This window comes from Ranitomeya variabilis, chromosome 4 (genome assembly GCF_051348905.1).
Source record: "Ranitomeya variabilis isolate aRanVar5 chromosome 4, aRanVar5.hap1, whole genome shotgun sequence".
NCBI lineage: Eukaryota > Metazoa > Chordata > Amphibia > Anura > Dendrobatidae > Ranitomeya > Ranitomeya variabilis.
In genome coordinates this window covers 696,202,484-696,274,572 of record NC_135235.1, presented here as the reverse complement: position 1 = coordinate 696,274,572, position 72,089 = coordinate 696,202,484, and the positions used below count along the sequence as shown (strand labels likewise).

The following is a 72,089-nucleotide window of genomic DNA, read 5'->3' as shown; positions in this document are numbered from 1 at the left end:
AAGAGCCGTCTTTCTTAGACACAAAGAAAAAACCGGCTCCTAAGGGAGATGACGAAGGACGAATATGTCCCTTTTCCAAGGACTCCTTTATATATTCTCGCATAGCCGCGTGTTCAGGCACAGACAGATTAAATAAACGACCCTTAGGGTATTTACTACCCGGGATCAAGTCTATGGCACAATCGCACTCCCGGTGCGGAGGTAGTGAACCAACCTTGGGTTCTTCAAAAACGTCACGAAAGTCAGACAAGAATTCAGGAATCTCAGAGGGAATAGATGATGAAATGGAAACCAAAGGTACGTCCCCATGAGTTCCTTTACATCCCCAGCTTAACACAGACATAGCTCTCCAGTCGAGGACTGGGTTATGAGATTGCAGCCATGGCAATCCCAGCACCAAAACATCATGTAGATTATACAGCACCAGAAAGCGAATAACCTCCTGGTGATCCGGATTAACACGCATAGTCACTTGTGTCCAGTATTGTGGTTTATTACTAGCCAATGGGGTGGAGTCAATCCCTTTCAGAGGTATCGGAGCCTCCAATGGCTCCAAATCATACCCACAGCGTTTGGCAAAGGACCAATCCATAAGACTCAAAGCAGCGCCAGAGTCGACATAGGCGTCCGCGGTAATAGATGACAAAGAACAAATCAGGGTCACAGATAGAATAAACTTAGACTGTAAAGTGCTAATTGAAACAGACTTGTCAGGCTTCTTAGTACGCTTAAAGCATGCTGATATAACATGAGTTGAATCACCACAATAGAAGCACAACCCATTTTTTCGTCTAAAATTCTGCCGCTCGCTTCTGGACAGAATTCTATCACATTGCATATTTTCTGGCGTTTTCTCAGTAGACACCGCCAAATGGTGCACAGGTTGCGCTCCCGCAGACGCCTATCGATCTGAATAGCCATCGTCATGGACTCATTCAGACTCGCAGGCACAGGGAACCCCACCATAACATCCTTAATGGCATCAGAGAGACCTTCTCTGAAAATCGCCGCCAGGGCGCACTCATTCCACTGAGTAAGCACAGACCATTTGCGGAATTTTTGGCAGTATATTTCAGCTTCATCTTGCCCCTGAGACAAGGACATCAAGGCCTTTTCCGCCTGAAGCTCTAAATGAGGTTCCTCATAAAGCAACCCCAAGGCCAGAAAAAACGCATCCACATTGAGCAACGCAGGATCCCCTGGTGCCAATGCAAAAGCCCAGTCTTGAGGGTCGCCCCGGAGCAAGGAAATTACAATCCTGACCTGCTGTGCAGGGTCTCCGGCAGAGCGAGACTTCAGGGACAAAAACAATTTGCAATTATTTTTAAAATTTTGAAAGTGAGATCTATTCCCCGAGAAGAATTCAGGCAAAGGAATTCTAGGCTCAGACATAGGTGCATGAACAACAAAATCTTGCAAATTTTGTACCTTTGTGGCGAGATTATTCAAACCTGTAGCTACACTCTGAAGATCCATTTGAAACAGGTGAACACAGAGCCATTCAAGGATAAGAAGGAGAGAAAGAGAGGAAGGCTGCAGTATAGGCAGACTAGCAAGTGATTCAATTAAGAGCACACTCAGAACTAGAGGAAAAAAAAAAAAAAAAAAAATTGTAGCAGACTTCTTTTTTCTCTCCTTTCTCAGCCAGTAATTTAACCCTTTTTTTTTGGGCCGGTCAAACTGTCATGATTCTCAATGGCGAGAGAACATAGCCCAGCATATATGAGAACTAGCTCTTGGAAGATGGAAACTATACTGACCATGAACTAAACCTGCCGCACAACTAGAAGTGGCCGGGTAGCATGCCTACGTTTTTTTATCCCTAGATGCCCAGCGCCAGCCGGAGAACTACCTAATCCTAGCAGAGGAAAAGACAGTCCTGGCTCACCTCTAGAGAAATTTTCCCAAAAGGCAGACAGAGGCCCCCACATATATTGGCGGTGATTTTAGATGAAATGACAAACGTAGTATGAAAATAGGTTTAGCAAAAATCGAGGTCCGCTTACTAGATAGCAAGAAGACAGAAAGGGCACTTTCATGGTCAGCAGAAAACCCTATCAAAACACCATCCAGAAATTACTTTAAGACTCTAGCATTAACTCATAACACCAGAGTGGCAATTTCCGCTCACAAGAGCTTTCCAGACACAGTAACGAAACAGCAGCTGTGAACAGGAACAAAATGCAAAAACACAAGGACAAAAGTCCAACTTAGCTGGGAGTTGTCTAGTAGCAGGAACATGCACAGAAAGGCTTCTGATTACATTGTTGACCGGCATGAAACTGACAGAGGAGCAAGGTTATATAGCGACTCCCACATCCTGATAGGAGCAGGTGAACAGAGGGGATGATGCACACAAGTACAATTCCACAAGTGGCCACCGGGGGAGCCCAGAATCCAATTTCACAACACACAAAATAACAGACTAGCCCTCGGGTGATGGAAACTCAAGCTGACCGTGACCTAAATCTACCACACAACTAACAGTAGCCAGGAAGCATTCCTACGGCTGCCTAGATGCCATGCGCCAGCCGGAGAACTAACTACGCCTGGAAGAGGAAGGAACAGACCTGGCTTACCTCTAGTGAAATTCCCCAAAGATGATAGTAGCCCCCACATATATTAACGGTGAGTTCAGAGGAAACGACATACACAGTATGAAGGTAGATTTAGCAAAGCGAGGTCCACTTACTAGATAGAGGAAGGATACAAAAGAGGACTTCACGGTCAGCTGAAAAACCCTTTCAAAAACCCATCCTGAAATTACTTTAAGACTCCTGTGTCAACTCATGACACAGGAGTGGCAATTTCAGTCCACAAGAGCTTCCAGTAACAGGAAATGACAAACTGTAAACTGGACAAAAAATACAAAACAAAAAGGACAAGAGTCCACTTAGCTGATCAGCAGACTGGTAGCAGGAACATGCAACTGAAAGACTCAGGTTACAATGATGACCGGCAAGGAAGTGACTGGAGAGCAAGGCTAAATAGGGAACTCCCAAAACTGATGGAAGCAGGTGAGCTGAGGCAGAAAAGAACACACAAGTCTCCAGTACCACCAGCCACCACTGGGGGAGCCCAAAAAGCGGATCACAACAGGTCGGCCACGGTATGCATAAATCACCTAAATCAACAACACCCAGCTATAATAGGGCTAGAGTTATAAAGAGGGCTCTAAAATTGTTGGTCAGCGCCAGACGCTCGCTATGCGCTAGGAGGCGTCGTGGCGGCATGTGTCCTGCAATACCGCTACAGACGCCACAGTTGCAGCCACATGCGTCAGACCCGCATTCACATAGCCGAGACCACTCTGCAGATGCCATGCATACATCTACACAAAATTCACAAGCCTCAGACGTTGACACAGCCGCTGATGGTGATGTGTTGTACAACGATCATACAGTATTTTTACAACGCATCTATCATCATCATAGGCCTCTCCGCAATTTCAACGGGCATTGTTGTGAATTAGACTTTTTGGCTCCCTCTTGTGGTCACTAGTGATATGACTCTGGGATTGTCTTTTTTCTGTTTGGCATTCACCTGGGCCGTTAGTCCAGGGGTGTAGCTATATTAACTTCCTGGATCCTTAGTCCAGTGCCTGGCATCATTGTAATCAGAGCCTTCTGTTTGCTCCTGTCCGCTGGTCCTGGATTTTGCAAATTTAAGCTAAGTCTTGCATCTTGGTTATTTTGGTTATTTGCTTTGCTTCTATTTTTGTCCAGCTTGTACTAAATGTGATTTCTGACCTTGCTGGAAGCTCTAGGGGTGCTGGTGTTCTCCCCCCGGCCGTTAGACGGTTCGGGGGTTCTTGAATATCCAGCGTGGATATTTTAATAGGGTTTTTGCTGACCATATAAGTCATCTTACTATATTCTGCTATTAGCTAGTGGGCCTCTCTTTGCTAAATACCTAGCTCATTCTTATGTTTGTCTTTTCCTCTTACCTCACCGTTATTATTTGTTGGGGGCTTGTATCCAACTTTTTGGGGTCTTTTCTCTGGAGGCAAGAGAGGTCTTTCTTTTCCCTTCTAGGGTTAGTTAGTTCTCCGGCTGGCGCGAGACGTCTAGAACCAACGTAGGCACGTTCCCCGGCTACTGTTTAGTTGTGGTGCTAGGCTTAGATATATAGTCAGCCCAGTTACCACTGCCCTATGAGCTGGTTTTTAATGTTTGCAGACTTGGTATTTAATTCTGAGACCCTCTGCCATTGGGGTCATAACAGTATGCCAGGCCAACATTGAATGTTTAATGCATTGCAGAAGTGGGATAATAAGAAAGGAAATTCTGAGTTTTTTTTTTTTTTTTTCTTTCCTCTCTTCCTCCCCTTTACCTCTGAGTGGCTTGAGCTTGCTGCAGACATGAATGTCCAGACCTTGATTACCAATGTAGACCAGCTTGCTGCTCGTGTGCAAGGCATTCAAGATTTTGTTACCAGGAGTCCTATGTCTGAACCTAAAATACCTATTCCTGAACTGTTTTCTGGAGACCGATTTAAGTTTAGGAATTTCAGGAATAATTGTAAATTGTTTCTATCTCTGAGACCCCGTTCATCTGGAGACTCAGCTCAGCAAGTTAAAATTGTTATCTCTTTTTTACGGGGCGACCCTCAGGATTGGGCCTTCTCGCTAGCGCCAGGAGATCCGGCATTGGCAAATATTGATGCGTTTTTTCTGGCGCTCGGATTGCTTTACGAGGAACCCAATCTTGAGGTTCAGGCAGAAAAAGCCTTGCTGGCTATTTCTCAGGGCCAGGATGAAGCTGAAGTGTATTGCCAAAAATTTCGGAAGTGGTCTGTGCTTACTCAGTGGAATGAGTGTGCTCTGGCCGCAAATTTCAGAAATGGCCTTTCTGAAGCTATTAAGAATGTGATGGTGGGTTTCCCCATTCCTACAAGTCTGAATGATTCCATGGTGCTGGCTATTCAAATTGACCGGCGTTTGCGGGAGCGCAAAACCGCTAATCCTCGGGTGGTGTTGTCTGAACAAGCACCTGATTTGATGCAATGTGATAGAATTCAGACCAGAAATGAGCAGAAAAATCATAGACGTCTGAATGGGTTGTGTTTTTACTGTGGTGATTCTACACATGTTATATCAGCATGCTCTAAACGCCTAACAAGGGTTGTTAGTCCTGTCGCCATTGGTAATTTGCAACCTAAATTTATTTTGTCTGTGACCTTAAGTTGCTCATTGTCCTCTTACCCTGTTATGGCGTTTGTGGATTCAGGTGCTGCCCTGAGTCTTATGGATCTGTCATTCGCCAAGCGCTGTGGTTTTGTTCTTGAGCCGTTGGTAAATCCTATCCCTCTGAGGGGTATTGATGCTACACCATTGGCGGAAAATAAACCGCAGTTTTGGACACAGGTTACCATGTGCATGACTCCTGAGCATCGGGAGGTGATTCGTTTTCTTGTTCTACATAAAATGCATGATTTGGTCGTTTTGGGTTTGCCATGGTTACAGACTCATAATCCAGTCTTGGATTGGAGGGCAATGTCTGTGTCAAGTTGGGGCTGTCAGGGTATTCATGGTGATTCCCCCCCGGTGTCTATTGCTTCCTCTACTCCTTCGGAAGTCCCTGAGTATTTGTCTGATTATCAGGATGTGTTCAGCGAGTCCAGGTCCAGTGCCTTGCCTCCTCATAGGGACTGTGACTGTGCCATAGATTTGATTCCAGGTAGCAAATTTCCTAAGGGAAGACTATTTAATCTGTCTGTACCTGAGCACACCGCAATGCATTCGTATATCAAGGAATCTCTGGAGAAGGGGCATATCCGTCCATCCTCTTCCCCTCTTGGTGCGGGATTCTTTTTTGTGGCCAAGAAGGACGGATCTTTGAGACCTTGTATTGACTATCGGCTTTTGAATAAAATCACTGTTAAATTTCAGTATCCTTTGCCTCTGTTGTCAGACTTGTTTGCCCGGATTAAAGGTGCCAAGTGGTTCACCAAGATAGATCTTCGTGGTGCGTACAACCTTGTGCGCATTAAGCGAGGAGATGAATGGAAAACCGTGTTTAATACGCCCGAAGGTCACTTTGAGTACTTGGTGATGCCTTTTGGGCTCTCTAATGCTCCTTCAGTGTTTCAGTCCTTTATGCATGATATTTTCCGGAAGTATCTGGATAAATTTATGATCGTTTATCTGGACGATATTCTGTTTTTTTCTGACGACTGGGACTCGCATGTAGAGCAGGTCAGGATGGTGTTTCAGGTTTTACGTGAGAATGCTTTGTTTGTTAAGGGCTCAAAGTGTCTCTTTGGAGTACAGAAGGTTCCCTTTTGGGGGTTTATTTTTTCCCCTTCTGCTGTGGAGATGGACCCAGTCAAGGTCCGAGCTATTCATGATTGGACTCAGCCTACGTCAGTTAAGAGTCTTCAGAAGTTCTTGGGTTTTGCTAACTTTTACCGTCGTTTTATTGCTAATTTTTCTAGCATTGTTAAACCTTTGACGGATATGACCAAGAAAGGTTCTGATGTTGCTAACTGGGCTCCTGCAGCCGTGGAGGCTTTCCAGGAGTTGAAGCGCCGGTTTACTTCGGCGCCAGTTTTGTGCCAGCCTGATGTCTCACTTCCCTTTCAGGTTGAAGTGGATGCTTCTGAGATTGGGGCAGGGGCCGTTTTGTCGCAGAGAGGCCCTGGTTGCTCTGCTATGAGACCTTGTGCCTTTTTCTCTAGGAAGTTTTCGCCTGCTGAGCGGAATTATGATGTTGGCAATCGGGAGTTGCTGGCCATGAAGTGGGCATTTGAGGAGTGGCGTCATTGGCTCGAGGGTGCTAAGCATCGTGTGGTGGTCTTGACTGATCACAAGAATCTGATGTATCTCGAGTCTGCTAAACGCCTGAATCCTAGACAGGCCCGTTGGTCATTGTTTTTCTCCCGTTTTGACTTTGTGGTCTCTTATTTACCAGGTTCTAAGAATGTGAAGGCTGATGCTCTTTCAAGGAGCTTTGTGCCTGACTCTCCGGGAGTCGCAGAGCCAGTTGGGATTCTTAAAGAGGGAGTTATCTGGTCAGCCATTTCTCCGGATTTGCGACGTGTGTTGCAGAGATTTCAGGCTGGTAGACCTGACTCTTGTCCACCTGACAGACTGTTTGTTCCTGATAAGTGGACTAGCAGAGTCATTTCCGAGGTTCATTCCTCGGTGTTGGCAGGGCATCCGGGAATTTTTGGCACCAGAGATCTGGTGGCTAGGTCCTTTTGGTGGCCTTCTTTGTCACGGGATGTGCGGTCGTTTGTGCAGTCCTATGGGACTTGTGCTCGAGCTAAGCCTTGCTGTTCTCGTGCCAGCGGGTTGCTCTTGCCCTTGCCTGTCCCGAAGAGGCCTTGGACACACATTTTCATGGATTTCATTTCAGATCTCCCGGTGTCTCAGGGCATGTCTGTCATCTGGGTGGTATGTGATCGCTTTTCTAAGATGGTCCATTTGGTACCTTTGCCTAAGCTGCCTTCCTCTTCCGATCTGGTTCCTGTGTTCTTTCAGAATGTGGTTCGTTTACACGGCATTCCTGAGAATATTGTGTCTGACAGAGGATCCCAGTTTGTTTCCAGGTTCTGGCGATCCTTTTGTGCTAGGATGGGCATTGATTTGTCGTTTTCGTCTGCCTTTCATCCTCAGACTAATGGACAAATGGAGCGAACTAATCAGACTCTGGAGGCTTATTTGAGGTGTTTTGTTTCTGCGGATCAGGATGATTGGGTGACCTTCTTGCCGTTGGCTGAATTTGCCCTTAATAATCGGGCTAGTTCCGCTACATTGGTTTCGCCATTTTTCTGCAACTCTGGTTTCCATCCTCGTTTTTCCTCGGGACATGTGGAGCCTTCTGACTGTCCTGGAGTAGATTCTGTGGTGGATAGGTTGCAGCGGATCTGGAATCATGTGGTGGACAACTTAAAGTTGTCACAGGAGAAGGCTCAGCGTTTTGCCAACCGCCGCCGCGGTGTGGGTCCCCGACTTCGTGTTGGGGATTTGGTATGGCTGTCTTCTCGATTTGTTCCTATGAAGGTCTCCTCTCCTAAATTTAAGCCTCGCTTCATCGGTTCTTACAAGATATTGGAAATCCTTAATCCTGTGTCCTTTCGCTTGGATCTTCCGGTGTCATTTGCCATTCACAACGTGTTCCATAGGTCTTTGTTGCGGCGGTACGTTGTACCTGTGGTTCCTTCTGTTGAGCCTCCTGCTCCGGTGTTGGTTGAGGGCGAGTTGGAGTACGTGGTGGAGAAGATCTTGGATTCTCGTCTCTCCAGGCGGAGGCTTCAGTATCTGGTCAAGTGGAAGGGCTATGGTCAGGAGGATAATTCCTGGGTGGTTGCCTCTGATGTGCATGCGGCCGATTTAGTTCGTGCCTTTCACGCTGCTCATCCTGATCGCCCTGGTGGTCTTGGTGAGGGTTCGGTGACCCCTCCTTAAGGGGGGGGTACTGTTGTGAATTAGACTTTTTGGCTCCCTCTTGTGGTCACTAGTGATATGACTCTGGGATTGTCTTTTTTCTGTTTGGCATTCACCTGGGCCGTTAGTCCAGGGGTGTAGCTATATTAACTTCCTGGATCCTTAGTCCAGTGCCTGGCATCGTTGTAATCAGAGCCTTCTGTTTGCTCCTGTCCGCTGGTCCTGGATTTTGCAAATTTAAGCTAAGTCTTGCATCTTGGTTATTTTGGTTATTTGCTTTGCTTCTATTTTTGTCCAGCTTGTACTAAATGTGATTTCTGACCTTGCTGGAAGCTCTAGGGGTGCTGGTGTTCTCCCCCCGGCCGTTAGACGGTTCGGGGGTTCTTGAATATCCAGCGTGGATATTTTAATAGGGTTTTTGCTGACCATATACAGTGGGGCAAAAAAGTATTTAGTCATTCAGCAATAGTGCAAGTTCCACCACTTAAAAAGATGAGAGGCGTCTGTAATTTACATCATAGGTAGACCTCAACTATGGGAGACAAACTGAGAAAAAAAAATCCAGAAAATCACATTGTCTGTTTTTTTATCATTTTATTTGCATATTATGGTGGAAAATAAGTATTTGGTCAGAAACAAAATTTCATCTCAATACTTTGTAATATATCCTTTGTTGGCAATGACAGAGGTCAAACGTTTCCTGTAAGTCTTCACAAGGTTGCCACACACTGTTGTTGGTATGTTGGCCCATTCCTCCATGCAGATCTCCTCTAGAGCAGTGATGTTTTTGGCTTTTCGCTTGGCAACACGGACTTTCAACTCCCTCCAAAGGTTTTCTATAGGGTTGAGATCTGGAGACTGGCTAGGCCACTCCAGGACCTTGAAATGCTTCTTACGAAGCCACTCCTTCGTTGCCCTGGCGGTGTGCTTTGGATCATTGTCATGTTGAAAGACCCAGCCACGTTTCATCTTCAGTGCCCTTGCTGATGGAAGGAGGTTTGCACTCAAAATCTCACGATACATGGCCCCATTCATTCTTTCATGTACCCAGATCAGTTGTCCTGGCCCCTTTGCAGAGAAACAGCCCCAAAGCATGATGTTTCCACCACCATGCTTTACAGTAGGTATGGTGTTTGATGGATGCAACTCAGTATTCTTTTTCCTCCAAACACGACAAGTTGTGTTTCTACCAAACAGTTCCAGTTTGGTTTCATCAGACCATAGGACATTCTCCCAAAACTCCTCTGGATCATCCAAATGCTCTCTAGCAAACTTCAGACGGGCCCGGACATGTACTGGCTTAAGCAGTGGGACACGTCTGGCACTGCAGGATCTGAGTCCATGGTGGCGTAGTGTGTTACTTATGGTAGGCCTTGTTACATTGGTCCCAGCTCTCTGCAGTTCATTCACTAGGTCCCCCCGCGTGGTTCTGGGATTTTTGCTCACCGTTCTTGTGATCATTCTGACCCCACGGGGTGGGATTTTGCGTGGAGCCCCAGATGGAGGGAGATTATCAGTGGTCTTGTATGTCTTCCATTTTCTAATTATTGCTCCCACTGTTGATTTCTTCACTCCAAGCTGGTTGGCTATTGCAGATTCAGTCTTCCCAGCCTGGTGCAGGGCTACAATTTTGTTTCTGGTGTCCTTTGACAGCTCTTTGGTCTTCACCATAGTGGAGTTTGGAGTCAGACTGTTTGAGGGTGTGCACAGGTGTCTTTTTATACTGATAACAAGTTTAAACAGGTGCCATTACTACAGGTAATGAGTGGAGGAAAGAGGAGACTCTTAAAGAAGAAGTTACAGGTCTGTGAGAGCCAGAAATCTTGATTGTTTGTTTCTGACCAAATACTTATTTTCCACCATAATATGCAAATAAAATGATAAAAAAACAGACAATGTGATTTTCTGGATTTTTATTTCTCAGTTTGTCTCCCATAGTTAAGGTCTAACTATGATGTAAATTACAGACGCCTCTCATCTTTTTAAGTGGTGGAACTTGCACTATTGCTGACTGACTAAATACTTTTTTGCCCCACTGTAAGTCATCTTACTATATTCTGCTATTAGCTAGTGGGCCTCTCTTTGCTAAATACCTAGCTCATTCTTATGTTTGTCTTTTCCTCTTACCTCACCGTTATTATTTGTTGGGGGCTTGTATCCAACTTTTTGGGGTCTTTTCTCTGGAGGCAAGAGAGGTCTTTCTTTTCCCTTCTAGGGTTAGTTAGTTCTCCGGCTGGCGCGAGACGTCTAGAACCAACGTAGGCACGTTCCCCGGCTACTGTTTAGTTGTGGTGCTAGGCTTAGATATATGGTCAGCCCAGTTACCACTGCCCTATGAGCTGTTTTTTAATGTTTGCAGACTTGGTATATAATTCTGAGACCCTCTGCCATTGGGGTCATAACAGGGCATATACATACAAATCATTTTAGATTTGTAAATTTGGAGCGTGTACAATCATTTGTAGAGGGTGTGAATATTGTTCATGACGGCATTCAGTCATTACTGGATAGAATCATCAGGGACATTGAACCTGGTGACTTTGTACAGTTAAGGCTTGAAGGTGGCGATACTCTAGACCCTATTTTCGCTACAAAACAGACCAGGGAAGATTTTAATTCCGAATCTTTTTTAAATGCTGTTGCCCGTACATTTCAAAATAATGCTGAATGCATAGCAACCAATTCGCTAAGGCTAGTCGTCACCATCATTAAAAACCGACGCGGTGGTGTAAAACAAAGGCGCTTGAAATCTATAGCGAGCAGTCAAAATCATTAAACAAAAGAGGCAGTGGCTGTATGATTTTAACAATTACACGACAAATCTGTGTTTGTCTGCTAGCGTGTGCGCCCTGATGGCCGACACGGATCTTGCTGATGGCGATTTACTGAGCCGCTCTAAAAACATACACACAGCACTGGCCATCCCTGATGGTCAGTTAGTGAGCTTTAGCGACATTCCAGCATTTGAAAAATATTTGGGGGTCACCATTAAAGTACTGTACTATAGCCAGGGTGATTGGCGCTACTTTCAGAGTGGCAATACAGCTAATGGTAAAACCGTATTCATATTGTTCCATGATCACCACTACTACGGTATCAAAAATATGAAGGGTTTTATCGGTGCTGATTACTTTTGCGAACGCTGCAATTCTGTGTTTCATCACAAGAGCAATCATTCCTGTCAGTATTTTTGTAAATCCTGTCAGAGAGATGATTGTGTAGAAGCCACTGGCGAGCAACAGCCCAGGTGCCCTATTTGCAGGACTTATTGCCGATCGAGCAAGTGCTTAGATTATCACACACAATTGGGTGTAGCCGACTTAACATTCTGCAGGCTTAAAACATTTTGTGATAAATGCAACCGTTTTGTTTTCAGAAATAGCGAGACTGAGCATAAATGTAAAGGTTTGCGCTGCCCTGTATGTCGCGGCCGTATAAATAAATTTGATGTTCATCTTTTTTACATGCGGCGGTATGTAGCACAGGATGAGATGGATTGTTATATCTTTTATGATTTTGAATGTATGCAGGAGACAGGCATACACATTCCGAATTACATTTATGCTACTACGCTGTATGGTCACCCCTACTGGGAGTTTGAGGGTGATACCTGTACACATGACTTTGTACAGTTCTTTGCAAGCGGTAAATTTTCAGATCACACATTTATTGCCCACAATGGTGGTAGATACGACTCATACTTTATTGTTAAGGAACTGATTTCTAAAAAACTACAGGTAAAGTTGATAACCCGAGGCGGCCGCCTCTTGTGTGTGACGCTACTCGATCTGTTTATAAGGTTCATAGACTCTCTAAATTTTATCCCCATGAAACTCAGTAAATTACCACAGGCCATGGGTTTTTCAGGAGGCAAAGGGCATTTTCCACACTTTTTTAATACCAGAGAAAACCAAAACTATGTAGGCCCCATACCTGATGTAAAATTTTATGGGACGGAGTACGTGTCACCTGGTGAGAAGGTAGAGTTCCTGGAGTGGTATGCGACACAGGTAAATACAGGTTTTGACTTCAAGGCTGAGCTAAAATTTTATTGCAAACAAGATGTTGAAATTCTGAGACACGCCTGCGAGATCTATAGAGAGCGTATTATGCAGATGACACAGAAAAATGTCAAAAAATACTGTAAGCGTCAAAGGCAAATGATTGTAGTGAGCAGATGTGTTGATCCTTTTCAGCTCATCACTCTGGTCTCAGTGTGTATGGCAATGTACAGGTTTAAATTTCTTCCAAAAAAGACCATCAGCATTTTGCCTGGTGATAATTATCACAAGGCAAAAAAGCGCTACTCGTCACCGGCTATACAGTGGCTCATGTATGTAGCACAAACCGAGAACATCGACATCCGCCACGCATTGAGAGGCGGTGAAAAACGAGTCGGGAAATATTTTCTAGATGGTTATGCCTATGTTAGCGGCCAACACATAGCATTTTAATTTCAAGGGTGTTTTTACCACGGGTGTCCCGTGTGCTATAATGAAAATGACACGAATAAGGTCACAAAGACGTCCTACGGTCAGTTATATTACACCTTTTTAGCTAAAAAACGCTACTTACAGGCCTGCGGCTACACAATAAGAGTGATGTGGGAGCATGAGTGGAATGAAATGGTTGAAAATGATTCTAACCTTCAATCATTTCTCCACCAGATGGAATTCCCCGTTCCTTTAGACCCCCGTGATGCGCTTTATGGCGGCCGAACTAACGCCATTAAGCTCTATCACCAGCTGGCAGAAGGGGAGACTTTACATTACTACGATTTCACCAGTCTGTACCCCTTTGTAAACAAAACTAAAACATACCCTGTAGGTCATCCAGACATCATCTATGACAATTTTGGATTTATTAAAAAATACTTTGGCATTGCTAAAGTCAAGGTCTACCCACCGAGAGATTTATTTTTTCCAGTTCTACCGGTAAAACTCAACAAAAAATTAATGTTTCCCCTATGCTACACATGCGCTGTAAATTCCCAGGCAGATATTTGTGCGCATAGTGATGAAGAGCGTGCATTGTCAGGCACCTGGTGCACTATAGAGCTCGAGATGGCGATAGAAAAAGGGTATCGGATCGCCCACATCTATGAAATATGGCATTTTCCTAAAACCACTGATGATCTGTTTGCACCCTACATTAAATTACATTGAGGGAGAAGCAGGAAGCCTCTGGTTACCCTAGCTGGTGCACTGATGAGGTCAAGAAAAGTACATTGACTCCTTTCTTGAAAAAGAAGGTGTGCAATTACGACCTGAAAATATAGCTGTCAACCCTGCTAAGAGACAGATCTCCAAGCTTTTCTTAAATTCTTTATGGGGGAAGTTTGCTCAGAGATCTAATCTATCATGTACCAGCATTGTTAGGGATCCAGATGATCTTTTTAAGTATTTGTTCCTGCCTTACTATGACATCTCGATGTTACATTTCCTTGATGATGACACCGCAACCATTAACTGGAAATACGCAAAAGGTCACCACACTGTCAACAAAAACACAAACATTTTTATAGCGTGTTTTACAACAGCGTATGCCCGGCTAGAGCTCTATTCGCTGCTGGACCGGTTGCAGGAGAGGTGCCTTTATCACGACACAGATTCAGTTATTTTTGTACAGAGAGATGGTGAGTGGCAGCCGCCTTTAGGCGATTACCTGGGGGAGCTGACCAGTGAAATACCCGATGGTACACACATCACAGAATTTGTATCCGCGGGCCCCAAAACTTACGGGTACAAACTCAACACGGGTAAAACTGTCTTAAAAGTTAAGGGTATAACACTAAATGTTGGTAACTCTCAATCTATTAATTTCAACAGTCTGAAGATCTAGTTCTGGACTACCCGAGCAATTCTGACACAGATACACAGAAATGTATTGTCGTACAACAGCCGTCCATTGTAAGAAATAAAAAGTACTGGGAGATTGAAACGAGGCCGTTACGCAAAACACAAAAGTGCGTTTATACAAAGCGGCGACTAATTGACGGTTTCACAACCCTGCCTTTTGGGTATTAGCAGAGTATTGTGCTGATGGATACACGCTTGCAACACCCATTCTCATGCATTCTAGCAGGACCATCTAATTCTGGAAAGAGCTATTTTGTAAAACAACTGCTGTATAATATTGAAACAAATTTTTCTCAGAAACCTGATAATATTGTTTGGTTTTATTCGTGTTGGCAAAAACTATATGATGAAATCTCTCTCTCTTTTCCCCACGCCAGATTTGTGGAGGGTCTGCCGAATACATTCGTAGATGATGAATTATTCCCGCCGGAGAAGGTGAATTTGGCTATTGTTGATGATCTCATGGAGAGTGCTAGTGAAAATTGTGAGATAGAAAAAGCCTTTACCAAGTATGTGCACCACAGAAATCTCAGCATTTTCTACCTGGTACAAAACATATTTTGCCAGGGTAAGAAAAGCCGTACGATAAATTTAAACACAAAATACATGGTGCTTTTTAATAACCCCTGAGATAAATTACAAATTTTAACTCTAGCTCGCCAGATGTATCCCGGAAAAACACGTTTTTTCCTAGAAGCTTTTGAGAATGCCACGCGGGAACCTTATGGGTATTTGCTTGAAGATTTGAGAGCTAATACCCCTGAGGAACTTCGCTTAAGGACCGGCTTGTTTCCACCAGCGTTGCCTGCTGTTTATGTTCAAAAGAAAAACACTTCTAAAAAGTGAATTTTACCCAGGTATCAGACATTCTACGCTGTGTGCGTTGTGCTGTAAAGATGTCTGAGAGACTCCGGCGTAACTGGGCTCTCTTAAAAACTCTGGTGAAGGCAACCCCGGCTGTCCGAAAGTCTATTTTGCGCAATGCAAGCAATGATTTAATTACAGCCATAGGCGAGATTGCTTTAAACATCTTAAAAGGCAGGATTCCGCTGAAAGAGTGTCAAAAAGGCATATTAAAGAAGTGGCGTAAAGCTATAAGAACCCTGAGCGACAGATCTCAGCCCATAAAGAAAAAGAAGCGGCTACTAAAGCAGGCCGGCGGGTTTATCGGCCCTCTTTTAGCTTTTGCAATCCCTATAATAACAAGCCTGCTCGCAGGAAGATAATGGAGCATACAGAGAAAATGTATCTAGTCCCCAAACAGGAGCTAGACAAACTAAGACCCGGCGCTACAGCTAACATACGCGACAGTGCTATTCAACGCCTTGATGGCGAAATTAGCGACATTTTACAACGTCGTGACATTCCCGATGATGTGAAAATTAAAATGTATAGCACAGCGCTACAACGATACTTGGTGCATACGCGGCACAGCTCAAAAGAAGTAACGGCTTTAAATCTCGTTAGCACTCCTGATCCTGGTCAGCAACAATTGTCAAATACCGACTCTGATAAAAATCAAGAGATCGCTGAAATTGTCAGCCATATAAACCAAAGATATAAAAAGAATGCTGAATTTTTACTAAACAGGTTACTACAGAATAAAAATGTTACAGACTGGAATAATAAAGCTGAATTTATTTTCAAAGGATCCGTAATACCGGGGTCTAACTTACTGGATTTGGTACGTAGCACTACGCAGAGTCATGCTCTGACCGGCAGAAATTTACCGCCGGGTTGGGAAGCATTTATGCAGGCTATGGCCGAGCTAAATATACCGTCTACAGTTGTTGGTAATCCCACTACTAGGAAGCTTTTAGATGAATTAAAAATTTCCAGCAGCGAGACACACGCAGTTTCTACGCCGCTGAAGCTAGCTCCGACGCCGCATACAATCCAATCTTTACATTCCCCGTCATTAGGTACCACACAAGGAACTCTGCTACCTAAAAAAAGGTCTCTACCAATGCTACAAACCATGTGGCTCACGATGTAAAGAATGTACTGGATAAATATGTCGTACATGACTTGTAACACCATATTATTTTGTAAGAAGTGTAATGCTGTATATTCAAGTGCTGCTATTTATTTTGTAAGAAGTGTGTTGCTGTATATTTAAGCGATACTATTTATTTTGTACGATGCAGCAGCGAAATGTCTTTGAGATGTGTTTATTTTACAATAAAAATCTTTTGCATTTTACAATACCGTGTCTTTTGCTTTTTTATAAACGTATAAAACACCACGCTTCATACTTGCGGGTGTTGTAATATGGCCGCATACATAATGTACCCATTATAAATCACATATAAATTAGAATACCACTAGCCGATAATACTGCAGAAACATTGCTTTTTTATAAACGTATAAAACACCACGCTTCATACTTGCGGGTGTTGTAATATGGCCGCATACATAATGCGCCCATTATAAATAACATATAATGAGAATACCACTAGCCGATAATACTGCAGAAACACAGCCTCACTCTCCCTATCAGCGGATTATCAAATAAGAGTAATCTTAATACAGCATATAAACAGCTAATATAAAACAATTACTGTGATAACATTCACTGCATCAAATACTGTGATAATAATATTAAACTATATCAAAAGGGGACAGCCAGACAAGGAGGGACAGCTGGCTGACAGGGAGGGGAGGGGGTTACACACTTTGATACACTTTGATAGGGGCGTGTCCACCTGTCAAATTGAGTTTGACGAAAGGTCCCTATGCTCTACTACTTGTGACCTGATGGCTAGTGGAGTTCCATTCCAGGACATAGATGGCATCCTTACTTGTGACCTGTTCAGAAGATGGCAAGATTTGAGCAGAAAAGGCACATTGAAAATCGCCAGGCACAGGAGGGTGGCGACAAATGAAAGGAGGTTGGAAGGATAGATGTGGGACACCTGATAAAAGTCCCTACTGCACCCACCCTTTTGACTCCTCCAATACCATGCCTGTATTCCCTCATGGACTAATTAGATAAAAGTTGTGGAACAGTCCATGAGAATTGTGATTGAACAGTTTTGCCATATTTTTTGTGATGTCTAATGATTTGTTTTTGTTTTAATAGTTTATGCGAATAGAAAAATCCTGTGAGCATATTATGACATGTGCGCTGGCAGATATGATGAATTGGGTTTGGTCTTGGTGATGCATAAATATGCATTTCTCATTTGAGGGTTTGTAATTAGTGTTGAGCATTCCGATACCGCAAGTATCGGGTATCGGCCGATATTTGCGGTATCGGAATTCTGATACCGAGATCCGATACTTTTGTGGTATCGGGAATCGGAATCGGAACCATATTAATGTGTAAAATAAAGAATTAAAATAAAAAATCGGGATATACTCACCCTCTGACGCACCCTGGTGGTAACCGGCAGCTTCCGTTTCTAAGAATGAGCGCTTGAAAGACCTTAGATGACGTCGCGGCTTGTGATTGGTCGCTGGGCAGTCACGTGACCGCCACGCGACCAATCACAAGCCGCGACGTCATCTAAGGTCTTTCAAGCGCTTGAAAGACCTTAGATGACGTCGCGGCTTGTGATTGGTCGCGTGGCGGTCACGTGACCACCCAGCGACCAATCACAAGCCGTGACGTCATCTAAGGTCTTTCAAGCGCTCATTCTTAGAAACGGAAGCTGCCGGTTACCACCAGGGCGCGTCAGAGGGTGAGTATATCCCGATTTTTTATTTTAATTCTTTATTTTACACATTAATATGGATCCCAGGGCCTGAAGGAGAGTTTCCTCTCCTTCAGACCCTGGGAACCATACAGGATACCTTCCGATACTTGGTGTCCCATTGACTTCTATTGGTATCGGGTATCGGTATCGGCGATATCCGATACTTTTCGGGTATCGGCCGATACTATCCGATACCGATACTTTCAAGTATCGGACGGTATCGCTCAACACTATTTGTAATGCCTTCCAATTAACAGTCTGCTGTCACTTGGTGCTAGACCTTGGTGTTTTTCAAATGGCAAAAGACCACAACAGATGCAAGATGACTGTATGTGGAAGCCATTGTGAAAGAGACATACAAGGAAAAGAGGGTATTAAAATTACAGACAATGATTAGTTAGATGACAAATAAAAAATTATGGAGGTTGACTGAAGTAATAGATGACTTGACTTATTTGTTACATGTTTGTCACTGTATGTTGTTTGTGCAAACCCCTGTATTTGTCATGGATATCCTTTGTTTAAATTGGTTTATAGCCAAGAGAAAATCCACGTGGTATTTTTGTATTTTTATTGGTAATTTTTTTCTTTTTAAATGAGCTCATTGTTTCAACTTTGTACAGTTATTCAGTTTGGTTTTTTTTTGTTTTTTTTTAAAGGAACAATTTTCTCCTTTCAGTCCACCAAATGTTGGATTGGGGGTGGGGGGTGTAAATTAGCCTTTTGTTTGTTTACAGGAATGAAAGAAGAGACCTTGGCCATCTGATTACCATGTGTACATGGGAAATAGTTTTTGTCTCTGCAGTACTCAAATAGGAATCCATTTAAATTTAGAAGTGACTTATTTTATTTTTTGAGGGTTTTTTTTCACGTTTTTATATTTTGGGAGTTCCTGTGTTTGTTGGGTTTTTGAAAAATGGATATGTTAATAAGAAGAAGAAATGCTAGCATGGGCCTCCAGAATCCGTTGTTTCATATGCTGCACATCTCGCAGCATGGAAGACAATTACCTTCAGATGACCCCAAAGCATCTGAAACAACGGATACTGAAAGCCTGTGCTAGCATTTCGTCTGCAGTGTTGCTATCAGTATGTCAAGAGTGGGAGAAGAGGGTTGCATTGGCAATCCAACACAATGGGCAGCACTTTGAACACATAAACTTGTAAATTACTCATCAAAGAATACAGTTACGGTAAAACCAAGCACACCATTGTTTTTCTTGTGAAATTCTCAATATGTTTGATGTCTCATGACCCTCTTCTCATTGGAAAAATAAACTTGGATCTAAAATGACCGACTTCAAAATGGCCGCCTTGGTCACCACCCATCTTGAAAAGTTTTTCCCCTCCCATATACTAATGTGCCACAGACAGGAAGTTGATATCACCAATCATTCCCATTTTATATAGGTGTATCCATATAAATGGCCCACTCTGGGTATGTGTATATATAAATACACACATATACATATATGTGTGTGTGTGTATGTATATATGTATATATATTTGTATGTATGACATTCAAGTTTCTAGACGTATGGCCCACCCTGTATACTGTATATTATAACACATTCACTCACCTTGTAATCTTCATATAATCTTGAGGGAGAGTATTATGTTCAGAATATTTATCATTTAGTCCCAAAATTTCCATTCATTTATTGGATTTCATAGTCTCCATTCCTTGATACATAGTTTTTGTCATGGTAGAGTCAATCAGTCTTTGAACAAGTCCTCTAATGCATGGAATAGCACAGCATCCACAAGTGATCAGCACACTGGCCATGTGGTAAGAGATATCAAGGCAGAAGTGAATAATCCAGACCATTTCCCAAACCATTCTTCAATCCCGGAAGTAAATATGTCATCATATCCAGAGTTTCCAGCTAATTCATTAGATAAAGCAGTCAGTCCATCAAGAGCTTTGGAGATACTTCCATCAGGAGCTGTATTATCAGGGATAAAGTGTGGGAGAAGAGGGTTGCATTGACAATCCAACACAATGGGCAGCACTTTGAACACATTTTATAAGTGGTCATAATCTTGTAAATAACTCATGAAAAAATAAAGTCACGTTAAAACCAAGCACATTATTGTTTTTCTTGTGAAATTCTCAATAAGTTTGATTTGTCACATGACTCTCTTCCCATTGAAAAAATAAAGTTGGATTCAAAATGGCCGATTTCAAAATGGTCACCATGGTCTCCACTCATCTTGAAAAGTTTTCCCTCTCACATACCAATGTGCCACAAACAGGAAGTTGATATCACCAACCATTCCCATTTTATTTAGGGGTATCCATAAATATGGCCCACCCTGTGTATGTGTATTTATACATATACGTGTGTGTGTGTGTGTGTGTGTGTGTGTGTGTGTATATATATATATAACATTTAAGTTTCTAGACGTAGAAACTTCAGCTGATGTGTTGCGAAAACATGGGTGTAACTTTTGTGAATGCTAGTTGGCTATCCTAGTCTAACGTACAAATAAAGGTATCATCCCTTTTTCTTTGGTAACGTAGATACAGGAAAGCTGACAGTCATGCATATGATAAAAGTGTACTATTTTCAACTTTAAACAATTGTCCTTACTATATAATTGGCACTTCCAAAACACATGCTAACACAACTTCGATCCGCCACTAAGCAGCCGAAAAATACGAAGAGATCCAAATAATAATAAAACAAGGCTTTATTAGTGGACACACATATCCATTGCCATAGTGCACAAGCACCTTAACAAGAGGTGGGAAACCACCACATATATCATGCTAAAAAGCACATCCTGCAATATAGAACAAAGTAGCGCTGTATATATCTAAGGTGCATAGCACTAACTATTGCCTAAGCATATATAGTGCAAGTAATACAATATAAATACCAATCATATATCAGCAGTCACCATATCTACCTGTAGCAGTTTCGGCGTCCCACCTCACCCCAACGCGCGTTTCGCAGATAGCTTCTTCCGGGGGCGTGTCTGGGGAAGGGGAGTGCAGGGTTTTTATAGTGCATAGGCTCCAATAAGCTCCGGAATACACGAACATGTGATCGAGAACGTTGCTAGGTGACTGCAGGCATTTACCGGCGCATGCGTCTCTTCTTCCCTAGTCCCAGGTAAAAATCACTTCCGGACTTGCGCTCGATGGAACGCTTGCTGGACCGCAAGCTATCCAGTGTGGAGCGCATTCTGGAGTGAGTGGGACGGTGAGAGGCGCATGTGCACTGCCTAGCACCACCAGTGCTGTCAGAAAAAATGGTACTGCTCAGGGAGGCAAAAAGGGGAAGGGGGGGAAAAAGGAAAGGGGGAAATGGGAGTTGCCGCACTAAGGGGCCGTTATTCACAAAGACAGTGCATGACCATCATATGGGACTGTGTAATATCTTAACCCCATGATTATACAGAAAAGTGCTGTGAACCATTGTTAGTGCAAATGCAACTATATTAAAGAACTAGAGTGCTGCAATAAAAACCGACCATAAAGAGCGTACTGCTCAAGGAAATGTAAAGGGGAAGGGAAAATGGGAATCGCCGCATTAAGGGGCCATTATTCACAAAAACAGTGCGTGACCTTCATATGAAAATGTGTAATATCTTGACCCCATTAATTACACAAAAAAAGTGCTATGTGCCAATAATAGTGCAAGTGCAACAACATTAAGGGACTAAAGTGCTACAATTAATCCTTCATTAAAAAACCGACCATCTATAAAAATTAATAAACGTGATTTATTACCAATATTTTTAAAGTGACAAGTGCTTATTTAAATGAATTGTTATCATAGTGCTTGAACTAAGGTGCTGATTATATATGTGATTAAAAATACACTTACATGGTCCGTTATTGCTACATCCTATAAATGTATAAATCCCCCACATCTCTATCAGAAAAAGCCCCCTCCCCCTTATCCCACCCATTAAACCGGGAGACCTACATAGTTCATACTAACGAGAAATGCCATCAGAACACACATATAGTAACCCCTATATATAATACATGGGACTGCCCCCATAAGATAAATAGAATATACAAAACACATACAGAATATCTTAATCAAAACTCTATAATTCTTGAAAAGGGGCCTTGGTATCCATATTTTCGGCATTATTCTCCTTCGCCAACCGTCTGGTACTAAAGGATGTCCTTTCTGTACAGCGCAACAGAACAGTAATGGCAGTACTATAATATCACATGTTCCTATAAATCAATAAAATAAAATGTTAAAATCATAAAATCAAACATTTATTATTTAAAACCCACTAGAACACACATCTAACCCTATCCCATAAAAGGATGTCTCTCATATAATAACCAGGAGATTGTATCATTTTCTAAGCCCAAACGATTATAAGAAAGATGCGAATCCCAAATTCTCATTAAGGCCTTGCGGGGTCATTGTCCCTAGCCTATAGATCCACTTGCTCTCCAATTGGGCCAAACTCCTGCCCAAATCACCGCCCCGTATGTTGACATTAATCTGGTCGATACCCTTAATTTTTAGACCACCTGCCTGCCCATTATGGTGTCTCCTAAAGTGTCTAGGCAAGGTCTTCAATGTCGTTTCATCTTTTACCATTTTGGCTTTATTGATGTCCCTAACATGCTCCCTCGTTCTCACCTTCAGTTCCCTAGTGGTTAATCCGATGTATACCTTGCCACAAGGGCACTGGGCATGGTAGATAACATGGTAAATATCGAGCTGCGGGCCCATCATACTGTGTATAAGGGAGCTGCGGGCCCATCATACTGTGTATAAGGTAGCTGTGGGCCCATCATACTGTGTATAAGGGAGCTGTGGATCCATCATACTGTGTATAAGGGAGCTGTGAGCCAATCATACTGTGTATAAGGGAGCTGTGGGCCCATCATACTGTGTATAAGGGAGCTGTGGGCCCATCACACTGTGTATAAGGGAGCTGCGGGCCCATCATACTGTGTATAAGGAAGCTGTGGGCCCATCATACTGTGTATAAGGGAGCTGCGGGCCCATCATACTGTGGTAAGGGAGCTGTTGGCTCATACTGTGTATAAGGGAGCTGTGGGCCCATCATACTGTGTATCAGGGAGCTGTGGGCCCATCATACTGTGTATAAGGGAGCTGTGGGCCCATCATACTGTGTATACGGGAGCTGTGGGCCCATCATACTGTGTATAAGGGAGCTGTGGGCCCATCATACTGTGTATAAGTGTTATGACCCCAATGGCGAGGGTCTCAGAGATATCAGCAAGTCTGCGAAGTACAAAAATCCAGCTCATAGGGCAGTGGTAACTGGGTTGACCATATATCTAGTCCTAACGCCAACACTAGAAGTAGCCGGGGAACATGCCTACGTTGGTCGCTAGATGTCTCGCGCCAGCCGGAGGACTAACTACCCCTAGAAGAGGAAAACAAAGACCTCTCTTGCCTCCAGAGAATAGACCCCAAAAGTTGGATACAAGCCCCCCACAAATAATAACGGTGAGGTAAGAGGAAATGACAAACACAGAGATGAACTAGGTTTAGCAAAGAGAGGCCCACTCACTAATAGCAGAATGTAGTAAGATAACTTATATGGTCAACAAAAACCCTAACAAAAATCCACACTGGAGATTCAAGAACCCCCGAACCGTCTAACGGCCCGGGGGGAGAACTCCAGCCTCCCTAGAGCTTCCAGCAAGGATAGGATACAGATTATGTACAAGCTGGACAAAAATGCAAAACAAAAACAATAGCAAAAAGCAAGAAAGCAGACTTAGCTTAATCAAGCAGGAACCAGGATCAGTAGACAAGAGCACTACAGATTAGCTCTGATATCAACGTTGCCAGGCATTGAACTGAAGGTCCAGGGAGCTAATATAGCAACACCCCTGACCTAACGACCCAGGTGAGCATACAAGGGATGATAGACATACCCAGAGTAAAAACACTAGTAGCCACTAGAGGGAGCCAAAAGGTAAATTCACAACAGTACCCCCCCCTTAGTGAGGGGTCACCGAACCCTCACCAAGACCACCAGGGCGATCAGGATGAGCGGCGTGAAAGGCGCGAACTAAATCGGCCGCATGCACATCAGAGGCGACCACCCAGGAATTATCCTCCTGACCATAGCCCTTCCACTTGACCAGGTACTGAAGCCTCCGCCTGGAGAGACGAGAATCTAAGATCTTCTCCACCACGTACTCCAACTCGCCCTCAACCAACACCGGAGCAGGAGGCTCAGCAGAAGGAACCACAGGCACAACGTACCGCCGCAACAAGGACCTATGAAATACGTTGTGAATGGCAAACGACACCGGAAGATCCAGGCGAAAGGATACAGGATTAAGGATCTCCAATATCCTGTAAGGACCAATGAATCGAGGCTTAAATTTGGGAGAGGAGACCTTCATAGGAACAAATCGAGAAGACAGACATACCAAATCCCCAACACGAAGTCGGGGACCCACACCGCGGCGGCGATTGGCAAAACGCTGAGCCTTCTCCTGTGACAACTTCAAGTTGTCCACCACATGATTCCAGATCCGCTGCAACCTATCCACCACAGAATCCACTCCAGGACAGTCAGAAGGCTCCACATGTCCCGAGGAAAAACGAGGATGGAAACCGGAGTTGCAGAAAAATGGCGAAACCAAGGTGGCAGAACTAGCCCGATTATTAAGGGCAAATTCAGCCAACGGCAAGAAGGTCACCCAATCATCCTGATCAGAAGAGACAAAACACCTCAAATACGCCTCCAGAGTCTGATTAGTTCGTTCCGTTTGTCCGTTAGTCTGTGGATGAAAAGCGGACGAAAACGACAAATCAATGCCCATCCTACCACAAAAGGATCGCCAGAACCTGGAAACAAACTGGGATCCTCTGTCCGACACAATATTCTCAGGAATGCCGTGCAAACGAACCACGTTCTGGAAGAACACAGGAACCAGATCAGCAGAGGAAGGCAGCTTAGGCAAAGGAACCAGATGGACCATCTTGGAGAAACGATCACATATCACCCAGATGACAGACATGCCTTTAGACACCGGGAGATCCGAAATGAAATCCATAGAGATGTGTGTCCAAGGTCTCTTCGGGACAGGCAAGGGCAAGAGCAACCCGCTGGCACGAGAACAGCAAGGCTTAGCTCGAGCACAAGTACCGCAGGACTGCACAAATGACCGCACATCCCTTGACAAGGAAGGCCACCAAAAGGACCTGGCCACCAGATCTCTGGTGCCAAAAATTCCCGGGTGCCCTGCCAACACTGAGGAATGAACCTCGGAAATGACTCTGCTGGTCCATTTAGCAGGCACAAACAATCTGTCAGGTGGACAAGAGTCAGGCCTACCAGCCTGAAATCTCTGCAACACACGTCGCAGATCTGGAGAAATCGCTGACAAGATAACTCCTTCCTTAAGAATACCCTCAGGTTCAGCGACTCCAGGAGCATCAGGCACAAAGCTCCTAGACAGAGCATCGGCCTTCACATTCTTAGAACCTGGTAAATACGAGACCACAAAGTCAAAACGGGAGAAAAACAATGACCAGCAGGCCTGTCTAGGATTCAGGCGTTTAGCAGACTCGAGATACATCAAATTTTTGTGATCAGTCAAGACCACCACAAGATGCTTAGCACCCTCGAGCCAATGACGCCACTCCTCAAATGCCCACTTCATGGCCAATAACTCCCGATTGCCCACATCATAATTTCGCTCTGCCGGCGAAAACTTCCTAGAGAAAAAGGCACAAGGTCTCATAGTAGAGCAACCAGGGCCTCTCTGCGACAATACGGCCCCTGCCCCAATCTCCGAAGCATCCACCTCAACCTGAAAGGGAAGTGAGACGTCAGGCTGGCACAAAACAGGCGCCGAAGTAAACCGGCGTTTCAACTCCTGGAAAGCCTCCACGGCAGCAGGAGCCCAGTTAGCTACATCAGAGCCTTTCTTGGTCATATCCGTCAGCGGTTTAACAACGCTAGAGAAATTTGCGATAAAACGACGGTAGAAGTTAGCAAAACCCAAGAACTTCTGAAGACTCTTAACTGACGAGGGTTGAGTCCAATCATGAATAGCTCGGACCTTGACTGGATCCATCTCCACAGCAGAAGGGGAAAAAATGAACCCCAAAAAGGGAACCTTCTGTACACCAAAGAGACACTTTGAGCCTTTTACAAACAAAGAATTTTCACGCAAAATCTCAAAAACCATCCTGACCTGCTCCACATGCGAGTCCCAATCATCAGAAAAAAACCAGAATATCATCCAGATAAACAATCAAAAATTTATCCAGATACTTCCGGAAAATGTCATGCATGAAGGACTGAAAAACTGAAGGTGCATTAGAGAGCCCAAATGGCATCACCAAGTACTCAAAATGACCTTCAGGCGTATTGAATGCGGTTTTCCATTCATCGCCCTGCCTAATGCGCACAAGGTTGTACGCACCACGAAGGTCTATCTTGGTGAACCACTTGGCACCTTTAATCCGGGCAAACAAATCTGACAACAACGGCAAAGGATACTGAAATTTGACAGTGATCTTATTTAAAAGCCGATAGTCAATACAAGGCCTCAAAGATCCGTCCTTTTTGGCCACAAAAAAGAATCCCGCACCAAGAGGGGAAGAAGAAGGACGGATATGCCCCTTCTCAAGAGACTCCTTGATATATGATCGCATCGCGGTATGTTCAGGTACCGACAGATTAAACAGTCTCCCCTTAGGAAACTTACTGCCTGGGATCAAATCTATTGCACAGTCACATTCCCTATGAGGAGGCAGTGCACTGGACTTAGACTCGCTGAAGACATCCTGATAATCAGACAAATACGCCGGAACTTCCGAAGGCGTAGAAGAAGCAATAGACAAGGGCAGGGAATCTCCATGAATTCCATGGCAGCCCCAACTTGACACTGACATAGCCTTCCAGTCCAAGACTGGATTATGGGTCTGTAACCATGGCAAACCCAAAACAACCAAATCATGCATTTTATGCAGAACAAGAAAACGTATTACCTCCCGATGTTCGGGAGTCATGCACATGGTAACCTGTGTCCAAAACTGCGGTTTATTTTTTGCCAATGGCGTAGAATCAATACCCCTAAGAGGGATAGGATTTTCCAATGGCTCAAGAACAAATCCGCAGCGCTTGGCAAATGACAGATCCATAAGGCTCAGGGCCGCACCTGAGTCCACAAACGCCATGACAGGATACGATGACAGTGAGCAAATCAAAGTTACAGATAGAATAAATTTAGGTTGCAAATTACCAATGACGACCGGACTAACAACCTTAGTAAGACGTTTAGAGCATGCTGAGATAACATGTGTAGAATCACCACAGTAGTAACACAAGCCATTCTGGCGTCTATGAATTTTCCGCTCATTTCTAGTCAGGATTCTATCACATTGCATTAATTCAGGTGCCTGTTCAGACAACACCATGAGGGAATTTGCGGTTTTGCGCTCCCGCAACCGCCGGTCGATTTGAATAGCCAGGGCCATAGAATCATTCAGACCTGTGGGAATGGGAAAACCCACCATCACATTCTTAATGGCTTCAGAAAGACCATTTCTAAAATTTGCAGCCAATGCACACTCGTTCCACTGGGTCAGCACGGACCATTTCCGAAATTTTTGGCAATACACTTCAGCCTCGTCCTGGCCCTGAGACATAGCCAGCATGGCTTTTTCTGCCTGAATCTCAAGATTGGGTTCCTCATAAAGCAAACCGAGCGCCAGAAAAAACGCATCAATATCAGCCAATGCCGGATCTCCTGGCGCCAGCGAGAAAGCCCAATCCTGAGGGTCGCCCCGTAAAAAAGAAATAACAATTTTCACTTGCTGAGCGGAGTCTCCAGATGAACAGGGTCTCAGGGACAAAAACAATTTACAATTATTCCTGAAATTTCTAAACTTAAATCGGTCTCCGGAAAACAGTTCAGGAATCGGTATCTTAGGTTCTGACATAGGATTTCTGGTAACATAATCTTGTATGCCCTGCACACGAGCAGCAAGCTGGTCCACACTTGTAATCAAGGTCTGGACATTCATGTCTGCAGCAATCACAAACCACTCAGAGGTAAAGGGGAAAAGAAAAAAAAATGAGAGAGAGAAAAAAAAACTCAGAACTTTCTTTCTTATAATCCCGCTTCTGCAATGCATATAACATTTAATACTGGCCTGGCAAACTGTTATGACCCCAATGGCGAGGGTCTCAGAGATATCAGCAAGTCTGCGAAGTACAAAAATCCAGCTCATAGGGCAGTGGTAACTGGGTTGACCATATATCTAGTCCTAACGCCAACACTAGAAGTAGCCGGGGAACATGCCTACGTTGGTCGCTAGATGTCTCGCGCCAGCCGGAGGACTAACTACCCCTAGAAGAGGAAAACAAAGACCTCTCTTGCCTCCAGAGAATAGACCCCAAAAGTTGGATACAAGCCCCCCACAAATAATAACGGTGAGGTAAGAGGAAATGACAAACACAGAGATGAACTAGGTTTAGCAAAGAGAGGCCCACTCACTAATAGCAGAATGTAGTAAGATAACTTATATGGTCAACAAAAACCCTAACAAAAATCCACACTGGAGATTCAAGAACCCCCGAACCGTCTAACGGCCCGGGGGGAGAACTCCAGCCTCCCTAGAGCTTCCAGCAAGGATAGGATACAGATTATGTACAAGCTGGACAAAAATGCAAAACAAAAACAATAGCAAAAAGCAAGAAAGCAGACTTAGCTTAATCAAGCAGGAACCAGGATCAGTAGACAAGAGCACTACAGATTAGCTCTGATATCAACGTTGCCAGGCATTGAACTGAAGGTCCAGGGAGCTAATATAGCAACACCCCTGACCTAACGACCCAGGTGAGCATACAAGGGATGATAGACATACCCAGAGTAAAAACACTAGTAGCCACTAGAGGGAGCCAAAAGGTAAATTCACAACAATAAGGGAGCTGCGGGGTCAATCATACTGTGTATAAGGGAGCTGTGGGCCCATCATACTGTGTATACGGGAGCTGCGGGCCCATCATACTGTGGTAAGGGAGCTGTGGGCTCATACTGTGTATAAGGGAGCTGTGAGTCCATCATGCTGTGTATAAGGGAGCTGTGAGTCCATCATACTGTGTATAAGGGAGCTGCGGGCCCATCATACTGTGGTAAGGGAGCTGTGGGCTCATACTGTGTATAAGGGAGCTGTGAGTCCATCATACTGTGTATAAGGGAGCTGCGGGCCCATCATACTGTGGTAAGGGAGCTGTGGGCTCATACTGTGTATAAGGGAGCTGTGAGTCCATCATGCTGTGTATAAGGGAGCTGTGAGTCCATCATGCTGTGTATAAGGGAGCTGTGAGTCCATCATGCTGTGTATAAGGGAGCTGTGAGTCCATCATGCTGTGTATAAGGGAGCTGCGGGCCCATCATACTGTGTATAAGGGAGCTGCGGGCCCATCATACTGTGGTAAGGGAGCTGTGGGCTCATACTGTGTATAAGGAAGCTGCGGGCCAATCATACTGTGTATAAGGAAAAAGATGAAGCGCACTCACCGGTAGTAAATCCAAGTCTTTATTCCAAGTCTTTATTCGGACATAACTTAATGTGCTGCAGGGAGGGTGGTGAACACTCGGACGACAGCTGTTTCGTGCTTAATGCACTTCAACAGGTCCTATGACGGGAGGAAGTAAGGTGGGTCTTTTTACCTGTGAGATCTTCATGACCCCTCCTTCTTTCTCACACGTCACTATGGCTAAATAGCCAGAACGGAAAACATGTGAAATAACAAGTGCAAAAAAATACATATAAAAAGATTAAAATCCATAGCACAATATAACCAGATATTTACAGAAGTTGAACATCTAAACTTATTACAAAAAAACAGACATATCAATTTTTTCGTTGAAACCAAGTGGGCCTGACGCATCCGCGCGCAGGATCCACCTGGCTTCCTGTCTTTCTCGACATGTATCAGACTGCACTCAGATGACATCAGAGTGCAGTCCAATGTTTTTCATGCATTCATTGACTTGAATGGGTGCTCTGCAAGGTACGCTGCCAATCGCAGCATGCTTCAATTTTCTTCTCATGCCGAATCGGCATAAGAAACAATTTGCAGATCTGTCCTGCCTCATTGAATAACACTGGTCAGAGGGCAATGCAAGATTTTTTCGTATTTATTTTACACCCGTGTGAGAAACTTATTACAAAAAAACAGACATATCAATTTTTTCGTTGAAACCAAGTGGGCCTGACGCATCCGCGCGCAGGATCCACTTGGCTTCCTGTCTAAGCAAGATACGATGAAGGTCTCCTCCCTGCTGAGGTAAGGAAACTTTTTCCAAACCTGCAAAACATAATACTTGTGAATTCCCTGCATGTTCTTCTTTTATATGTTATATAGAATCATCATACAGTGTATATGGAAGCTTTGAGCTCACCATACTGTGTATAATGGAGCAGTACAAGAGGGACTTAGGGGACATTATTAAATGTAAAGTGGGCACTTCAGGATTATTGTATTGTTATAGGGGCACTCAGAGTATTGCGACCATCAGAGTTGCATATTGTCACAATATGGCGGTAAAGTCAGTGTTCGTTTTTGTATATAGATTTATTTTCAATAACAGCGAGGTCATATTCTGAGGTTCCCCTATATTCACAATTAGAGTGCGCAACCGTCACTGTAATTCTCTCATGCCCCCATCTATTCTCTCGTCCCCCCCCCCCTCTGTTCTCTCGTGCCCCCATCTAGTCTCCTATGCCCCTGGTATTATGCGCTTGTCACTGTCACTAGAATGTAGCAGTGATGCCAGCAGGGTAAATCCCACGTCATAAATTGCTTCCTTAATATGACAATGGTACCAGTCCCCCCTTGCTGCCTGCTGTGTGCCCTCTTTGGTATACACCAGGTAAGCACAGGAGCCACAGGCAGCAGGAGACTGTGTGACCATGAAGGTAAATAGAAGAGGATGTGTTATGTTTGTATTGTATCCTGCCTGGCATTAAAGGGGTTATCTGAGATGGGGAAATATACAGTATATACATACTAGTTTATTTAAAATAAATCCTACACAGAGAGGTATTGCCCTCCTGTCACCCCCGGTAATTCAGCCACAGACCTCTCTGGTGGTCGACAGCGGTTCTGGAAGTGATGACTGCACCATCTGGATGTCACAGAACAGATAAAACCTGTGATTAACTGCAGCGGTCAGGTGACTGTGAGGCTATGTGCACGTATTTTTGAGGGCTGCGGATTTTTCCGCAGAGGATTTCAGAAATCCGCAGGTAAAAGGCACTGCGTTTTACCGCGGCTTTACTGTGTTTTTTTTTGCGTATTTTGTGCGGATTTCACCTGCGGTTTTACACCTGCAGATTCCCATTATGGAGCAGGTGTAAACCGCTGCAGAAACCGCACAAAGAATTGACACGCTGCGGAATGAAAACCGCAGCGTTTCCGCACGATTTTTCCGCAGCATGTGCACTGCGGATTCCGTTTTTCATAGGTTTACATTGTACTGTAAACGCATGGGAAACTGCTGCGGACCCACAGCGGCGGATCCGCAATGTGTGCACATAGCCTTAGACGCTTCTCTGAAGGGGGGCCTGTGCCAGTCACTTGACAGTTGTGGGCTTTAATTTTCTCTTATTTTGCCAAATTTTCAAAAGAGTAAGGGATGGTCTTAAAAAATAAAATTGAAACCCCCCTATTACATTATTTAGTGATTCTCATTCGTGTCGGTGTTCCCCTCTGGTACCAAAAGTGATGTCGACCTGTGCATTATTTACATGACCGCTGCAGCCAATCACTGACCTCACAGTCATTTGCTGTACATAATAGTACGACCACTGCAGCCTGTGATTAGTGGGGGTCAAATGGTGAAGGCCCCTGCAATCATTATTATTTATCGTACATCTGGATACAGATCTACAGTACGTAGCAATTAAAGGGGTGTTCAGGGCTGTAGACATATTTCTGCACTCTGTGACTTCAAACTACTGAATGCATGTAAAGAGTAAATGTAATGTAAATTGAATGTAAGTAAAGAGTAAACCAGATTTATTTATACTGATTTTACTATGGGGGGGGCGCCATTTTGCAGTTCGCCTCAGGCAGCATAGAGGCTAGGTTCACCCCTGGCCCCACCCACCTCAGTCTTGGCTGCTGCGGGGGGACGGGGTCTCGGGCGCAGGGCCGCCATCAGGGCATTACAGCCCTGACTACTGTATGGGGCAGAAATGGGTGCTGTACCTTTAAGCAGCAGGCCCAAGGGTATCACGGTCCTGACGCGGGTCATGTGACACGCTGCGCGCTCTTATGTAGCAGCACTGGAGCAGACTGGAGGTGTGAGAGCCCTCAGGAATACTCCGCAGGTGACGGCACAGACAGTAAGGAGTTAACTGCTGTCAGCCCGAGGATTTCCTGTCTCCTCGGTAACAAGGAACCTTTCTGTGTCATCTGCGGGGGAAGTGTTTCAGTGGTGCACTTCTTGTGCTCTGCCAGTACTGTCCCCCATGTGGTGAGAAGGTGACTGGGGGGTTTGTACAGGGAGCATCAGGGGGGGTCTGGGGATATTGGGGGTCTCACCTCTGTGCTTGTCTGCCCCCTCAGATGTTGCCTGTCAGAGGGGGGACCCTGCTAAGGTCCACGGCTGCTGTCTGCAGGTAAGAGCCCTTCCGTCCTGTCTCAGCTGCTGTGGCACTATAAGTCTCAGCATGCACATACAGGGGAGACACAGATTGTGGTGATTTACACGTTTCAAGCTGGAAGACATTTTGCTTTTTTGTAGAGAAGCAGGACGGACATGTTTGTGGGAGACGATACTGAAGTCGGCGGTGAGCAGGGAGAGGAGGCGGGCAGTGTGTGAGGACTCAGGAAGCTGCAGAGAGGAGTGAGATGAGAGAGGAGAGGGGAGGCTGGTAAGGGGAGGAGATGAGAGGCTGGTAAGGAGAGATGAGAGGCTGGTGGGGGAGGCTGCTGAGGAGATGAGAGGCTGGAAAGGAGAGGAGACGAGAGGCTGGAAAGGAGAGGAGACGAGAGGCTGGAAAGGAGAGGAGACGAGAGGCTGGAAAGGAGAGGAGACGAGAGGCTGGAAAGGAGAGGAGACGAGAGGCTGAAAAGGAGAGGAGACGAGAGGCTGGAAAGGAGAGGAGACGAGAGGCTGGTGTTGGGAGGCTGGAAAGGAGAGGAGAGGCTGGTGAGGAGAGGCTGGAAAGGAGAGGAGAGGCTGGTGAGGAGAGGCTGGTAAGGAGGAGATGAGAGGCTGGAAAGGAGAGGAGATGAGAGGCTGGTGTGGGGAGGCTGCTGAGGAGAGGGGATGAGAGTCTGGTGAGGGGAGGCTGCTGAGGGGAGGAGATGAGAGGCTGGTGTGGGGAGGCTGCTGAGGAGAGGGGATGAGAGGCTGCTGAGGGGAGGCTGCTGAGGAGAGGGGATGAGAGGCTGGAGAGGGGAGGCTGCTGAGGAGATGAGAGGCTGGTCTCCTGCTGTATATGGGGAGGTTGTGGGGCTCATGCTGTATATGGGGAGGCTGTGTGGGGCTCATGCTGTATATAAGGGGCTGTGGGGGGTTTAAAGATATATAGCGGGTGTCAGCATACTTAATTCTCAATATTAAGTGATACAATTAATACTAATTAATATTAAGTAGAATTATTTTCATGCTATTTCATGCTCCACAACAGTCATGGTCTTTCATCTGGCCCCTCGGGAAAATAAATTGCCCACCCTTGATCTAGAGACATGGAGTGAGAAGCCCACAGACGATAGCAACAGATTAGTCCGTCCTCTCACTAAATTACCCATCCAGCTCTTCACACTATTCTCTCTGAAACGTCCGAGCATTGCAGAGATAAAGGTCCCTGTTTGCAGTCTGACTGATGCTGCCCGTGGTTTTGGTAGTATGAATCGCCTGACAGGTTGCCCTTAAAAATCTGTCAGCCAAACCGTGCAACCGTGGCAGAATCAACTGACCATGTACTGTGTATGAGATCCACCAGATTCTCACATGACAACTAATGGAAAGGTTTGCTAAGGCTACTTTCACATCAGCGATTTTCTCCGTTCGCGGCAGACACTGCAGTTTTTCCGCATCTGTCGCGTAACATATCACTTACGGGCCAGCAATTCTGCGTTCGGCCTCATTCATTCCCTATGGGACTTGTGGACATGTGCGGCACTTGAGGTGAGACAAAAAAAGCACTGCTAGCATCATTTTTTTTCCTGTTGCTGCAAGTACCGCATTTGCCGGATCGCAACAAAACCGCAAGTGCCGCAAGTCCCATGGGGAATGAATGAGGCCGAACACAGTGTTGCCATAAGTGATCCATTACGGATGCGGAAAAACTGCCGGATCTGCCGCAAATGTCAAAAATCGCTGATGTGAAAGTATCCTAAGTCACTGCCGATAGTGTCTGCATTAGTCATACTCGCCAATGGGGGAGGCAGCACGAAAAGTGCCTAGGGCAGCAGAAACTCTAAATACGGCCCTGCCCATATGCTGTGTCACAGAATGATCGTGTCCCTGCAGGTCGGGTGAAAGGGTTAACTGTAATTTCACCCAACCTACAGGAACAGGGGGAGTGGTACTTCAGCCCCCCCGTGGCTACGATCGCTCTGATTGGCTGTTGAAAGTGAAACAGTCAATCAGAGCAATCGTTATATTTCACCAATAAAAATTGGTGAAATATTACAATCCAGCCATGGCCGATGCTGCAATATCATAGGCACTGGCTGGAAACCGTGATCTGCCCCCGCCACCAATCTCCTTCCCAGTCCTCCGTCCTGTCCTGTATTGTGCTCCGCTCCCCTCTGTCCTCCTGTCTGCTCCCCCGTCCGTATTCTCCATGGGGGCGCTGCCATCTTCCAAAATGGCGGGCGCATGAGCAGTGCGCCCGCCAAATCTGCCGGCCGGCAGATTAATTCCAGGTACATTTTGATCACTGTGATAAAACCTATGACAGTGATCAAAATAAAAAAAATAGTAAATGAACCCCCCCTTTATCACCCCCATGGGTAGGGACAATAATAAAATAAAGAAAATATATTTACTTTTATTTTTCCACTAGGGTTAGGGTTAGAACTAGGGTTAGGGTTAGAACTAGGGGTAGGGTTAGAACTAGGGTAAGAATTAGGGTTAGAACTAGATTTGGGGTTAGAACTAGGGTTAGGGTTAGAACTAGTGTTAGAACTAGGGTTAGGGTTAGAACTAGGGTTAGGGTTAGAACTAGGGTTAGAATTAGGGTTAGGGCTAGAACTAGGGTTAGAATTAGGGTTAGAACTAGGGTTAGGGTTAGAACTAGGGTTAGGGTTGCAATTAGGGTTAGGGTTGCAATTAGGGTTAGGATTAGGGTTAGAATTAGGCTATGTGCACATGGTGCGGATTTGGCTGCGGATCCGCAGCGGATTGGCCACTGCAGATTCGTAGCAGTTTTCCATGACGTTTCCAGTATCATGTAAACCTTTGGAAAACCACATCCGCTGTGCCCATAGTGCGGAAAATACCGTGCGGAAACACTGCATTGTATTTTCCGCAGCATGTCAATTCTTTGTGCGGATTCCACTGCGTTTTACACCTGTTCCTTAATAGGAATCCACAGGTGAAATCCGCACAACAAACACTGGAAATGCGTGGTAAATCCGCAGTGCCTTTTACCTGCAGATTTTTAAAAAATGATGCGGAAAAATCCTCACACGAATTCGCAATGTGGGCACATAGCCTTAGGGTTACGGTTGGAATTAGAGTTAGGGTTGGAATTAGGGTTAGGGTTGGAAATAGGGTTAAGATTAGGCTTGTGGTTAGGGTTATGGTTAGGATTGGGATTAGGGGTGTGTTGGGGTTAGGGTTGTGATTAGGGTTAGGGTTGTGATTAGGATTAGGGGTGTGTTGGGGTTAGGGTTGTGGTTAGGGGTGTGTTGGGGTTAGGGTTGTGATTAGGGTTATGACTAGAGTTGGGATTAGGGTTAGGGGTGTGTTGAGGTTAGTGTTGGAGTTAGAATTGAGGGGTTTCCACTGTTTAGGTACATCAGGGGTCTCCAAACGCGACATGGCACAACCATTGATTCCAGTCAATCTTGCGTCAAAAAGTCAAAGGTGCTCCCTCCCTTCCGAGCCCAGACATGCGCCCAAACAGTGGTTTACCCAAAAATATGGGGCATAAACGTATTCAGGAAAAATTGCACAACTTTGAGGGTCTAATTTCTCCTGTTACCCTTGAGAAACTAAAAAATGGGGGTTAAAAAATGATTTTTGTTGGGAAAAAATGATTTTTTTATTCAAAGTGCTCACCACACATCTACATGAGTTCTGCAGCATGTCAATTCTTTGTGCAGATTCCACCGCGTTTTACACCTGTTCCTCAATAGGAATCCGCAGGTGAAATCCGCACAACAAACACTGGAAATCCGCGGTAAATCTGCAGTGCCTTTTACCTGCAGATTTTTTAAAAATGATGCGGAAAAATCCTCACACGAATCCGCAATGTGGGCACATAGCCTTAGGGTTACGGTTGGAATTAGAGTTAGGGTTGGAATTAGGGTTAGGGTTGGAAATAGGGTTAAGATTAGGCTTGTGGTTAGGGTTATGGTTAGGATTGGGATTAGGGGATTTTTTTATTCAAAGTGCTCACCACACATCTACATAAGTTCCTTGGGGGGGTCTAGTTTCCAAAATGGGGTCACTTGTGGGGGATTTCCACTGTTTAGGCACATTAGGGGCTCTGCAAACGCAACGTGATGCCCCACAGACCATTCCATCAAAGTCTGCATTTCAAAACGTCACTACTTCCCTTCCGATCCTTGACATGTGCCCAAATAGTGGTTTACCCCCACATATGGGGAATCAGCATACTCAGGACAAACTGGGCAACTATTGGAGTCCAATTTTTCCTGGTACCCTTGTGAAAATAAAAAATTGCATGCTAAAACTTAATTTTTGAGGAAAGAAATTATTTTTTATTTTCACGGTTCTGCGTTATAAACTTCTGTGAAGCACTTGGGGGTTCAAATTGCTCGCCACACATCTAGATAAGTTCCTTGGTGGGTCTACTTTCCAAAATGGAGTCACTTGTGGGGGGTTTCTACTGTTCAGGCACATCAGGGCCTCTGCAAACGTAACATGATGCCCGCAGACCATTCTATCAAAGTCTGCATTCCAAAACATCACTGCTTCCCTTCCGAGCCCTGACATGTGCCCAAACAATGGTTCCCCCCAACATATGGGGTATCAGCGTACTCAGGAGAAATTGGACCCCAAAAGTTGTTGTTTGTACTATTACCCTTGTGAAAATGAAAAATTGGGGGCTAAAATATAATTTTTGAGGAAAGAAAAATGATTTTTTATTTTCACGGCTCTGCGTTATAAACTTCTGTGAAGTACTTGGGGGTTTAAAGTGGTCACCGCACTTCTAGATCAGTTCGTTGGGGGGTCTAGTCTCCAAAATGGGGTCACTGGTGGGGGAGCTCCAATGTTTAGGCACATCAGGGGCTCTTCAAAAGCGACATGGTGTCCACTAACGATTGGAGCCAATTTTTCATTCATAAAGTCAAATGTAACTCCTTCCCTTCCGAACCCTGCCGTGTGCCCAAACAGTGGTTTATCCCCACATATGAGGTATCGGTGTACCCAGCAGAAATTGCCCAATAAATTTTAGGATCCATTTTATCCTGTTGCCCATGTAGAAATGAACAAATTGAGGCTAAAATATTTTGTTTGTGAAAAAAAAGTACTTTTTCATTTTTACGGATCAATTTGTGAAGCACCTGGGGGTTCAAAGGGCTCACTATGAATCTAGATAAGTTCCTTAGGGGGTCTAGTTTCCAAAATGGTGTCACTTGTGGGGGAGCTCTAATGTTTAGGCACATCAGAGGCTCTTCAAAAGCGACATGGTGTCAGCTAACGATTGGAGCTAATTTTTCATTCAAAAGTCAAATGGCACTCCTTCCCTTCCGAGCCTTGCCGTGTGCACAAACAGTGGTTTACCCCCACATGTGAGGTATCGGTGTACTCAGGAGAAATTGCCCAACACATTTTAGGATCCATTTTATCCTGTTGTCCATGGGAAAATGATAAAATTGAGGCTAAAAGAGTTTTTTTGTGAAAAAAAAAAGTACTTTTTCATTTTTACGGATCAATTTGTGAAGCACCTGGGGGGTTCAAAGTGCTCACTATGCATCTAGAATAGCTCCTTGGGGGGTCCAGTTTTCAAAATGGGGTAACTTGTGGGGGGAGATCCAATGGTTAGGCACACAGGGGCTCTCCAAACGCGACATGGTGTCCGCTAAAGATTGGAGCCAATTTTTCATTGAAAAAGTCAAATGGCGCTCCTTCCTTTCCGAGCCCTGTTGTGTGCCCAAACAGTGGTTCCCCCCCATATATGGGGTATCAGCGTACTCAGGACAAATTGTACAATAACTTTTGGTGTCCAGTTTCTCCTTTTACCCTTGGAAAAATAAAAAAAATTGTTGCTAAAAGATAATTTTTGTGACTAAAAAGTTAAATGTTCATTTTTTCCTTCCATGTTGCTTCTACTGCTGTGAAGCACCTGAAGGGTTAATAAACTTCTTGAATGTGGTTTTGAGCACCTTGAGGGGTGCAATTTTTAGAATGGTGTCACTTTTGGGTATTTTCAGCCATATAGACCCCTCAAACTGACTTCAAATGTGAGGTGGTCCCTAAAAAAATGGTTTTGTAAATTTTGTTGTAAAAATGAGAAATCGCTGGTCAAATTTTAACCCTTATAACTTCCTAGCAAAAAAATTTTTTTCCCAAAATTGTGCTGATGTAAAGTAGACATGTGGGTAATGTTATTTATTAACTATTTTGTGTCACATACCGTATTTTCCGCTTTGTAAAATTTGGGGGGGAAATGGGTGTGCGTCTTACAAAGCGGATATACCGCTTACCGTTACAGGCTGGGATGAGGGGGTGTCCGCTGCCGCCCGCCACCACTGCCGCCCGCCACCGCTGTCGCCTGCCACCGCTGCCACGGTTGTCCGCTGCTGCCCCGGGTGATGCTTGAAACTCCGGTGCTGCGGGGGGCTCTGGCGACATTTTGTGAAAGACCAGAGCCCGCAGGCAGTTCGTCCATGCGTTCCTTGTAAAATCCAATAATAATATATAATCACTTACATATGGATAATTACATGAAATCAAATAAAGAACCAAGGGTATAGGGAAAGTGTATGATACAGTTTCTGAAGGTCTTGTCATTGACCATCTGTCCTCTGCATGTCAAAAGCTAGAGGGTGTTTGTGAAGCCCAACCTATATTTGGATGTCCAGCGTTATTTCTAGCCGGTAAACAAGTGTAACTAAGTAACCTAACATGAGATAATGCATAGGATCATCTACTTTTATGGTATAGACCATTGGCATGGAACTGGGTTACCTTATATGGATATTATGTAGGAGAAAATAGAAACCCATGAAAGTCTATGGGACGGATTTATATATAAACCGTCTCTTCTCAGCATATGTTAGAGTCCTCATACCTTGAGCCTCTCTACATGGACGAACACATCATCATGCCACAAGACCATATGTAAGATCAATGCTTGCTTTCATTTTCTTTTAAATCTAATACTTAAGATTTGTGTGCAATGAACTTATAATTTACTTTTTCTTCATTTTTGTAATCACTCTTTTTGAATGGACATTAAATGAGTTCTGTTTTATCCAAACAATTCTATTTTTGCTTTTCTTCCCAATCCTCACTAAGATACATTTTTTCTAACATTCCTGTATGACTGACTCCGGGAAAATGGCCACCGGAATCTCAGGAGATGAGATTTCAGCGCTAAGATCTCATCTCTCGAGATTCCGGCGGCCATTTTCCCGGAGTCAGTCATACAGGAACGCATGGAGGAACTGCCGGGGGCTCTGGCCTTTCACAAAATGTTGCCAGAGCTCCCCGCAGCACCGGAGACAGCCCTGCAGCCCCGGAGACAGCCCTGCAGCACCGGAGCCCCCCTGCAGCACCGGAGCCCCCCTGCAGACTGCCTCATCCCAGCCTGCAGCACAGGAGCCCCCTTCTGCACAGGAGCCCCCCTGCAGCATAGGAGCCCCCTGCAGACACCCTCATCCCAGCCAGCAGCACAGGAGCCCCCCTGCAGCACAGGAGCCCCCCAGCAGCACAAGAGCCCCCCTGAAGCACAGGAGGCCCCCTGCAGACACCCTCATCCCAGCCTGCAGCAATGATCCACTCCTGCCTCCAGCAACGACCCTGGGACCCTGATCCACCGCAGCCACAACCCCTGGTAAGTAATAAGACGCATGGATTATAAGACGCCCCACCATTTTATTAAAAAAAGTTTTTTCCTATTTTTGTCCTCAAAATTTGGGTGCGTCTTATAATCCGGAGCGTCTTACAAAGCGAAGAATACGGTAACTCTCTGGTTTAAGAGAATAAAAAATAAAAATTTGAAAATTGCTAAATTTTCTAAATTTTAGCCAAATTTCTATTTTTTTCACAAATAAAGGCAAAAATTATCGACCTAAATTTACCACTAACATGAAGCCCAATATGTCATGAAAAACCAATCTCAGAACCGCTAGGATCCTTTGAAGCATTCTTGAGTTATTACCTCATAAAGGGACACTGGTCAGAATTGCAAAAAATGGCCAGGTCATTAAGGTCAAAATAGGCTGGGTCATGAAGGGGTTAAAATAAATATCTATCAAGGATCAACAAGAAGGATTGATGTGTAAGCAGGTGCGGGGAATGCAGTATGCAGGGATTGCAGAACCAGGTTGTATAACAAGGTTGTTTAATTGGCTAACAAAGAAAAGGGTAGCAATGGTCTCCTCGCAGGGAGCTAATAACATTAACCAATGGATAGTAACAAGGGAAGTAAACAAAGGGTTAATACGACAGTCTGATATGTAAATGGCACTTATCGTGGTCTTCTCTGGTCCTCATTTAAATACAGTCTGATGGGAATTGTAGTACCGGCAACGGCTAGCGTGGTGTCCTTAGGTTGATCCAGCGAATCACAGACCAGCTTCTGGCGGCATCGGGCGGTCACCGATTTTACCTGTTAAGCCCCTAGTCCATAAATCTGTGCAGCTAAAGTATGGAGCGCTGCGGGAATCTCTGTCCAAAACGTGTTGTTTATCCGTTCTAAGTGGTACGTTGCTTCTTTTTCCCTGACTTTAATTCCTGTATCATTCTGAAAATTTTCTGACTGCATATTGACATGTCTGTGCTCCTCACACCTAGCCCCATCTTTTGATCTTATCCTGCCTCTATCTTCATCTTTGGTAGTCAAATTATAAACAGGAGAACCAAGAGTTTGCTAAACATATCATTTATTATATCAAAAGAATTTATTACACAATTAAAATGGATATTTTTGTATCAAGTACATGCTAAGTGAATTACCCAGGTGAATAATTTGACCATAGGTCAACACAGGACAATCTGGTATAACCAATATAACTAAACAGGCTTTGATAATTCACAACTAAATGTACAGATGAATAGTGGCATCTCAATATACTGTTTTGTCATAAAAGACTATCATGTTACAGCTCAGTGCCCATTCAATGGGCCACCCACCATACTGCTCTACTTACATCAAATGCACAAGCCTATCTATCAATTGATTAATAATAATTACCCATTGGTGTTATCCAGCTCCTGTGAAGACCACGGTCACCCCTTTGGTAGTCAAATGTTGTATTAACTGCAATCTGCTAATTGTCACCTGCTGTGAACTGTCCTCCACCTCCTTCCTCCCCTCCCTCTCTCACCTGGCTTCATTTCTTGGACATTTTAATGGTATAAGTTGTATGGAGCGGGTCAGATCTGACTTTATTCAGATGTGACATAATTTCAAGTGACATATTTTAAGTGTATCATCTGAAACATACCAGAAATAGTCCAGAAATTGGCCAGACGGTAAGGCTCTGTGCACACATTGCAGATTTTTCGCGTTTTTTCGCTATAAAAACACGCAAAAAAGCATACATTTTGCATCCCATCATTTAGAATGCATTCCACAATTTTTGTGCACATGATGCGTTTTTTTCCGCGAAAAAAATGCATCACGGTAAAAAACGCAGCATGTTCATTAATTTTGCAGATTTTTTGCTGATTTCCCACTATATTATTGCATTGGGAACCTCCGGAAAAATCTGCAAAAAAAGCACCAAAAACGTGGTAAAAACGCGCAAAAAACGCATGCAGATTTCTTGCAGAAAATGTACAGTTTTGCTAAGGAAATTTCCGCAAGAAATCCTGAACGTGTGCACATAGCCTTAGACTAATCACTGTCTTCTAAATTTACTTGCCTTTCTTTTTCTCCCCTGCTCTTTAACCATGCTCACATTTCCCCCACCGTTTTTGCTCCACTAATCCTCACTCCCGTCTACTAACCCCATACCCTCGCACCGTCAAACCACATAACTATTTCCCCCTCTCTCTTACCCCCACCTCGCTTCATCTGCAGGCCTGCTCTCTAACCTCAGACCTCTACTACCAAAATATAATATAAGCCAATCACTCTCCTTCACCCACCTGCTTCTCTTTCTGTGCTTATTCTCACTGCTGGCGACACATCCCCCAATCCTGCCCCCCCGCCTCATTCATCACTGATTCTCACCCTATCCTTCTCACACTTAAAAATCTGTGCCACAGACCCCCACCCCGCTGCTTCCTCTCTCTGGGGCACTTTGGAATGCCCGCTCTATATGCAACAAGCTCCACGTGATCCACGATCTCTTTACTTCCCGCAACCTTTCCTTCCTGGCCCTCACTGAGACCTGGCTGACGCCCCCTGACACGGCCTCGCCTGCAGCACTGAGTTACGGTGGCCTCCAATTTACCCACACTCCTCGCTCTGGCAACAGACATGGTGCAAGAGTGGGTATCTTTCTAAAAACTGTTCCTTCAACCCTATCCAACCCCCACCCTCCCTTATCCTCCCTTCTTTCGAGGTTCACTCTGTCCATATCTACGCTCCCTCCAAACTCCAAATGTCTGTCATATACCAACCACCGGGCTCAGCCACTGCCTTCATCGACCAATTCTCCACCTGGCTCCTTCACTTTCTCTCTTCTTACATCCCAACCATCATCATGGGTGACTTTAATATCCCTACTGACACCCACCAGCCAGCAGCCTCCAAGCTACTGGCCCTTACTTCATCCTTTGGACTCACTCAGTAGTCCTCCACAGCCACCCACACAGACGGACATACACTAGACCTCATCTTCACCCGCCTCTGTTCCTTATCTAATCTCACAACCTCTCCCTTCCCCATCTGACTACCATCAACTCATCTTCTCATCCTTGTCCTCCTCACCTGCCCCCCATTTCCAGCCATTACCACATCCTCGCAGAAACCGAGCACATCTAGACATTCACAGACTCTCAGACTCTCTCCTACCCCTGTCCTCCATATCTTCACTCCACGACACGGACAGCGCCACCGCTTACTATAACGCCACCCTCACATCAGCCATAGACTCAGTCGCCCCTCTCATGCATGGCACAGTGCGACGAACCAATAGGCAACCTTGGCATAACAATCTCACAAAAAAACTTCGAAAAGCATCCAGGGTTGCGGAGCGGCGTTGGAAGAAAACACGCCTGCCAGACGACTTCACTGCTTTCAAACAAGCTACATTTGACTTCAAATTAGCCCTCACCTCCGCTAAACAGACCTATTTCACTAACCTTGTATTCTTCACTATCCTACAACCCAAAACAACTATTCAGCACATTTAACTCCCTCCTCTGCCCACCACTGCCACCTCCAACTCCTCTCATCTCTTTCGAAGACTTTGCTACCTACTTCACAAACAAGATCGACCAAACAAGGCAAACCCTAACTGTTCCACCACCCCAACCACTCCAACTACCAGACCTCTGCCCTTCCCTAATAACCCCCCTCTCCAACATCACTGAAGGAGAGCTTACTCGCCTCTTTTCCAAATCACACCTCACCACCTGTGCACTTGACCCCATCCCCTCCCACCTGCTCCCCAACCTCACTAACATGCTCATTCCAGCTCTAACCCATCTCTTCAACCTATCGCTATCTACTGGTACCTTCCCCTCTGCCTTCAAACATGCCACCATCACACCCATCCTCAAAAAAACCTTGATCCAACTGCTATGCCCAGCTACTGCCCCATATCACTGCTCCCGTTTGCTTCAAAACTCCTTGAGCAGCATGTCCATGCTCAAATTTCCTCCCACCTCTCATCTAAGTCTCTCCTTGACAACCTCCAACCTGGCTTCCGCCCCACCACTCCACCGAAACTGCCCTGACAAAAATTACTAATGACTTACTCACAGCCAAACCTAACAGACAGTTCTCCATTCTCCTCCTTCTTGACCTGTCCTCTGCTTTCGACAGTCGATCACTGCCTACTGCTACAGATTCTCTTTTCTTGGCATCAAAGACCTTGCCCTGTCCTGGATTGTCTCATACCTTTCCGACCGCACATTTAGCGTTTCCCACTCCGATTATCCACCACCCTCGGATCCTTCAGACGGAACCTGAAAACCCATCTCTTCAAGAAAGCCTACAGCCTGCAATAACCATTCTGCCGCTTCGCCATCGCCAGAGCCGCCGCCTCACCATCTCCAGAGCCGCCACCTCGCCATCACCAGAGCCGCCACCTCGCCCTCTACCTTCTGCCCCTTCCCTACTATCCCATAGAATGTAAGTCCGCAAGGACAGGGTCCTCTCCCCTCTGTACCAGTCTGTCACTGTAAACTTGTTTACTGTAAACGATATCTATAACTCTGTATGTAACCCCTTTCTCATGTACAGCACCATGGAATTAATGGTGCTATATAAATGAATAATAATAATAATAATAATAGAGAATAATGGGGCCTCCAGCACCGAACTCCACCCGCAGAGCAGCACTCCACATAGAGGATAATGGAGCCTCCAGCACCGACCTCCACCCGCAGAGCCACACACCACATAGAGAATAATGGAGCCTCCAGCACCGACCTCCACCCGCAGAGCCGCACTGCACATAGAGAATAATGGAGCCTCCAGCACCGACCTCCACCTGCAGAGCAGCACTCCACATATAGAATAGGAAAGCATGTAATTGCAGTGGCTCCAGGCTTTCACAAAATGTCAGCAGAGCCCCCGCAGGGACAAACACCCGCAGCGATGCACCGCACATCTGAAAACCTCCTCATCCTAGCCTGCAGCAACGCTCCACTCTTGCATCCTCCAGCAGCGACCCAGGGACCCTGCTCCATCACGACCGGTAAGGTATGTCCGCACTATAAGACGCACCCCCATTTCTCCCAGAAATTTTTGGGAAAAAAAGTGCCTCTTATAATCCAAAAAATACGGTAGTTATGTCATATGAACCCTGCATCCAATTAGCACAGACGTCGCTGTTCTCACCTTCAGACAAACTGAACAATAAGAGTTAATTAAAGAGAAGTCGCAGCCCTGGCTTCCTGTTGATGTTCCAATATGTCCAAAGGCAGAGAAAGTAAAGCCAGAGCTGATTGGGCTCAGGGCTTGTGTAATGCAACAACCTCATATGAGCCCCGGGAACGCGAGTGCTGACACCGCTGGAACAGCATCGGCACGGAAGGCGAGTATGATTTTTTTTTATTTTAACAAAGGCATACATGACGAATGACAAAGCATTGCCATAGTAGTGCACAACCCCTTTAAGAAAATACAATCTTCAGTTAAAACATTTCCAACATTCTGAACATGAAAAAGGCTTCTCCTGTGCTCGATTTCTCTGATGTTTTTTTAAGAGTTTAATTCCGTTTAAAACATTTTCCACATTAAGAACATGAAAAAGCATTGTCCTCTGGGTGAGTTCTCTGGTGGTGATCAAGATGCGCTTTTCGGGTAAAACATTTCCCTCTTTCTGAAGATGAAAAAGACTTCTCCCCTGTGTGAGTTCTCTGGTGCCTAACCAATTCTGATTTCTGGTTAAAATATTTCCCACATTCTGAACATGAAAAAGGCTTCTCCCCTGTGTGAATTCTTTGATGTGTGATAAAATTTGATTTATTTGGAAAACATTTCCCACATTCTGAACAGGAAAAAGGCTTCTCCCCTGTGTGGGTTCTCTGATGCGCAACCAAACTTAATTTATAATTAAAACATTTCCCACATTCTGAACAGGAAAATGGCTTCTCTCCTGTGTGAGTTCTTTGATGTGTGATAAAATTTGATTTATTTGTAAAACATTTCCCACATTCTGAACATGAAAATGGCTTCTCCCCTGTGTGAGTTCTCTGGTGACAAACAAGTTTTGATTTCTGAATAAAATATTTCCCACATTCTAAACAGGAATAAGGTTTCTCCCCTGTGTGAGTTCTCTGGTGCTTAACCAAACATGATTTCTCGATAAAATATTTCCCACATTCTGAACAGGAAAAAGGCTTCTCCCCTGTGTGGGTTCTCTGATGCGTAACCAAACTTAATTTATAATTAAAACATTTCCCACATTCTGAACAGGAAAATGGCTTCTCTCCTGTGTGAGTTCTTTGGTGTGTAACAAGATTATCTTTCTGGTTAAAACATTTCCAACATTCGGAACAGGAAAAAGGCTTCTCCCCTGTGTGCGTTCTCTGGTGACAAACAAGTTTTGATTTTTGTGTAAAATATTTCCCACATTCTGAACATGAAAATGGCTTCTCCCCTGTGTGAGTTCTCTGGTGCCTAACCAAATCTGATTTCTGGCTGAAACATTTCCCACATTCTGAACAGGAAAAAGGCTTCTCCCCTGTGTGAGTTCTCTGGTGCTTAACAAAAACTGATAAACAGTTAAAACATTTCCCACACTTGGAACAAGAAAATCTATTCTCTGCTGTGTGAATTTTTTTATGTTTAAGAAAAGACTTTTCGAGGGGAAAACTATTTCCATATTCTGAACATGATAATGGATTCTTTGATTTAGGAGTAATTTGCTTTTTAATGCTTATTTTGCGACTATGATTTGCTTTAGTAGTCGATAATGAATCAGAAGACAGGACCTGTTCCAAAGGATCAGATGACAGATTTTTGCTGTGAAGGGATGATGGTATATCTGGAGTAATGGCATTCACTTCAATTGTATCCTGTTGGATCTCAAGATCATCTGATTTAAAAATTGAAGATGTCAGCTGTCCCTCTGATTTCTTGGTACAGTCATCTGCCAAGAAAAAAACAATTATTATTTTAGAATAAAATTACTAATTTATATAGCAGCATTAATTCCATGGTGTTGTACATGAGAAAGGGGTTACGTACAGAGCAATAGATATCATTTACAGTAAACAAATTTACAATGACAGACTGGTACAAAGGGAAGGGGACCCTGTCCTTGCAGACTTAAATTCTATGGGATAATGGGGAAGAGACAGAAGGTCGGGGTGCGGCAGCTCTGGTGGTGGTGAGGCGGCAGCTCGGGTGGTGGTGAGGCGGCAGAATGGTTATTGCAGGCTGTAGACTTTCCTGAAGAGATGGGTTCCATCTGAAGCATCCGAGGGTGGTGGAATTGGACGTGTTAAGGTGTGGAATTCTAGAGCATGGGGGATATTCGGGAGAAATCTTGGAGGCGGTTGTGTGAGGAACGAATAAGTGTGGAGGAGAGTAGGAGGTCTTGGGAGGATCGAAGATTATGTGAGGGAAGATATTGGGAGATTAGTTCAGAGAAATAGAGAGGGGACAGGTTGTGGATGGCTTTGTAGATCAGTTTTAGTAGTTTGAACTGGATTCGTTGGGGAATTGGGAGCCAGTGGAGGGATTTGCAGAGGGGAGAAGCAGGGGAGTAGCAAGGAGAGAGGTAGATTAGCCAGGCAGCAGAGTTGAGGACAGACTGGAGTGGTGCAAGAGAGTTAGCGGGGAGGCCACAGAGGAGGGTGTTGCAGTAATCGAGGCGGGAGATGATGAGGGCATGCACAAGAGTTTTAGTAGATAGTGGGCTGAGGAAAGGACGGATTCTGGCAATATTTTTGAGTTGGAGGAGATGGCAAGAGTTTGCACGTGTGGTTTGAAGGACAGGGCAGAGTCGAGAGTTACCCCAAGGCAGCGGATTTCAGATACAAGAGAGAGCGTCATGCCGTTTACCATAATAGACAGATCAGGAAGGGGGGATATGCGAGATGGGGAAAGATGATGAGTTCGGTTTTGTCTACATTGAGTTTTAGGAAGCGAGAGGTGAAGGAGGATATGGCTGATGGACAATCCGGGATTCTGGACAGCAGAGAGGTGACATCGGGGCCAGAGAGGTAGATCTGAGTGTCGTCCGCATACAGGTGGTACGGGAAGCCATGGGACTTTATGAGTTGTCCTAGGCCAAGGGTATAGATGGAAAAAAGTAGGGGCCCTAGGACAGAGCCTTGAGGCACTCCAACAGAGAGAGGGCAGGATGAGGAGGTAGTGTGGAGTGGGAAACGGTAAATGTGCGGTCAAAAAGGTATGAGGCAATCCAGGACAGGGCAAGGTCTTTGAAGCCAAGGGATGATAGAATCTGTAGCAGTAGGCAGTGGTCAACTCAAGCAGAGGACAGGTCGAGAAGGAGGAGGATTGAGAACTGTCTGTTAGCTTTGGCTGTAAGTCATTAGTAATTTTTGACTGGGCAGTTTCAGTGGAATGGTGGGGACGGAAGCCAGATTGGAGGTTGTCAAGGAGAGAGTTAGATGAGAGGTGGGAGGAAAGTGGAGCATGGACATGCTGCTCAAGGAGTTAAAATATCCTCAAACTTTATATTTTTTTAACATATCTACTTAAACTGTCAGTAAAAATGGCAAGTTATGTAAAGAAGTTTGAATTATTCACCAAGACAATGACAGTTCACAGTCTAATAGAAAGCCTCAGAGCATGAACAAAAGGAGCATGGTGTTCAACTGTTTGTTCATTCTGACTCACAAATATGGAATAAAAAGCCAGCAAAATGTTATGCAGGCGAAAATAATACCAAAAAAGTTCTACTCATCTTACAAAAACCAAGTCCCCACTCAGGTCCATCACTTGTCAATGGAATAAAAAATGTTTTCCACATTATTAGTGGCTCAAAGGTTCTTGAAAAGCAACATTGCTTCCATAAACCAATCCAGCAATATCTGCTCTCCCAAAGTCAAATTTCCCCCTCGATTCTGAGCCTTGCATTGTGCACAAACCACATTTAGCATCTATGTATTTGGCATTGCTGCAGTAACAAGAACCCATTTAATTTACGGTGTGTGTCTCCTGAAGCACAATCTGGGAACTACATGCTGGGTAAAATAATGGCATATTTGCCATTTTTACTCTCCAAAATCCATTGAGTGCTAATCACCTGGAAGTGCCTGTGGACTCAAAATAGTTACTACTCCTATAGACCAATTCATTAAGAGTTATACTGTCCAAATATATAGTCACTTTTGGGGGATTTTTACTGTTCTGGTTTTCTGATATTTTGTCATTTTAGAGCAAATGGTGTGTCCTATCTCCTCTGGAATCTGCTATTGAGATGTCTGTTTCTGTCAACAGGCGCTGCCTTATTCATTCTGCAGGCGGTGCTGGTAATGGAGGAGACATCAGAACCAGAAGCTATGAGTGGCACCGGTTCTGTCCAGCCACTAAGGTTAGGGTACCTGGGACATGTAGTACCATCCTGTCTCGCACTATGAGTGTGCGTGTTGTTCAGCTGAAGTAATCTGTTCCCTGTTTCAGCCAATTGAAAAATACCAAACCCTACTAAAGCCCGAAACATATTGCAGGAAACTGACAGATACAGCCTTGTTCTCCTCTGGTTCTGTCCTGTGTTCAGCTCCTGGCTTGTTTATTTGTTTCCTGTTATGACCCCGGCCAGTTTACGGACTATTCTTGTGTCTGTTGATTTTGTATTTTCTCTGACTTCATGGTTGTGACCTGACTACCATATTATTCTTCTTACTATCTTACACTACAAAATAGAAAGTAACAGCATGGCCCAACCTAGAGGTCTCTGTGCAAGTCCAGATGTAGAGGGGTTAAAGAAGTTAAAGAGTCATGGGCAAAACTTTGAGTATAGACAATAACACATCTACTGAAATTATCAAGCTGAATAGCCTTCTTAGGTATAAAAAAAATTGAGTAACTAATGGTGAAACCTCTCTGAGGTAATTAGAGTATGAGGCTCTGTGGCTCTTGGCAATCTAAACTATCACCAATATTTTCTATCACATGAGTTTCAAGAAGAAATATACTTTTAAAGATAACTATTTTTTAGGCTATGTGCACACGATGTGGATTTGTAGTGCTTCCGCAGCGTTTTTTCCGCGCTGAAATGCTCCAAAAATGCAATGGATTACTTAAGCAATGTTAATCAATTACATTCCTGAAGTGTTGTGTACATGATCCAGAAATTCCCATCCTTATTTGCAGCCTTTTATTTTCCGCAGCATGTCAATTCTTTTTGCGGATCTGCAGCGTTTCTGCACCCATTGACTTCCATTGAGTAAGTCAAATCCGCAGCAAAAACGCAGGTGTAAAAAGGTTTACGAACTTGCTGTGTATTTGCTGTCAGAAATGCTGCAAATTGTCAATGGGAAATGATAGAAAGTGATAGATAATCTTAGTAATAGAAAGCGGAGGGTGGTTATAAATGGTATATTCTCTAACTGGGTCGCTGTGACCATTGGTGTAAGGCAGGGGTCGGTGTTGGGACCTATTCTCTTCAACATATTTATTAACGATCTAGTATAAGTTTTACACAGTAGAATATCAATATTTGCAGATGATACAACACTATGTAAAGCAGTCAATACAAGAGAAGTTAGTATTCTGCTACAGATGGATCTGGAAAAGTTGGAAAATTGGGCCGAAAGGTGGCAGATGCGGTTTAATAATGATAAATGTAAGGTTATACACATGGGAAGAAGGAATCAAATTCACCATTACACACTGAATGGGAAACCACTGGGTAAATCTGACATGGTGAAGGACTTGGGGATCCTAGTTAATAATAAACTTACCTGGAGCAGACAGTGTCAGACAGCGGCTGTCAAGGCAAACAGGATCATGGGGTGCATTAAAAGAGGTCTGGATACACATGATGAGAGCATTATACTGCCTCTGTACAAATCTCTGGTTAGACTGCACATGGTGTACTGTGTACAGTTTTGGGCACCGGTGAACAGGAAGGATATAATGGAACTAGAGAGAGTACAAAGGAGGGCAACAAAATTAATAAAGGGATGGGGGAACTACAATACCCCGAGAGATTACCAAAATTAGGATTATTTAGTCTAGAAAAAAGAAGACTGAGGGGTGATCTCTCTCTCTCTCTCTCTCTATATATATATATATATATATATATATATATGTATGTATATGTATATACAGTGGGCAAGGAAAGTATTCAGACTCCATTAAATTTTTCACTCTTTGTTTCATTGCAGCCATCTGGTAAATTCAAAAAAGTTCATTTTTCCCATTAATGTACACTCTGCACCCCATGTTGACTGAAAAAAAAATAGAAATGTTGAAATTTTTGAAAATGTATTAAAAACGAAAAACTGAAATATCACATGGTCATAAGTGTTCCGACCCCTTGCTCAGTATTGAGTAGAAGCACCTTTTTGAGCTAGTACAGCCATGAGTCTTCTTGGGAATGATACAAGTTTTTCAAACCTGAATTTGGGTATCCTCTGCCATTCTTCCTTGCAGATCCTTCCAGTTACGTCAGGTTGAATGCTGAATGTTGGTGGAAAGCCATTTTCATGTCTCTCCAGAGATGCTCAATTGGGTTTAGGTCACGGCTCTGGCTGATCACAGAGTTGTTCTGAAACCACTTCTTTGTTATTTTAGCTGTGTGCTTAGGGTCGTTGTCTTGTTGGAAGGTGGACCTTCAGCCAAGTCTGAGGTCCAGAGCACTCTGGAAGAGGTTTTCATCCAAGATAGCTCTGTTTCCTTCAATGGCAACCAGTCATCCTGTCCCTGCAACTGAAAAACACCTCCATAGCATGATGCTCCACTGTTGGGATTGTATTGGGCAGATGATGAGCAGTGCCTGGTTTTCTCCACACATACTGCTTACAATTATCACCAAACAGGTCTATCTTCCTCTCTTCAGACCAGAGAATCTTATTTTTCATAGTCTGAGAGTTCTTCATGTGTTTTTTAGCAAACTCTATGCAGGCTTTCATATGTCTTGAACTGAGGAGAGGCTTCCGTCGGGCCACTCTGCCATAAAGGCCCAATTGGTGGAGGGCTGCAGTGATAGTTGACTTTGTGGAACTTTCTCCCATCTCCCTACTGCATCTCTGGAGCTCAGCCACAGTAATCTTGGGGTTCTTCTTTACCTCTCTCACCAAGGCTCTTCTCCCACGATTGCTCAGTTTGGCTGGATGGCTAGATCGGGGAAGACTTCTTGTGGTCCCAAACTTCTTCCATTTAAGGATTATGGAGGCCATTGTGTCCTTAGGAACCTTGAGTACTGCATAAATCCTTTTGTAACCTTTGCCAGATCTGTGCCTTGCCACAATTCTGTCTCTGAGCTCCTTGGCTAGTTCCTTTGACCTTATGTTTCTCATTTGGTCTGACATGCACTGTGAGCTGTGAGGTCTTATATAGACAGGTGTGTGCCTTTCAAATCAAGTCCTATCATTTTAATTAAACAGCTGGACTGAAATGAAGGAGTAGAACCATCTCAAGGAGGATCACAAGGAAATGGACAGCATCTGACTTAATATGAGTGTCTGAGCAAAGGGTCTGAATACTTATGACGTGATATTTTCAGTTTTTCTTTTTTAATACATTTGAAAAAATATCTACATTTCTGGGGGGGTTTTCAGTCAAGATGGGGTGATGAGTGCACATTAGTGAGAAAAAAAATGAACTTTTTTGAATTTACCAAACGGCTTCAATGAAACAAAGAGTGAAAAATTTAAAGGGGTCTGAACACTTTCCATACCCACTGTAAGGGGACAATACAAATATCTCTCCGAGGACCTGTTTACACCAAGGAAGGTGACGGTCACAAGGGGGCATTCTCTGCATCTGGAGGAGAGAAGGTTTTTCCACAGACATAGAAGTTGATTCTTTACTGTTAGGGCAGTGAGAATCTGGAATTCCTTGCCTGAGGAGGTGGTGCTGCCGAACTCAGTCGAGGGGTTCAAGAGAGGCCTGGATGTCCTCCTGGAGAGTAACAATATTGTATCTAACAGTTATTAGGTTCTTTAGAAGGACATAGACCTGGGGATTTATTCTGATGGAATATAGGCTGAACTGGATGGACAAATGTCTTTTTTCGGCCTTGCTAACTATGTTACTATGTCAGAAGGAGGAAGAGTGTGTGGACGGAGCTTGTGTGCGTGTCTCTGTGTGTGGGTGGAGAATATGTGTGTGTGTCTGTCTGTGTGTGTGTGTGTGTGTACCCATGTGACGTGTGAAACCAGGCGTCATCTGATGGGACTACTACTCTCATCCGCCTACATCTTTTGTCACATATAAGGCTACTTTCACACTAGCGTCGTACTCGACCCGTCGCAGTGCGTCGGGCCGACGTACCGACGCTAGCAGTGAATGCGCCGCACAACGAGGGCAGCGGATGCTGTTTTTCTATGCATACGCTGCCCCATTGTGAGGTGCGGGGAGGTGGGGGCGGAGTTCCGGCCGCGCATGTGCGGTTGGAAATGGCGGTCCGTCGGCAGCAAAAAACGTTACATGTAACGTTTTTTGCAGCCGACGGTTCGCCACAAAACGGCGCAACCGTCGCACGACGGTTGCGACCGACGTGTGGCAAAGCGTCGCAATGCGACGCTAATGCAACTCAATGGTGAAAAAACGCATCCTGCAAGCACTTTTGCAGGATGCGTTTTTTCAACCAAACGATGCATAGCGACGTGCAGTGCACGACGCTAGTGTGAAAGTAGCCTAACAGAGACAGCATGAGCCGATGATGGAAGAATAGTCTCATCATCCGACGCCTGTGTTCAATTGTAGATCAAAACATTTACACATTCACATACAAAATACATACACCGAACCCCTAATACCGACACCCGCGTCTCCGGCAAACAATCAAAAATAATAAACCAACAAATACTCCCTGTCCGCCGTAGTCCATTTAATACCGAGTGTCCCATAAAAAGCCACATAGAAAACGCGTGGATTTTCCACTGCGCTTTTCTGCTAAGAGATGCAGAAACCGGTTTTTACTTACCGGTAATAGGATTTTACAGAGTCCACGACAGCACCCTTACGAGAGGGGATCCGCCCACCATCTGGACAGGAACCTACAGGATTTAAAGGGGCGGTCCCCCTCACCACTCCAGTTTGTGTTTCAGAGTATAAGGGACACTGCCCATTGAGTTAGTACATAATCATATATACTTAAACATTACTAAATACCGTCACCTCTAAAGGAGTGATAACTAATGGCACACTTCCCAAAGAGTGCAGAAACCAGTGATTTAACTACGGGGGGGAATGTGCGGGTGCTGTCGTGGACTCTGTAAAATCCTATTACTGGTAGGTAAAAACCAGTTTTCCTATCGCCACAACAGCACCCTTACGAGAGACTTTCAAAGACTAATCACCTGGGAGGGACCACAGCACTAAGTACTGAACGGCCAAAGTCTAAATTGGCCTTACATGATAGATCAAGAAGGTAATGATTATAAAAGGTGGAAGGAGATGACCACGTTGCCGCCTTACATATCACGTCTATGGAGACGTCCGTTTTCTCCGCCCAGGATGAGGCCATGGCTCTAGTGGAGTGGGCCTTGATGCCTTCTGGAGGAGTCTGACCTTTGGCAGTATAGGCAAGACATATTGCATCTCTGATCCATCTGGCAATAGAACCTTTAGTAACACTCGTCCCCTTCCTTGGATTCTGAAAGGAGACAAACAGAGCCCTACTCTGCCTCCAGGGTTCTGTTTTGTGTAGGTACTCTAATACTGTTCTTCTAACGTCTAGCCTATGACATTTTTGTTCTTCTGCTGAAACTGGGTTATCATAAAATGAAGGTAAATATATTTCCTGACTCCTATGGAACTTAGAGGCTACCTTCGGTAGGTATGCTGGGTCAGGCTTCAAGACTAACCTATCCTGAAAGACCATTAGATAAGGAGGGTCTACTGACAACGCTTGCATATCACTCACTCTTCTAGCAGAAGTCAAGGCTACTAGCAGGGCCGTCTTTAGAGTTAAATTTTTAATGGAGACAGAATCTAACGGCTCAAAGGGGGTTCTGTTAATGCATCTAAAACCAAATTTAGATCCCATGGAGGTAATCTAACAATATGAACAGGGTTACTCCGATCCATAGCTTTCATAAATCTAGATACCCATCTATTTCCCGCTACATTGCTGTTATACAATGCCCCCAGAGCTGATATCTGAACTCTAAGGGTATTTACCCCAAACCCAATTCACGGCCCTTCTGTAAAAACTCCAGAATAGCCGGAATTGGAATTTTATCCGTAAAGGGCTGTTGGTAAAAGGCAAGAAATTTTTTCCAGACCTTACAGTAAATCTTAGTAGTAATCTCCTTTCAGCTATTTAAAAGGGTAGATATTAAAGCATCAGAAAATCCCCTTCTTTTCAATAATTCCCTCTCAAATTCCACGCCGTGAGATGCAGAGATTCCACCTTGGGATAACGGAATGGACCCTGAGAAAGAAGATCTGGAATTACGGGCAACACCCAGGGGTCGGTCACTGACATTGCCCTGAGTAAGGAGAACCATGCCCTCCTGGGCCAGAAGGGGGCAATCAGGATTACCCTTGCCCCCTCCTTCCTGATTTTCCTGAGAACTAGCGGAATCAGACATAGTGGGGGAAATGGATAGGCTAGAGGGAACCCCCAATGAATCTGAAGGGAGTCCACTACGGAAGGGTTGTCCGCTACCCGAAGGGATGCAAACTTCCTGGTCTGTCTGTTTTCCCTCGTAGCAAACAGATCTATGACTGGTGATCCCCACAGACCCACTATCTGTTTGAAAACTAGCCGATTTAGAACCCACTCTCCCTGACGTAGAGAATGACGGCTGAGGTAGTCTGCCTGTATGTTGTGTTCCCCTCGTATGTGAACCGCTGAAAGAGAGCGAAAATGAGTCTCGGCCATGTTGAATATGTCTGCGGTGGTGATCATCAGAGACTTTGACCTCGTCCCTCCCTGATGGTTGAGGTATGCTACTACTGTCGTGTTGTCCAACTGGACTCTTACATGCGAGTCCTGAAGCAACAGTAGCCATCTGAGCAGGGTATTTTTTACTGCCATGAGCTCCTTCCAATTGGAGGACTCTTGGGCTTCTAAGGGAGACCATTGCCCTTGAGTCCAAACATCTCCTATGTGAGCTCCCCATCCTATTGGACTGGCATCGGTCGTGATCGTGTTGTCTGGTACTATTTCCCAACAAACTCTGTTTGACAAATGTTCTATATTTAGCCACCATTTTAGACTGTTTAGAGTGGCGGTAGATAGCCTGAGATTTCCGGTTAACTGACCTTGAAGGCTCTTCTCTGTATCCAGGACCTGGGCTTGTAATACCCGAGTGTGGAATTGAGCCCACTGAACAGCCGGTATGCACGCTGTTAACGATACCAACAGGGACATTGCATCTCTCAAGGTCAGATTTGGTCTTTTTATCACCGTGCTGACTTTGTGTATAACCTTCTGCTTCTTTTCTTCTGGAAGAAAACACAGCTGATTCTCTGAATTTAGCAGAATACCCAAGAAGGTCTGAACAGTCGATGGCCTTAGTTTTGACTTCTCTAGGTTGACCAACCAACCTAGGTCCTGTAGAGAAGATATTATACAGTTTAGGCGATCTTTACACTGGACAAATGAACTACCCATTATCAGGAAGTCATCCAAGTAGGGAATAACTAAAGTATCTTGCTCTCTGACATAGGCCATTACTTCCGCAATGACCTTAGTAAACACCCTTGGTGCCATAGATAATCCAAATGGCATTGCTGTAAACTGAAAGTGCCTGACCTGATTGTTTAGGCGCACCGCCATTCTGAGGAACCGTTGGTGATCTTTGTGAATGGGCAGATGGTAGTATGCATCTTTTAAATCCAGGACTGTCATATAACACCTGGGAAAAAGAAGTTTAGTTGCCGATTTAATTGATTCCATTTTAAAGGCATGGTATTGTAAAAATCTGTTCAGTTTCCGTAAATTTATGATGGTTCGAAAGGAACCATCAGGTTTGGGGATTAAGAATAAGGGGGAATAGAACCCCTCTCCCTCCTGATCTTTTGGAACCTCTACAATAACTTCCTTTTGTCTCAACATTTGAATCTCTTTTTCCAGGGCCTTCTGTTGGTTTAAGGAACCAGGGGCAGTCAATATAAAATAATCTGAAGGTCTTTCCCGGAACTCTAGCTTTAATCCCGACCTAACTATACCTAGGATCCAATTACTGGAAGTTACTCTGACCCATTGAGCATAAAAATGCCTTAATCTGCCCCCTACTGGGAGGTCCGATCTATCGGCAATTTCGCCTACGTCTTGAAGAAGATGATGAGGTGTTGAAGTCTGAACTTCTCTTCTTCGGCTCCGCCGGCTCCCAATTCCGGGCTGAGTAAGGTCTCCGGTATGGGAAACGTCTCTTGAAGGTATTCCTAAAGGTACGATTGAACACTTTAGGAAAACCTTTCTTCCTATCATCAGCCTTAGCTAGGATGTCATCCAGCACTGGCCCAAACAAGTACTCACCCCTACACGGAATAGTACATAGTTTAGCTCTAGCCTGCTCGTCCCCCTTCCAGGTCTTAAGCCATAAGGCTCGCCGGGCAGCGTTTGAGAGTCCTGCTGATCTGGCTGCAAGTTTCAGGGAATCCACCGAGGCGTCTGCCAAATATGCTACACCTTCCCGAATCTGGGATAGTGAATCCAGAAACTTGTCACGAGGCACCTTAGTTTTTAGCTGCTCCTCCAGCTGGGCTACCCAGACCATAACTGATCTGGCAGTGCAAGTGACGGCAATTGCCGGTTTGAAAGCCCCCGACGATGCTTCCCAGACCTTTTTAAAGGAACATGTCTGCTTTTCTATCCGCAGGGTCTTTTAGAAGGCCTACATCCTCTAGCGGTAAGGTGGTTGATTTAGACGTGGAAGCCACAGCCGCATCCACTTTAGGAATTTTAACCCATTCCGCCAGGACTTTATCATCAAAGGGGTACCTTCTCTTCGCTGATGATGGCAGGAAACCCTTATCCTGCTTATCCCATTCTCGCTTAACAAGTTCTTTCACCGTATCCACTACCGGAAACGATTTACGGCTCCTTTGGCACAACCCTGCAAACATTAGATCTTGGGTTGACCTTGGCTCCTTGTTTTCTACGACCCCCATGGTGGTACGAACTGCTTTGACTAGTGCGTCCATTCCATCTACTGAAAAGCAAGGTCTCCCCTCTTCATCTGAAGAGGATGGTGATAAGGAACGTGAGCATTCACCCTCTTGCATAGACGGGCTCGATAATGGCGATACCTCCCTGGATCTCTCATGCCGACTGCTTTTAAGGGAACTACTAATCTCCTCCCTTATAACTGCCCTGAGGTCTGATGCACGAAGGGGAGCCTCCTATTCCAAGGTCTGACAAATACAAGTTTGGCAGAGCCTTTTCTGATAACTATCAGGCAGGGGAACCGCACATTGCACATTGCTTGTGCTTGGATTTAGCAGATTTCTTGGCCTAAAACAAAGCACAAGGACAGAGAAACTATATCAGCTACTTGTTTTTTTTGTAAACACTCACCAAGGCTGAACTGTATAGTACCGGTCTCTGAGGAGGGGAATCCATACGTGACGTTGAGGCACCTGCCTGCTCCTGCCCCCGTACCACGCTGCTGCTGCTCCTGGAGCGGCTGCTGTCACTCTTCTTACGCTGGTCAGGCACCTCCACCTGAAGGTGCTCTGTATCCGCAACCGAAGTCAAAACTGCCGCACATTCTCCTGCAGTCACCGCTGCTTAATACATGCAGCCGCGCCTCCTCCCCCAGCATACCCCGGAAGTCCTACCTTCCACTTCCGGGTCCTCTGTATGAAGGACGCTGAGCCGGCGCCGCGCGCTTACAGACAGCGCTGCGGCATTCACGCGACCCAGGGCGGCCTGCCGACCCCTGGGAACGCGTACCACACGACCAGACGAGGAGGGGTCTGAAAAAGAACACCCCCGACGCTGCTTCCAGAGTCCCCGATTCTGCCGTTCTCAAGGAAACCGCGCAGAGGCATGGTGGACCCGGGTAAGAGAATCTCCTGCAGGCTCCCGCCATCCGGACAGGAACCCAAACTGGAGTGGTGAGGGGGACCACCCCTTTAAATCCTGTAGGTTCCTGTCCAGATGGTGGGCGGATCCCCTCTCGTAAGGGTGCTGTCGTGGCGATAGGAAAACCTTGCATAAATTTCTGCAAGCAAATCCGCAACGTGCACACATAACCTTATAGTACAGAGCTGAGGTGTTGTAAAATTAGATCTTGGCATTTGGAAGATGCAATGGAAACCTTTTTTAAAGGCCATCAGGGAGTTACAGACTCAGATAAGTCAGACAGATCAATCCCACCACAATCAAACTATCATACAGAATGAACATGTAAAAAAAAGACATAGAATAAAAAAAGTTACAGTCCCAACAATAACGTATGTAAGAGGGGAGAACTCCAACAGTAAACCGGAGTTGCATTTATTTAATTGTGGACCATTGGAGGTACTATGAGTCCTGACCAGAAGAGTAGAGAAAGTATTAGCACCCCCATTTCAGGAGAGATTGTGCAGTAATCTGAATCCTTTACAATTGAAAACATAATGAAATTTATGACATGGAGAGTCATGAAACCAGGGCTCGAGCCATGCCAACACATCTCCTGCAGGTGTGAATAAATGTATATTACAGCCAACAGCCACACACAGCTTAGCGATATATCATGGCACAGGTGTAATGGTTTTTATGTAGTTCATAAGAATCCTCCTTGAAGTTACAGTATTTTTGGACTATAAGACGCACCGGACCATAAGACGCACCTAGGTTTTAGAGGAGGAAACTAGGAAAAAAAAAATGAAGCAAAAAATGTGGTCAATTCTGTACTTAATATCCTCTATCCTGGTATACATGGCCCCATCATCCCCCTCCTGATACACATGGCACCCTCATTTCTATCCTGGTATGCATGGTCCCCTCAACCTGGTATACATGGCCCCCTCATCCCTATCCTGGTATGTGTGGTCTCCTCATCCTTATCCTGGTATGTATGGCCCCCTTATCCCCATTCCGATATGCATAGCTCTTCATCCCTATCCTGATATGCATGGTCTCCTCATCCTCCTGGTATACATGGCCCCCTCATCCCTATCCTGGTATGTATGGTCTCCTCTTCCCTATCCTGGTATGTATGGCCCCCTTATCCCCATTCCGATATGCATAGCTCCTCATCCCTATCCTGGTATGCATGGCTCCTCATCCCTATCCTGATATGCATGGTCTCCTCATCCCTATCCTGGTATACATGGCTCTCACCGCTATCCTGGTATGTATGGCCCCCTTATCCCCATTCTGGTATGCATAGTTCCTCATCCCTATCCTGGTATGCATGGTCCCTTCATCCTCCTGGTATACATGGCCCCCTCATCCCTATCCTGGTATATATGGTCTCCTCATCCCTATCCTGGTATGCATGGCTCATCATCCCTATCCTGGTGTGCATGGCTCCTCATCCCTATCCTGGTATGCATGGTCTCCTCATCCCTATCCTGGTATGCATGGTCTCCTCATCCCTATCCTGTTATACATGGCCCTCTCATCCCTATCCTGGTATGTATGCCCCCCTTATCCCCATTCTGGTATGCATAGCTCCTCATCCCTATCCTGGTATTCATGGCTCCTCATCCCTATCCTGGTACTTATGGCACCTCATCCCTATCCTGGTATGCATAACTCCTCATCCCTATCCTGGTATTCATGGCTCCTCATCCCTATCCTGGTATGCACAGCCACCTCATCCCTATCCTGGTGTGCAAGGTCCCCTTATCCCTATCCTGATAGGAATGGTCCCCCTCATCCTCATCCTGGTATGCATGGCCCCCTCATCCCCATCCTAGTAGGAATGGTCCCCCTCATCCTCCTGCTTCATCCCTCTCCTGTTATGCAGGGTCCCCATCTTGTCCTAAAATGCATGGCCCCATCCCTATCCTGGTATGCAGGGCCCCATCTCGTCCTAGTATGCATGGCTCCTCACTCATCCCTATCCTGGTATGCAGGGCCCCATCCTTAACCTGTTATGATTGGCCCCATCCTTATTCTGGTACGATTAGCCTTCACCCTCATCCTGGTACGCATAGCCCCATCAGAAAACATAAAAAAAAAAATTACACTTACCTTCCCGGGCTCCCTCACAGCATCTTGTTCCAATGCCAGCAGCTGCTTTATGCTGGTAAGCAGCGCATGGCAGGGAAGTCATGTGCTGCTTACAAGCCGAAGGGCAGCAGCCGGAATACTCACTGCTATGCATGCTGGGATTGTGTGCATGGAGAGCAGTGAGTATTCATTGCTCTTCAGTAGTATGCACAGTATCAGCCAGAGCCTTCCTGCAGCTGTCAGGCAATCACATGTGCCGCTACGTAATAGAAATGAGCTCCATGGGCGTGGAGGAAAGTGAATATTCATTTCTCTTTAGTAGTGGGAACACATGACCGCTGGCAGCTGCAGGAAGGCTCTGGCTGACACTGCGGATGCTACTGAAAAGCAAGGAATACTCACTGCTCTCCACGCATACAGTCTCGGGGTGCATAACAGTGAGTATTCCGGCAGTTACCCTTTGGCTTGCAAGCAGCACATGATGTACCTCCCATGCACTGCTTACAAGCATAAAGCAGCTGCTGGCAATGGAGCAGGACGATGCGATGGAGCGCTGGGAAGGTAAGTGTAATGGTTTGGTTTTTCAATGTTTTCTGATGGGCCATGCATACCAGGATGGGGATGGGTGCCAATCATACCAGGATGCTAAAGAGAAATTAATATTCATTGCCCTCCAGTGGAATGCAGTGTATCTTCATTTCTCTTTAGCAGCGGGCACAGGAGTTAACCACAGTAGGCGACTGCTGTCTCTCTGACCCGCTGCTCTGCCAATGCCGCACCCCCACCTGCCTATCACAGCCAGAGCCTCTACATCCGGACTATAAGATGCACCCCCCCCCCCCATTTTTGGAGGAAAAAAGTGCATAGACAAAGGATAAAGGGAATCTCTGTTGTTATTGTACAGAAATTCAGACTGGACCTGGTCTTGTAGGGACCATATGAGCACATCCAGCAGCACAGAAGGGAGAGAAGGTAGATTATCCAACAACATATCAGGATTCTAGAAAGCCAACAGCATCATTACCCTCCGCTTTCTCTTAGAGGACTATCATAATATTTTCTTCAAGTGATTTTCTAACTTGTCAGCACATTCTACGTATGCTGTCATTTGGCTTTGTAGTTTACAGATCTGGGCAGGTAATTGTTAGTGTCATCTAATCCCTGGGGTAGGTGGATCGTCCAGGTTGTAAGTTCTATAGAAAAGGGCTTTCAATGTCCAAAGCCATTTAAACAGTTTTGGGTGGAGGAGAAAGTTCTGGTCTAGAGGCAAAATGGTGATCACAGGATTGTGATACAGCCGGACTACACCACCGATAAAGCAGCCATAGCCGGTGACTGAGAAGAATCTGTGACTTCTCTGCATTTAGTGGTTACTACTCACCTGGGTAGTCATATGTAGGAATCTCCTCTTTACACCACTCCTCACCCCTCACATATGTCTCTGTAGTATTAATATGGGTCAGATCTTCTCCCTGAAACAAATATTGTAAAAGTCACAGACAGATGGAGAAGTCACATCTATGATCAGCTCTAATCCTGCCATCTCCACCGTTCTCATTACACAAGTATAAAACATATAATACTGGTGGATAAAACAAGACTGAGCAGGGTAATTCAATGTCAATTGACCCCAATCTGAATATTTTTTTACCTCATGTCTTTAGATTTTTATTTAATTTATTTTATTAAGTCCTATTTTAGCGAATTACAAAAAAAAAGTTTAACATTTTTATCTCCATTAAATTTTATAGATTTCTAAAGTTTTAAGAAAGTCTGAATTTTGGACTTGTATGATGTTAAATTTTTTATCATATCTTGTATTAGAAATAAGATAAAGATATTGGAGAGGACATTTTGTTTAGAACGGTTCAGGGTTTAATTTGATATATCATAAGATTAGCCAAATTCAAAATTTTAACGCCCAATTTTGAAAAAAAAAAAAAAGAGAGAGACAGATCCAGTGCACAATGGATGAAACGGATGGCCATCCGCAACAATCCGTCGCTAATACAAGTCTATGGGAAAATGCGGGATCCTGCATTTTCAAAAATCGACGGATTTTGACATGAGACAATAGATGGAAGTGTGAAAGAGGCTTTAGCTGAAGTACATGTGGAGGTTGCCTGTTTGCTAGGGAATCTAAACATGTAATCAAGCAGGCTATTAGCTGTAAATCATCAGCTGAGGGGAGGAAAACAATCTCCGAGCACTAAAAAATACTCGGAGGATAACCGAGCGTGCTCGAGAAATCTCGAGTAATGAGTATATTCGCTCATCACTACTCGTGACATATCTGTTGGAATCCTCTACTGCTCTAACTTGAATGGTGTTTTTCCCAGAAATTCACATTTTTTTTCACAACTTTAAAAATTAATTAAAAAAAAATAAAAAAAATTATAGAACACAGTATTACCAAAGAACAAATTCTCAAAAGAGAATATTCATTGGTTCATTTGACTTGGAATAACGTAGAACCAGACCTTCACAGCCGCCTACACATCATAGGGGAGGGGATCTCCTGACACCTTCTCTCCATCTACCTGCAGATCCTGAGGAACATTGGGATCTTCTTGTTTACAGTCCTGTGGAAGAAGAGGACGGGGACATCTCTCTGGTGTTGCCCTCCTACTGGATAGATCTGGAGGAAACATACAGGGACTGAATTCATTCTTTACATACAGATAATTATAGGCCGTGTGTATTTAGTCCTGTCTATTACCTGGTGATGTGAGGGGCTGGGGAACCTCCATCATGACGTCCTTGTACAGATCTCCGTGTCCTTCTAAATACTCCCACTCCTCCATGGAGAAATAGACAGCGACATCCTGAGACCTTATAGGAACCTGACACATACAATGATACCGTCATCCCCCAATCCCTTCATAGCGTTACTGTATAATGTCCCAGCATTCCCAGCAGTGTCACCTCTCCAGTCAGCAGCTCAATCATCTTGTAGGTGAGTTCTAGGATCTTCTGGTCATTGATGTCCTCATGTATCAGGGGGTGAGGTGGAGACCACATGATTGGGCTCAGGGGTCTTCCCCATCCCTCAGGGTCCTGACAGCGCTCACTAGAGGTCTTCTTCACTACTGTATAATCCTGGTAATGGATAGACACATTAATAAATCTCACTACAGACATTTCCAGAGTCCTCACCTCTCCAGTTCTGTCCATCTGTTATTCCCATAGATAAGAATGATGTAATGTGACGTCATCAGAATCTCTCACCTCTCCAGTAAGCCGGAAGAGGATCTCTAGGGTGAGGTGTAATATCCTCTCCGCCATCTTGTCTCTGTCCATATCAATCCTTGATGGGTAAATCAGGAAAATTCTCTTTTGTAGAAGATCTTCACTGAGAGGATCCGATATTGTAGAGACCTGAATGAGAAGAAGATGAGCCGATGTAACATCATAAAATCCTGTGTAATAATACAATTACTGGAGATAATAAGGGAAACAAATTAGATTTATTATTTTACAGTATTTTCCTTCTTTACATCTACTAATAAATCCTATATATTTAGGCCACAGACAACAAGCAGTTTCTTCCTCGGAGTCGGCAGCTGAATACGTTCCTCATAGACTCATCTTCCATAACGCTAATTCTCGTCTCATTTACAGACACTGGAATCGGCATTAGTAATACTGCAGGAGATATTCATTACACGTGACAGGAGAAATAACTACTTCATGATGAGGACGACATCTTCATCTTCTACTATGGCTCTAGAACCAGATTTGTCCAGAGTCCGTCACTGACTCCATCACCACCGGCCTCTATATGAAGGTTTCCCGTCTTCCCCGCACTGTAATCTTCTATCACGTTAGATCTCAGGTCTGAGTCACACACAGAAGTTTGAGGCTTTTATAAGAGATTGTTGGTAAGAACAAGACCGGAGATATCTGAGGCCAATGCCTCCATGTACGGGGTTTCTCTTTCTCGGGATATGATGGTTTTTCTTTGGTACTTTCCCCCAATTAGAAGGGACACCGGTGGATATTGGGGTCTTTACCTGCTACAGTCCTGGTGGGATTTACTCGGTACAGTGGCCGTTGGACAAATATCACCATCAATTACCATCAGACTGAAGGAACATCGCTCCTCTACTCGGCTCTATGGATCCAGGATGAAATCCACTGCGGCCCCTGCAAGAAAAGGAGAAAGAGCAGAAGTTGGGTGAGACCACTGAGGCCTGAGATTTCTACAGCTGCTCTGTGCGCACAGGACCTGTGATGAGGTCACAGGAGGGGAGGAGTCAGGGGTCACATGATCAGGGGCCTCAGTGTATGCAGGACTCTGCTGTGCTGGTTGTCATGGTGCTGGATGAGGGGAAGTTTATGTGTGGGGTCAGGAGGGGTTTACAGGGTGGATGTAGCAGAGCCGTGTGTGTACGAGGTGTACGGGGCGGAGCCATGCGTGTAAAAGGTGGACAGCAGAGTCATGTGTACGAGGTGTACGGAGCAGAGCCGGGCGTGTACTGAGCGGAGCCCTGTTTGCAGGGCCGTTTCTTCAACAGGGCGGGCAGGGCGGCCACACGGGGCGCCGTGGGGCCGGGGGGCGCAGGAGAGGCCTCGGGCCCCGGTGGTCCCCTGCCCGCTGCTGCTGCTGTTTAAGGGCTGTCAGGGGCGCGGATGCCGCGCTCAGTGCTGAGCGCGGGCGCGCCCTGCCCGAACTCAGCTGCAAATCTGACAGCTGAGCGGTCAGATCATCGCCTCGCGTCGCCGCGCCCCCCCCCCCGCACCGCACATAATGGTTGCGGCCACCTCGGCGCCGCCACTCACCTCCGCTCCGCGCTGGATGAACAGCGAGAATGAACAGCCAGGATGAGGCAGCTCGGCCACTCCCACACTGATAGTATTATTTTCGGTGCCGGGGGGGGGGGGGGGGGGGAGAAATTTCCTACTCTCGCCCTGTGTCATTTTTGGGCTAGAAACTGCCCTGCCTGTTTGTATGGGGTCCTGTGTACTGACCAACCGTATACCCCCAGCTCCGGTCACAGACCCCTCTGTGTACTCTGTATACATCCATATACCCCAGCTTTGGTCACTGACCTCCCTATGTACACTGTATACACCCGTATACCCACAGCTTTGCTCACAGACACACGGCGCTCTATCCCCTTGTAGAACTGACCCGCACGCACACGGTAACACTACACACATCGGCCTCTCGTCTCTCGCACATACACTGATAACATAAGATGGAGTCAGACAAACCCTCCTACAAAACGTGAGAACAAAGTCATTACTACAGGACTGTATGAGAAAGGGATTTATTCTGCAGGAAACGCTGGGGCCACAAATGAGAGATTCCAGGCCCCGTGGCTGGATACTCCGGGCCCCAGCGTGTTAGGACCAGACGGGGTCTTAGTCCCTGGAGCTACTCGGTATAATGAGACTCTGATCTCGGTCATATAAAGAGGGTTGGAGTAAAATAGAAATGGCCTGAATATGAGACCTTGTCTGATCTGTGTGTCCTGTGTAAGAACTATGGAGATAGCGCTATTCTTCTGTATAATGGGGCATGGCGCTGGGGCCTGAATATGAGACCTTGTCTGATCTCTGTGTCCTGTGTAAGAACTATGGAGATAGCGCTATTCTTCTGTATAATGGGGCATGGCGCTGGGGCCTGAATATGAGACCTTGTCTGATCTCTGTGTCCTGTGTAAGAACTATGGAGACCGCGCTATTCTTCTGTAAAATGGGGCATGGCGCTGGGGCCTGAATATGAGACCTTGTCTGATATCTGTGTCCTGTGTAAGAACTATAGAGATAGCGCTATTCTTCTGTATAATGGGGCATGGTGCTGGGGCCTGAATATGAGACCTTGTCTGATCTCTGTGTCCTGTGTAAGAACTATGGAGATCGCGCTATTCTTCTGTATAATGGGACATGGCGCTGGGGCCTGAATAAGAGACCTTGTCTGATCTCTGTGTCCTATGTAAGAACTATGGAGATAGCGCTATTCTCCTGTATAATGGGGCATGGTGCTGGGGCCTGAATATGAGACCTTGTCTGATCTCTGTGTCCTGTGTAAGAACTATGGAGATAGCGCTATTCTTCTGTGTAATGGGACATGGCGCTGGGGCCTGAATATGAGACCTTGTCTGATCTGTGTCCTGTGTAAGAACTATGGAGATAGCGCTATTCTTCTGTATAATGGGGCATGGTGCTGGGGCCTGAATATGAGACCTTGTCTGATCTCTGTGTCCTGTGTAAGAACTATGGAGATCGCGCTATTCTTCTGTATAATGGGACATGGCGCTGGGGCCTGAATAAGAGACCTTGTCTGATCTCTGTGTCCTGTGTAAGAACTATGGAGATAGCGCTATTCTCCTGTATAATGGGGCATGGCTGTTGTGAATTCTGCTCTTGGGCTCCCTCCGGTGGTTATAAGTGGTAGCGCTGCTGTCTCTGGATCACAGCAATCATCAGGTGTGTCCACTTTTTGCAATTCTGACTGGGCTATTTAGTCTTGCTTGACCCTTTAGTCAGTGCCAGTTGTCCATTGTTCCTGGAGGATTCACATCCCTTCCTGGTCTCTTCTGCTTTGCTGTTCATTTCAACAAAGATAAGTTCTGGCCTTGATTTTTGCTGTCCACATGCTGTGGGCCTCATTGTTCAGTTCTTTTCCATGTTTTTGTCTAGTCCAGCTTGGTCTGTATAAGGATTTGTTTAGCCAAGCTGGTATCTCTGGAGATGCAGATATACCCTCCATATCTTTAGTTAGATGTGGAGATTTTGTATTTTCTGTGGTGGATATTTTCTAGTGTTTTAATACTGACCGCATAGTACTCTGTCCTATTCTTTCTATTTAGCTAGAAGTGGCCTCCTTTGCTAAATTCTGATTTCAGTCTGTGTATGTTTTTTCCCTCTCCTCTCACAGTCAATATTTGTGGGGGGCTGTCTATCCTTTGGGGATTTTCTCTGAGGCAAGATAGTTTTCCCTTTTCTATCTCTAGGGGTAATTAGTCCTCCGGCTGTGTCGAGATGTCTAGGGAGTGAAAGGTACATTCCACGGCTACTTCTAGTTGCGGTGTTAAGTTCAGGGTCTGCGGTCAGTACAGGTACCACCTTTTCCAGAGTACGTCTCATGCTGCTCTTAGGCCACCAGATCATAACAGTACAACTGTCCAACAATGAGTTAACCGCATCTCAGAAGAAGGGAAGGAAAGTGCTGAGCCATTTTTTTTTCTGTAGTCTGTTGTTTTTTTTTGTTCCCTCTTTATCTCTGGGTGGCTCAGGAGTTTGGCGCTGGCATGGATGTTCAGGGATTGGCTTCTCGTGTGGATCAACTTGCTGCTAGAGTACAGGGTATTTCCGATTTTATCGTTCAGACTCCGGTTTTAGAGCCTAGAATTCCAACTCCTGATTTGTTTTTTGGGGACACGTCCAAATTTTTGAGCTTTAAAAATAACTGTAAACTGTTTTTTGCTCTGAAACCCCGTTCCTCTGGTGATTCCATCCAGCAGGTTAAAATTGTTATATCTCTGCTGCATGGTGACCCCCAGGATTGGGCATTTGCCCTGGAACCTGGGAATCCGGCTTTGCTTAATGTAGACACCTTTTTCCAGGCGCTTGGGTTATTGTATGATGAACCTAATTCAGTGGATCATGCTGAGAAGACATTGTTGGCCCTGTGTCAGGGTCAAGAAGCGGCAGAATCATATTGCCAGAAATTTAGAAAATGGTCTGTGTTGACTAAATGGAATGAGGATGCCTTGGCGGCAATTTTCAGAAAGGGTCTTTCTGAATCCGTTAAAGTTGTTATGGTGGGGTTCCCCACGCCTGCTGGTCTGAGTGATTCTATGTCTCTGGCCATTCAGATTGATCGGCGCTTGCGCGAGCGCTGAGTTGTGCACACTATGGCATTGTCTTCCGAGCGGAGTCCTGAGCCTATGCAGTGTGATAGGATTGTGTCTAGAGCTGAACGACAAGGATTCAGACGTCAGAATAGGTTGTGTTTTTACTGCAGCGATTCTGCTCATGTTATTTCTGATTGCCCTAAGCGTACCAAGAGAATCGCTAGTTCTGTTACCATCGGTACTGTACAACCTAAATTTCTGTTATCTGTGACCCTGATCTGCTCATTATCGTCATTTTCTGTCATGGCATTTGTGGATTCAGGCGCCGCTCTAAACTTAATGGACTTAGAATTTGCCAGACGTTGTGGTTTCTGTTGTGAATTCCGTTCTCGAACTCCCTCCTGTGGTCATGAATGGTACTTCGGCGAGTTCTGTCCATGGACTCCCTCTGGTGGCTGTGAGTGGAGCTGCTGGTTCTGAGATTCCTTCCTCAGCTGTCCTCGCTGATGGCCAGGCTGGCTTCTCTATTTAACTCCACTCAGATCGTTACTCTATGCCAGCTGTCAATGTCTTAGTACTGGTTCAGATCTCTCCTGGATCCTTCTGATGACCTGTCTACTCCAGCAGAAGCTAGTCCCTGCTAGTTATTTTGTTGTTCATTGTTTTCTTGTCCAGCTTGCTATTTCGATATTGCCTTGCTAGCTGGAAGCTCTGGGATGCAGAGTGGCACCTCCGCACCGTGAGTCAGTGCGGGGGCCTTTTTGCACACTCTGCGTGGTTTTTTGTAGTTTTTTGTGCTGACCGCAAAGATACCTTTTCTATCCTCTGTCTGTCTAGAGAAGTCTGGCCTCCTTTGCTAAAACCTGTTTCATTCCTGTGTTTGTGACTTCCATCTTAACTCACAGTTAAAATTTGTGGGGGCTGCCTTTTCCTTTGGGGAATTTCTCTGAGGCAAGGTAGGCTGTATTTCCTATCTTTAGGGGTAGTTAGCTCTTAGGCTGTGAAGAGGCGTCTAGGCAGAGTTAGGTACGCTCCACGGCTGTTTCTAGTGTGTGCTGATAGGATTAGGGTTTGCGGTCAGCAGAGCTCCCACTTCCCAGAGCTTGTCCTGTATTCAAGTTTAACCATCAGGTCATTCCAGGTGCTCCTAACCACCAGGTCCATAACAGTACAGCTGGCCAAAAGTGTTAATGCATCTCAATAGAGGGATAAGAGAAGTTCTGAGACCATTTTTTTTTTTTTCTGCAGTGTGTTTTGTCTTTCTTTTCCCCTTAATCTCTGGGTGGTTCAGGACTCAGGTGCAGATATGGACATTCAGGGTCTGTCCTCTAGTATGGATCAACTCACTGCAAGGGTACAAAGCATTCAGGATTATGTGGTTCAGAATCCGATGTTAGAGCCTAGAATTCCAATTCCTGATTTGTTTTCTGGGGATAGATCTAAGTTCCTTAATTTCAAAAATAATTGTAGACTGTTTCTTGCTTTGAAACCCCGCTCCTCTGGTGACCCCATTCAGCAAGTAAAAATCATTATTTCTTTGTTACGTGGCGACCCTCAAGACTGGGCATTTTCCCTGGCGCCAGGAGACCCTGCATTGCGTAATGTAGATGCGTTTTTCCTGGTGCTTGGATTGCTTTATGATGAACCGAATTCAGTGGATCAGGCAGAGAAAAACTTGCTGGCTTTGTGTCAGGGTCAGGATGAAGTGGAGGTATATTGTCAGAAGTTCAGAAAGTGGTCTGTGCTTACTCAGTGGAATGAGTGTGCCCTGGCTGCTATTTTCAGAAAGGGTCTTTCTGAAGCCCTTAAGGATGTTATGGTGGGGTTCCCCACGCCTGCTGGGCTGAATGAGTCTATGTCCTTGGCCATACAGATCGATCGGCGCTTGCGTGAGCGCAAAGCTGTGCACCATTTGGCGGTATCTTTTGAGCAGAGGCCTGAGCCTATGCAATGCGATAGGACTTTAACCAGAGCTGAACGGCAAGAACATAGACGTCAGAATGGGCTGTGTTTTTACTGTGGTGACTCCACTCATGCTATCTCTGATTGTCCTAAGCGCACTAAGCAGTTCGCTAGGTCTGTCACCATTGGTACTGTACAGCCTAAATTTCTTTTGTCCGTTACTCTGATTTGCTCTTTGTCGTCCTATTCTGTTATGGCATTTGTGAATTCAGGCGCTGCCCTGAATTTGATGGACTTGGAGTTTGCCAGGCGCTGTAGTTTTTTCTTGGAGCCCTTGCAGCATCCTATTCCATTGAGGGGAATTGATGCTACGCCTTTGGCCAAGAATAAGCCTCAGTACTGGACTCAGTTGACCATGTGCATGGCTCCTGCACATCAGGAGGATATTCGCTTTTTGGTGTTGCATAATCTGCATGATGTGGTCGTATTGGGTTTGCCTTGGCTACAGGTCCATAATCCAGTATTGGATTGGAAATTAATGTCTGTGTCCAGTTGGGGTTGTCAAGGGGTACATGGTGATGTTCCATTGTTGTCAATTTCTTCTTCCACTCCTTCTGAAGTCCCTGAGTTTTTGTCGGATTACCGGGATGTATTTGATGAGCCCAAATCCTGTACCCTACCTCCTCATAGGGATTGTGATTGTGCTATTAATTTGATTCCTGGTAGTAAGTTTCCTAAGGGCCGACTGTTCAATTTATCTGTACCAGAACACGCCGCTATGCGGAGTTATATAAAGGAGTCCTTGGAGAAGGGGCATATTCGCCCGTCGTCGTCACCGTTGGGAGCAGGTTCTTTTTTGTGGCCAAGAAGGATGGTTCTCTGAGACCTTGTATAGATTACCACCTTCTTAATAAAATCACGGTCAAATTTCAGTACCCTTTGCCTCTACTGTCTGATTTGTTTGCTCGGATTAGGGGGGCTAGTTGGTTCACCAAGATAGATCTTCGAGGGGCGTATAATCTTGTGCGTATTAAACAAGGCGATGAATGGAAAACAGCATTTAATACGCCCGAGGGCCATTTTGAGTACCTGGTGATGCCATTCGGGCTCTCTAATGCCCCATCTGTGTTTCAGTCTTTTATGCATGACATCTTCCGAAAGTACCTGGATAGATTCATGATTGTATATTTGGATGATATTTTGGTCTTCTCGGATGACTGGGAGTC

General features: G+C 45.1%; 1 protein-coding gene and 1 long non-coding RNA gene across 4 annotated transcripts in view; one reads left to right on the top strand and one right to left on the bottom strand.

Moving 5' to 3' along the window:
• The window catches only part of LOC143769310 (uncharacterized), a 19,634-nt gene extending 4,699 nt beyond the window's left edge, over positions 1–14,935 (top strand). The window contains exon 3 of the long non-coding RNA XR_013214339.1: positions 14,625–14,935. This is a non-coding gene — a long non-coding RNA (uncharacterized LOC143769310). The remainder of the gene's footprint in view (positions 1–14,624) is intronic.
• Positions 14,936–41,189: 26,254 nt separating this feature from the next.
• LOC143767667 (uncharacterized) lies at positions 41,190–65,470 on the bottom strand. Of its 3 annotated transcripts, none has more exons than XM_077256142.1 (7): positions 65,170–65,470; positions 64,385–64,534; positions 64,082–64,255; positions 63,876–63,999; positions 63,697–63,794; positions 62,538–62,628; positions 41,190–47,038 (listed from the first exon to the last, which is right to left on the bottom strand). In XM_077256142.1, exons 2-7 carry the CDS (start codon positions 64,454–64,456, stop codon positions 45,681–45,683), a joined length of 1,917 nt encoding a protein of 638 aa, XP_077112257.1. In that variant the 5' UTR covers positions 64,457–64,534; positions 65,170–65,470; the 3' UTR covers positions 41,190–45,680. The 3 variants fall into 3 exon arrangements, with proteins under 3 accessions (XP_077112257.1, XP_077112255.1, XP_077112256.1); XM_077256140.1 differs by having other exon boundaries at positions 65,235–65,371; XM_077256141.1 differs by having other exon boundaries at positions 64,082–64,534; positions 65,170–65,348.
• Between the last annotated feature and the right edge of the window lie 6,619 nt (positions 65,471–72,089).

Excerpts from the sequence above, each read along its gene's own strand:
- LOC143767667 (XM_077256140.1), bottom strand. Across the intron at positions 62,629-63,696 it reads ATGTTCCTCAGGATCTGCAG|GGAGAAGATCTGACCCATAT; the intron begins GTAGATGGAGAG and ends TATTTGTTTCAG. Across the intron at positions 47,039-62,537 it reads TCCTACATATGACTACCCAG|ATGACTGTACCAAGAAATCA; the intron begins GTGAGTAGTAAC and ends TTTTCTTGGCAG.